At 35.3% G+C, this 72,089-nt stretch overlaps 1 protein-coding gene across 1 annotated transcript; it reads right to left on the reverse strand.

Annotated features, from left to right (window-relative positions):
• Positions 1–21,079: 21,079 nt before the first annotated feature.
• LOC124917522 (putative ubiquitin-conjugating enzyme E2 38) lies at positions 21,080–30,469 on the reverse strand. The gene is made up of 8 exons (XM_047457932.1): positions 30,386–30,469; positions 30,224–30,284; positions 28,875–29,014; positions 28,353–28,652; positions 24,257–24,487; positions 21,518–21,609; positions 21,314–21,447; positions 21,080–21,243 (listed from the first exon to the last, which is right to left on the reverse strand). Exons 1-8 carry the CDS (start codon positions 30,467–30,469, stop codon positions 21,080–21,082), a joined length of 1,206 nt encoding a protein of 401 aa, XP_047313888.1.
• Positions 30,470–72,089: the final 41,620 nt, after the last annotated feature.

The raw sequence follows: 72,089 nt of genomic DNA on the forward strand, positions 1-72,089 counted from the left end.
GTTATTGCTTTTCAGTCCTTGGATAGCAAGCAAAGTCAAATGTTGAGAGCAGTTTCAGTTTCTCAGCAAACAAAGAGGTGGTCATCGACCTTGAATTATCCTTGAGTTCTTTAGAAAATGTGTCAACTAGCTAGACTTGGCTCTGGAAAGGAAGAAAGTCTTGAAGAAGATATTGGTGATTCGAAAGCTGCCAGACTATTTAAGGTGAATTCATATTGCTTAATTTCTTTTTGGCTAAATAAGAATTAGCTGATTTACAAAAGTACATCACCAATTTGAGTGACTTTGAAGACAATATAACCATATTATAGATCGATGTCGAGACTCTCGTAGAGAGGTGTCGAGGAGTGTTTGCAGTAGATTAACAATAGTCAATGTTACAAAGTGGACCTGAGACTAAATTGGGATGTTAATTTTTATATAACTGCTCAAAAACAGGCTTGGATCTTCAAAAGTTACGACCTCGAAGTAAATTGGGCTTTAATGACCTTTGAGGAAAGGGAATGAACGAGTGTTTTTAGGTTTTTTTTCTTCTCTTCTTTTCTCTATTTTTTAAATAGTCAAAATAAAAGAATACTAAAAATACTCCAACAAATTTACTTTTTTGCAAAATTATGACAAAATTTATTTTAATTATTTTTTCTTCTTTTTAATAAGAATAAGAATCTAGAACACTAACATTTTCTTGTCTTTAAATTTGATGAAAGTTATCCTTCATAAACATTCTTTGATGTCTTATCGAAGGAAACTCGACATCACCATCTCACACTAGTCTAGCAATATCATCAAGATATTGTCACACTAGACATTAATGCTGCATGGACCTTAACTACTACATAAAATAGTATGTTTTGGACCCTAGAGTTTTAATTTTTTTATATATTTTTAGTATTTATTTAAGTAACTAAACAAAATGGGCAGAAATATTTTTTCACTAAAGACAATTATCAAATAGAATCAAACAAGACAATTTTTTAGAATTACTTTTTGTCCAGACAGATCAATTCAGTTTAAGTCAACTTTTCAACACTTAAAATTCGACATAACCCCTCAGAATATCTTCTTACCTCTGCAATTGTTCAGTGCAGACTATGTCAATCTAATAGAAGCTGCTATATAGAAACTCCATGAAACTCTCGTTTGGTATTATCTTTAAATCTACTAATTTAGTTTTGAGATCAATTTCTCAGGAAATCCATTGTCATACGTTAGAAATACTTCAGCCCCGACTACGTCAGTCTAGTGGTCGAAAATTTACATTCCGTGACACACCTCCCTATAAGAGTCTTGAGATGTACAGCGATTGTCCTCTACCTCTCATTTTTTTTACTTTCTAACATCTTCATTTGGGTTGAATCAAGTCATTGGATTGTTTTTCTTAGTTTGAAGAATATGTTTTCAGTTTGAACTTTGAAGGGTGTGAAAATAGTTATTATGTTTTCTTCATTTAGATTTATTTTTATTATTTTTATTTATTGTTAAATATTCTAGAATCCTAATTAGCATATTTAGAAAAATAATTATGATATTTTAGAAATTCAAATTTATCTTAATTAAAATTATATATATATATATATATATATTATATGGATTATCTATTATAATAATAATATATTAGAAAACACATATTTTCTCATTTCATTCATAATTCAACATTAGCTAAAGACCCTAACCACATACCTCATTAGTCTTATAAATATTTGCGGCAATAACTTTTATATCGGTTAATACTTGGATAATATTTTTCCTTAGAGTGAAACACATTTATTATTAAGAGCTAAATGCGACAAATATCATATTAATGTGAGTTATCAAATTTTTTCTAAAAGATAATGTTTATATAAATTGAAGTGTGCGAAATGCAATTTAAATAATAAAAGAGAATGTAACCGAAATAATAAAATATAAATTCTCTCTATCTCCCCCTCTCATGCTCCACCCAATGAAGGTGATCAGGTTACTTATAACTTAAGTTTGTCCACGCCATTGTTGCCACACTCTTTCATTTCTCTCCAACCTATTTCTCCCACAACCTAATGCACTATAGAGCATCCTCAAAATGACCTTTTATACTTATTTCTTTTTATGTGTTGCAGAATTTTTCAAAAAAAATTTCAATAATACATGATCCCTAATACCATCCCCATTCTTTATGGCGCCAATTTTCACACCTCCAAGGAAAAAGGACATCAAAGACACATATAACTAGAGAAGGTCTTTTGGATGAACTTCTTTTTATTTATTGTTTAATGGAAAACAAGCGAAGAATGCAAGGAAACCTTAGAACTATAGTCTTTTCCATTTGAACTAGTCTCTATCCCTTTCATAGGGAAAGCATAAAAGCTTTTCCTCAAGTTCTCACTTGAACTCTTCCATTGCAACCAATCATTTGACATCATATCTCCTATAATTATCGTCTCATTCCCTAGTTTTACCTTTGGGAAATTAGAGAATCCATCCCTTTAAAAAAATTCATCTATTGACAAATAAGACGTTTCTTAATGAATCATCCACTTCATGAGCCCTAAATTTTGCGATAATGACATTATTCACAAAAATCTCTTCCAAATCTTCACAACCATTTTCCATCAAACCATTATTGAACATTTTCAAGTCAATGACAATAAATCATATATTTTCAATTGCTCTCTTGATCTTATACGATGCCAACAAGCACCTACAACTATTTTTCTCGCCGTGACCCAAAAAATCTTTTTCTACATAGCTTTCAATTTCTCCACCACTTCACTAGGTGCAACTCTACTTAAAGGCATGTAATAAATTTGAATTGTTGAAACTGTATTGGTTAAAAGTACTAACCTTCCCCATTTGAACATTAATTGATTTCCAATACATAAAGGTTTTCTCCATATTTTCAATGATAGGATTCCATGTTATCATCTTCTGACATTTGGCGTATTTGGTAGGGAGCGAAGCCATCTTGAGATGTCAATAATTAGTTAAAATCTCAACATTCCTCACTTTCTCAATAAGTATCAAAACGATCTTTTCCGCATTCATACTTAGTCTTGAGTAAAGTTCCATAATGCTAGTTAGATAATACTTCATTTCCTTTATAAACAATAACGTATCATCTGCAAACAAAAGATACAAAAGATGACTCACCACAAGATCATGGTCGTATGAATTAGATTTTCATTGTCAATTCTCCATTTCGCAAAACTGTTTTCCTTAGATCAAGAACCTTATGACCATTCAAGGAAACAACCAATTTTGTACACCTACCGTATCATCTTCATCGTCTATTTCCATCTCCTCTAGAGAAAAATTATTTTACTGAAATCAATCTTCTTAATCTTTATATATACTAACATTCTTTTTGAGTATATTAAATTTGAGCGTTCTAACTCCTCATTTTATTTTCATATTCAATAAAATTAATTGTTTTATTTTTCAACTCGGTACTCACAGTTGGGTTTCGATTCATATTTTATTAAAGTTTATATATAGTAATGGGCTTTAAGCTTTATTGGGCTTAGGAATATTAGTTTAATCTATTTGGTTTTGATGTACTCCTATAAATAAAGATATTGTAACCTAGAGTTATTTGGACCATTATTCCATAGAAAATCAATAGAATGGACGACTCACCGAAGATGTAGGTATTTTTGGCTGAACCTCGTTATATCTTGTGTTCTTTATTATTCATTATCATTTTATCGCTATATCTTTTTTTTATTGTGTGTTTAGATTATATATTTTCTCAACAAGTGATATCAGAGAATGTTTTCAGAATATTTATCATAATTTATTTATGAATATATGATAGAAACTCTAACCGCCATTAAAAAGTTGTTGAATATTTGTGCTTTTGTTGAAGATTGTTGGTTGTTTGAGAAAACAACATTAGTCGTAGAAGAATTAGCTTTTGTGAAAATTTGTGTCGAAATCTTCAGTTGCTAAGGTGATGTCAACGGTCGTTAAAATATTTTTTAGTTTTGGGTGACGATGTCTTGAAAAGAGGAGAGAAGAAGACAATGGGTCTTTTGTTCTTCTCTAATGCGCCAATGGGTGCAGGTGACGAAAAGTAGTCATGTAGGCAGCGACACCAGAATGAAGAAGATGAGATATATTTTTTTGACTTATTTTAATATGGGAATATGGTCTATTAAAATATAAAAAAGAAAAAAATATATATCTCCATATATATTCCATATATATATATATATTATATTATTATATAATATAATATTTAGAGAATGAGCTAGGAATCTTTGAAGCGGTCAACAACTAAGACTTTTTCTTTAAGTCTCGTTTGATTTTATAAAATAGGTTTAAGACCTATTTGATTCCAATTTTCACAATTAAAGCCTTGTTTATTTTAATCAAATTTTCAAAGCTTTGTATGCTTTGATCTTGGATTTGTATTGAGGCTTATTTGACTTAAATTTCTCAAAGATGGTGATTTGTGATATATCTGTTAAGAGATTTGATATTCGTCCATATGGAGATTGAAAATTGGAGTTGGAAAAGAAGGTGGAATACTTATTGGATATTGCAGATTGTGGAAGACAGTTGATGCAACATATAAAGTGTTTTCTAATTAAAGTTGGTGACTTTAAGCTTTATTTGCAGAGTGCGGTTTTGATATGTGTGTATAAATGTCAGATTTGGATTTGCATCAAAGCTTGTGAGTATGTTTTGATTGACAATCCCGGTAAGTGATGGTGCAAAGTTGTCAAGTGGGTGTTGATGCCTCAAGGGTTCTACTAAGAATGATAATTTTTAAGGTATGAGTTGATGTGGAGAACAAACGATATATCATCATGCTTGTTAAAAATTAGTTTGAGGTTTTATTATAACCGATTGTTGTCTTGACATACATGAGTGACATTATTTCACTATGTTGAGGGTTTTGACTTGAATAAATTCTCAGCTAAAATAACTTTGGAAATATTTTTATTTAAAAAAATGGTTATTGAAGAAGTCAAGAATTAAAAGAGAGGTAGAGAGAAAATCTAGCAGCATATTTTCGTAGACAACCGCGTAGAGTTCATCAAACTGTCAATTGGAGATTCAAACGGAGTCCGATTGCGCTGAGATTTTATCGAGAGGTTGGTAACTCATTCCTCTATATTTTCAACAGTCTGATCATGGTTTGGACGTTTCAAAGTTTTTTTTCTGTGGCTTAAAGTGTATGCATAATTTTAGTTTTATTTGACTTGTTTGGGACCAAAAAGTTTTGTATCTTTTTGGTTATGACATTTTATCTTATTCAAAGAGCTAATCAAAATGAAGACGATGATGAGATTATATACTTTACACTTGACAAAAACATGATCAAGTATGGAAAGTTGTTATCAAAATGGTGTTTATCGATGACAATATTATCGACATGTTGACAGGACAATCCTTCGGGCCAAATTACAAGATTACATTGAGTTGGCGGGTGTTAGATTAAATAGTTAATCAATTCCTAGTATAAATAAGAACTGAATTGTGTTAAATTAATCTTGTGCAGATTGAAGAAAATTGGAAGGAAAAAGTTGTCCGTAGTTGATCAAAATCGGCGTTTGATCAAGTTCGGTATTATGCAAAGAGGCGCTTCCGGTTTTATCTCCAAATCGATATTTTACACTTCGGTATTATATTGTAAGCGTGTTCGGTAGTTTGTGAATTCGGTATTTTACAAAAGCGCAACCAGTAGTTTATACTTCGGTAATTAAAGAGACATATCCGATATTATATGCTTTTGGTAGTTTACAAGATTGGTTTCTTGTAAACACATATCCGGTAGTTTACAACATCAGATTTATATCAAAGGCGCGTCCGGTATTTTAGAAGATTGGTTTTATGTGAAGACGTATCTGGTAGTATATGAAATCGGTATTTTGTAAGTTCGGTTTTATAAGGAGCGCATCCGATTTTCTATAGTTCAGTTTTATATTGGAACATGTTCGGTAGTTTGTGAACTTCCGGTTCTATATTAAGATCGATGTTTTACAACAAGGCATAAACGTCTATTTAAATCGGTTTTTGGATAAACGTCTCCAGTATTTTACCAATTCGGCTTTATGTTAAGCGTCCCTGATACTTTATTATTTCGGCTCTACATAAGGCGCCTCCGGTATTTTACAAGTTTGGCATTTTGGATAAGCACATTCATATACCTGATCAACCTTAGTTCCCAAATAAGCATTTGTTATGAGCAGTCTGACACGGCTGCATAATCGGACTTATAAAAGACTACTAGAAATCAAGACAAGTTAAACCTTCTGAGTTGTACGTTCTTCGTACATCGTAATCCAATTAATGACAATTTGGCTTACTATTATCCTAGTACAGTAACTAAATTATTGAATGTCTCTCATCGTTTAAATAACGTGGTTACCAAATTTATTTGGTGTTATAAACTCTATGATTTTATCTTTTAATGGCTTTGAATAGAAAGAGGGGTATAATGATTTATCTCGTGAATGGCTCGAAATGTGAAGATTGATGTTTGGCTCATAACTTTTTGATGGCATAATATACGTGATGGTAGAGATTGTTATTCTTTTAAGGGCTCTTGAGTAGAAGTGGAGGTACGGAAAGTAATCTCATGAATGACTCGAACAAATGTGAAGATTGAAGTGTTGAACCCACTTATTTCTTGATGACTTGACTTTTGTCAAGGGGGAGATTGATGGGTACGACTCGTGTATTTACTAATGGACGTGAAATTCATCAAGGTGGAGATTGTTGAGTTTGTAATTTATTCATCACATCTCAATACGCGCGGTATTCGCTAAATGTGGAGATTTTTGGGTTTTTGGCCTATATTTTATTAGAGTTTATACATTGTAATGGGCTTTAAGGCTTTATTGGGCTTAGGAGTATTAGTTTAGTCTTTTTGTTTTTTGATGTACTCTTATAAATAAAGACATTGTATTCTAGACTTACTTGGACCATTATTCCATGGAAAATCAATAGAATGGATGACTCCCCGAGGATGTATGCATTGTTGGCCGAACCTCGTTATATCTTGTGTTCTTTATTATTCTTTACTACTTTATCCCTATATCTTCTTTTATCATGTGTTTATATTAGATCTTTCTCAACACTCATCACACGATAAACTTTTTATTATATATACCAAATTTAGAATATTCGGTTATCATCACTCCTGAAGACATTTATTTTGGTGAATCCTTGGAATCAGATTAAGCTGTTTAAAACTCCTTTATTCTATCTTTACTCGTAAACAAACTTACAAAGTGGCTTCAAATAGAATCTAAGTATCTTGATATTTTCCTTCCAATGAAAAATGATCCAAGAATCCCGTCTGAATCTTTTTACTTCACTACTTAGTATTTTAATGTCAAATTAATTTTCTAATCCTTTAAATAATAATAATTTGGAGTAAGATAGTGTTCTTTTAGACCATTAAAATATTGAATATAAGTTATTAATTGTTTATTTTAATTAAGTTAATATGATAATTTATTTAAAATCAGATTAAAAATTTAGACGGGGTAATCCTGCAATACATATGGAGTAATATAGTAAAAACATTTCAAAATACAATTTTAATTTTGAAAATTAAATAAATTATGTATGTTAAAATAGTATTTTAATTATTTTTTTCATGGTTTAATTCTACATTTATTGAATTAACTTTCAAATAAATTATTTGGTTTATTCATGGTTTATTTTATTGTGTATTCTAGATTTATTTTTGTGAATTCAACATTTAACATTTAATTTTATTATACGTACTCTTAAAATTGAATTCATTTTTTTTGGTGATTTCATAAATTGGACAATTGAGTGTCATACATCAACTTGTGTAAACATGGAAGGTCCCTTATAGTTTGAATGAACACTGAGACCAATGTCATTCAATCGGGATGATGTTTATAGGAAGACAATGATGTGGTTTCCGAATTTTCAAATTTGGCGCCCTTTTCAGCTCTTTTGACTAAGCTAGGCACATTGAACCCTGTGTTGATTAACGTTGATCAGGGTTAACTCAACCGATTTGACTCAGTATAACTGGTTCCTTTGATCGTCACTTCTCTCAGTGTGTTTGTCGCATCAATGAGCGACAATATCTTACCACTCGTACATAAGCTAATTTTATGTACATTCTTTATGTTGAACGTATATCTACTTATTCTAGATTTTAAATACATAGTCCAAACTTATAGAAGATGATGTCAAAATATCATCACCTCAATTGATGTCTTCAACTCAACTTGGGTTGACTTGTGCTCGACCTCATATTCCTACGAAAAGCTATGTTATTACAAACACTTCCGTTTTCGAATTAACATGTTACACTAGTGCCATCAAATATTCAGCATGAAGCTCTCCTATGGTTTCTGAATTCAAAATTTTTCTCTACAATCAAACATCGTTAGTTGTTACACGCTCGCCATAACAAAATATTGTTGGATACAAATAAATTTTTAAAATGAAACATGAAGTTAATAATTACTAAACAATACAAAGTACATCTTGTTACTTATGGTTTTCATCAACAACCTAACATTGATTATGGAGAATCATTGAGTCATGTACTCAAATCAACGACAATTTGTACCGTTTTAACTTTTGTAGTTACTCGTGGGTGGTCGATTCATCAATTGGATATGCATAATGTATTAATACATGATACACTTGGTGAATGAGTCTAAATGACAAAACCTCTAGGTTTGTTTTATCCCAAACTTCTTAATCATGTTTTTCGTCATTACAAACCAATTTTTGCTACAAAATAGATCCCTCGAACTTTATATGTTACATTCCTCACGGATTTACCGAAGCAACTTTATATATCATTGTTGTTGCAAATAATATAATCTTCATGAGTGAGCTCATATCTCTACAACAATCAAACGTTTGAGTGATATATTTACATTCGAAGATCTCGGTCACATAAAATGGATGAAAACAACGTGTATTTCTTTAGGATTGCTCATATCTCAGACAAAATACATTCAAGAAATTCTTACATGTGCTGATATGCATCATGTCAAACCACTAATATACCTATTGATTGAAATTATTTTCTCTCTTAACATGATGATAATCCACTTCCTGATTCCACAATCTAGAAATCATTGGATTAATTTTTCAATACCTACGACATATTCTCAATTATGGATTATTTATACAGTGCACCCAAAATCTGAACTTGACAGTCTAGTTTGATATGCATCATAGTCCAGACCGAAATTAACAACCGGTTATTTGCGTTTTTCTCGATATTTTTCATCTTCTTTTGAATATTCAAAGAAATAATAAGTAGATGCTTAATCTCATAATATTGTGCAATGAAATGTTAATTTCAATAATCTTTAGTGAATTAAGAGTCATTCACATACACTATGGTGTGACAATATTGAATTTATTTAGTTATCTTCTAATATAGTGTTTAATGTTCCTAACTAAATATACATAAAAATTGATTTTCATTTTGTTCATGAGTTACACCAAAATTGTTTCACATCTAATCTATTCTCACCGAATACTAAATTACAGATACCGAAAAACCTTTCTTCACATAGTATGTTTCAATAACAAATTTCTAATAATTAATTAAAGTCGCATTATCTTATTCGTATTTATATTTCTATTCATACCCTATTTTAAGAACAGTGGAGACAACTTCATAGGAATGATCCATGGGACCCCAACGGAAAATTATCAAACTCTTACCGGGATTTTTTTGAGATCTCTAATAAAAATGAGGTTAAAAAGGCCGATTTTCGTCTCACATCTAATCAAATTTCTTGGAGAATTCATTTAAATAGACAATTTTCCATCGAAAAAGAAGGGAGACGAGATCTCATCATAGATGCTCTTACCAACGTTTTGATTGACCTAGAGACTAACGACAAGTTTTCTCTATCTGATTCTCCCAATATTAAAAACTAACAACATTTATCACGCGTCTCTCCAAAAAATTTTCATCCCGATTTCCTTGGAAGAGGAATGGAAATAAAAAAAATCTATAAAAAATCTCATTTTTTTTGTTAGTAAGCTATCAATGGAGAAGTCTTGACATTTTGCAAACTAAAAAAAAAAGATTTCATCTCGCTTGCGATACAACATTTGTTTGAAAATGAGAATCCATTGATCACATTATTTATTGTGACATTTCCAAGAGCACGTGCGCTCTTATGTAGAATCTCCTTCAATTTTAATGGGATACACCATCAAAAGTCGATGACTTCTAGGTCAAATGGATTGAATTGAGTTCTAGCAACAAAATTGTGGACGACTGAAAACCAATTTGTTGGGTCAAATTATTTTGACTAAGTGTTAAAATAATTTATCCACTGATTTTTTGATGATGAAATAATTTATGAGTTTTGATACAGGTGTATTGAGACAACATATTATCAGACTTGGATCTAATGATGGCCATTAGACCGATGATGATTTTCATTCACATAAAATTAGACGCACAGTCTAACTCATCTGAGTTAGATGTGCAGTCTAATAGGCGTGTAAATTAGACGCAAGTCTAATAGAATTAGACGTACAGTCTAACTCATCGGAGTTAGACGTGTAAGTCTAATAGATGTGTAAAGAATTAGACGGATAGTCTAATGAATACACGGAATTAGACGCAAGTCTAATGGAATTAGACGTACAGTCTAACTCATCGGAGTTAGACGTGTAAGTCTAATAGATGTGTAAAGAATTAGACGGATAGTCTAATGAATTCACGGAATTAGACGTACAGTCTAACTCTTCGGAGTTAGACGTGTAAGTCTAATAGATATGTAAAGAATTAGATGGATAGTCTAATGAATACACAGAATTAGACGTGAGTCTAATAGAATTAGACGTACAAGTCTAACTCATCAGAGTTAGACGTACAAGTCTAACTCATCAGAGTTAGACGTGTAGTCTAATATACTTGTAATTAGACGGGTAGTCAAATTAGTGAAAGTTAGACGTGAGTCTAACTCCTTCAGAATAGTCTGAGGTAGAACCGGAATTAGACATGCAGTCTAACTTAGTGAGAGTTAGACGTGCCGGTCTAATGGCTATTGAATAATTAGACGGGTAGTCTAATTAGTGAAAGTTAGACGTGAGTCTAACTCCTTCAGACAAGTCTGAGGTAGAACCGGAATTAGACGCATCAGTCTAACTCAGTGGAGTTAGACGTGTCGGTCTAATGGTTATTTAATAATTAGACGGGTAGTCTAATTAGTGAAAGTTAGACGTGAGTCTAACTCCTTCAGACAAGTCTGAGGTAGAACCAGAATTAAACGTGTAGTCTAACTCAGTGAGAGTTAGACGTACCCGTCTAATGGTTATTGTAATTAGACGCGAGTCTAATTCTATTAGACCAGGCGGTCTAAGAGATGTTTTTCCATTAGAAGGAGTTGACTTATTTCATTAGACTGATTTTCACAAATCCGTCTAACTGAAATACGTCTAATGCTTAGTTTAAGCAGTACGCTTGAATCTAGCATTTCTCCTACCCACGTGCGAAAGCTGTACCCTACTTCTGATCCACTTTCTTGTGATGATTAGTACAGCAGCTATATGCATCCAATCAAGGAATTCCACGTAAGAGAATTTTCCTCATATTACCCATTTTGCAGGTACATCCCTGATGGAATATTCGGCGCACTACCAGTTCTGTACAGCCACGATTCTTGTGCTCAGAACCTACTGTGTACAATGGAGGCTTTCCAATGGAAGAGTGCCAAGTATCATTCTTGAAGATTCGACCGTTAGCTCTTGCTCACTATTTAACAAATCCTAAGGACAACGGACAATCTGTCTCAACAAGCCGAACGAACAAGCGAATAAAAACGAACAAGCATTCTGATTTTGCAGAGAGAGAGACTACTCAATCATCTTGCTTACTGAACTTATTCTGTGAAGCATCTTTCTGATTGTACTGTGTGTGAATCGAGAGAGAGAGCTAGAATCAAAACACCATTAGCTGAGTGATATTCTTCATCCTGTAATTGAACAGAAAGTGTTATGTTCAATAGTGAGCTAAGTGTGTGTAAACTGTATTTGATTCTTATCATCTTATAGTGAATCCTTCCGGTGGTTGGAAGAAGGGGTGACGTAGGAGAGTTTCTCCGAACATCCATAAACAAACTGTTGTGTTCTTCATTTCTATCATATTTTCATATTTCATCTTGTGTGCTTCAAACCCAAGTAAACAATTCCGCCTTGAATCTGTTTCAAGTGTTTACACAAGTTTGCGTAGAATAGAAAGAGATATTAATCCCTAACAGGATTTCTATCAAACCGTTTTTCATAAGCCTTCATCCTTAGCCAGACCCCGTCTCAAACGATAAAGCCGATCCTATCAATTGGTATCAGAGCTCTGTTTCTATTCTCAAGCCTTTCCTGAAATATGTCGAACATACCCAAAGATGCCAGTGCTACAGCGATTCGATTCCAACTCTCGTGAAAACTACATTGTTTGGAAGAAAAGAGCTTGTGCTCATCTCTCTTCTCTTCATGATGACATGTGGAGTGTTGTCACAGAAGCTCCTATCAAGATTGACAAAGAAAAGGCTGACTGGACCGATGATGAAAAGAGGCAGAACAATCTCAACAACATGGCTCTTGATGTTCTATATAGATCTCTCGATGACAGTATATTCAACTACATCATCGAATGTGACACTGCCAAGGAGGTCTAGGACAGACTCGCGCAACTGTGTGAGGGCAATGAGCAAACCAAGGAAAACAAGATCATGGTTGCCACTAAACAGTTCGATAGATTCAAAATGCGCCATGGTGAAACAATGAACGATTTCGACACCAGATTCAGCAAGATCGTCTTCTCTCTGTCCATCCTAGGCATGACTTATAGCAACCGGGAGCTTTCTATCAAGGTCATGCGTGCTCTTCCAAGGGAATGGGACATAAAGACTATGGCGATGTGAGAATCCAAAGATCTGAACAAGATCTCTCTCTTTGATCTCTTCGCTGACCTCAAGGCCTATGAGTTCGAGCTGAACTGTAAGATGGAAGAAGATCAACCCTCGTCCGTTATCATTGCTAAGGCGCTGGTCACCACTGAAGAGCCACCAACCGCTCCGGACGTGAAGATGGCAGCTCAGCAGCTGAGCAGCGATGCCATGTCTCTCTTTGTGAAGAAGTTTGGCGACTTCATGGAGAAGAGCAACTCTAACTCAAACTCTTCAAATTCTAATGATAATAAAAAATCTAAAGCTAATGTTACTTGTTTTAACTATGGTATTAAAGGTCATTATGCATCAGAATGCCGGAAGCCAAAACGTGAAGATGCCAAGGAAGATGGAAAAGAGTTGAAGGCTCTTATGGCTGGTGACGGAAAGAACAGAGGAAGCAGCCGTGGCTCGTACTTCTCATCCAGTGAAAGTGATGAAGAAGACGTGGCCTGCTTCATGGCCAGAGAAGATGAGGAAGGAACTCAGGAAACTTAGGTATTTGATTTCTCTTCCGAAAAGTTTTCAAGGGAACAACTGGTAGCTGCACTAGATGACATGGTCATCGAGTACAGAAAGTTAGCAGAATCTCTAAATGAAACTAAATCTTCACCAGATTTAAATGAACCCAATCTGTCTAAAGAAAAAGAGTCACATATTTTTGAAAAGAAGATTGAAGAGATCTCATCAGAGAATGAGATACTTAAGGAACAGATTCAAACTCTTTCATCTGAAAACAAAAGGCTTAACTATGTTTTAGGTGCATGGACAAGGTCTGGTGATGCTGTCAAATATCAGATCAGCATGTTGAAACCTGCTGGATCTACATCCGGATTGGGATTTGATAGCAATGATCCTAACCTGTCTTACAAAAAGTCAAAGCCAATTGACAAACTTAAGCCAATGAGTTTTGTCAAAGGAAGTATGACTGACAATGAATCTGAACCTATTAATGAAGAAGTTGCTTTAAAAAATGAAATAGTTTATGTTCCACCAACCGTTAGCTGGCTTAAGAATAAGCTTGAAAAGGCTAATAAGTCTGGTAATTTAAAACCTGACTCAAAGTCAAGGAGTTTTAAAAGAAAATCTTCTTTAAAAGCTAAAGGATCAGTGGCTAGCAGGAAGTCATCTGCTAAGTCAAAAACTTATGCATTAATCACAACACAAAATGGGAAATCCATCAGAATAACTCAAATATGGATTCCTAAGGGATTAATTGATCGAGGACCCAATTGAGTGTGGGTACCAAAATGTGTAAATAGTTTATTTTGTAGGTGATGCAGGAGGATAACAGGAAGGAAGCTAGAAGAGTACTCATCTGAGTACACAGCTTGGAAGATCAACTATGGCACTTGCTATTCTGGAAGAATAAATGTTTTTTATTTGTTAAAAATATTTTTGGTCTTTGGACCACAAAAATTGTTTATAAAACTCTAATGTCCATATTAGGTGTGAGAAGAATCTTTTTTTTGGAATTAAAGATATTCTCTAGACAAATATCCTTAATCGGTCTAAGTAGACAAGAGTGTCTAAAAGAAACAGTATGTACTTAGACGTATTTTTTGCTCATAATTCATATATCTAAGTCTATATGTTGAGGTGTTATACCTACACAATTAGACGGACACGTCTAATAGACGTTAGACGTTTTTACGTCTTGAGCAAAAGGATGCTCACGTTTAATAAACACACGTCAAACACGTGGTATTTATGTGGAATTAGACGTACACGTCTAATAAACATTAGACGGATTTGTTATAAACACGGAATTAGACGTATGCGTCTAATACACTCATCTGTCTAATAGACGCCGTGTTATATTGGATTTGTGAAGTAAGAAAAACGTCTAACTACGTGTCGATTAGACTAATCAAGGACAGTTGTCACACGTTGAGAGCTATCTGCTTTTCCCGCTCAAAACATTAAACAGTCATCTCTTAATAACATGAAGACACGTGTCTATCAAGTTTAGAGAAAATGACTGATATACCCTCATTTCTAATGATGATTTCTTGGAAAAGGACGTCTAACATTTATTAATGGGCCATACCCCTAGAATAGACGATTATTCTGTATTTCCATCTTTCTTCTATATAAGGACATTACTGCATGATTTTGAAAACTTTCAATCTCTCGAAATCTCTAAGAACCCTAGCTTTCTTGCATTTCTCTCGCTAAATCTCTTTGAAATATCGTGTCGATTCACATTCTCTCAAAATGGTGAAGAAAATCACTCTCGATCACTGTACTCTGCAGGTGGACTTTCCATCGGTGTACTCTTTTGATCAATCGGAGGTGGTAAAGATGTTCCAAACCCTAGAATATTCTGGGTTGAGAAAATATCTAGGCGGACCGTTCATCTTCTATGAAGACGAAGTTCGCGAGTTCTTTAAGACGACAGTTATGGTGGATGATTCCATCGTAGCAACCGTCAACGGAAAGGAGATCTCCTTTGACGAAGCGGTTTATGCGGAGTTCTTTGAACTTCCGACGGAGGGTCATTTATTCGACTTGGTGCTCCCTTCAGAAATCATGGAGGAAATGAAGACTTCCTTCTCTTCTGACGGTTCTAAAATCCATGTAAATGGATACAAGAAGGTATTCAAACCCCACTTCATTCTTCTAAACGACGTGGTGGCGAAGGCGTTGCAAGGGAAGGCTGGCTCCTTCAATCTCTATAGTCAAGACCATTTTGACTATATGTGCGCCATTTCTAAAGGAATCCAAGTGAACTAGGGTCACACCCTCTTTCAGAATCTGTATTACTCTATCAGCCAGACAAACAAGGAGAGTATCACGTATGTGGCTCAACTAAGTCACTTGTTGAAGTACTTGGGAGTTCCTATTGGTGAACCGGCGCAGATCAACTCTCCAAGAGTTTTTACTGCCTTTACGGTGGCCAACACTCTGACTAGGATGAAGAGCAACCTAGAGTCTGCATCTGGGGCTTCTAGTTTCCAGACTGGTGGAAGGCCTTCCACCCGATCAAAGCCTTCTGCTTCCGTTATGTCAACAGGAGCAAAGGGAATCAGAATTGTGAACGAATAGGAGGCCAGTTTCTCCAGTATGAAAAGTCCAAACCAGAAGGACTCTGAATCCATTGATTCAAGGGTGAGGCAAGGTCTAGGCGTACTTGCTGCTACCCCGATGACATCGTTATCCACTCCCTCAACTTATTTGAGGAAACCTTCGAGGTCCTGTGCCTCAAAGGAGAAGAAGACAAAGGCGCCCCGCGCGTCTAAATCTGCCAAGGTAAAGTCTTCTAAGTCTTTGGCTGCTGTGCCAAAATTTGATGTTCCCGAAGTGGAACAAGCTGAATCTGTTTTCTCTCCTCATAGAGAATTTGCTGAAGGGCCTGCTGTTGAGCCAGCCAGTCCAAATGTTGAAACTATTAACAGGGCGGAGTCTCCTGTTACTCTATCTGATCATGTAGCCGCCGGTGCTACAGAGTCGTCGAAACTAGAACAAGGTGCTGTGCTTACCCTTGTTGTTAGTGAACCCAATATTCCTGCTCCCAAGGATTCCTTGGTGGTCGGAAAGATTGTCTGTAAAGAGCTTCCTGCTGAGCTCTGTTTGAAACCCCAATCTTCCTTCGAACTGTTGCCGGCCAGAAAAGGGACAAGAGGAATTGTAATTGGTGAACCCAGACCAGCCCCAAAACCTATAGAGGTTGTTGGAAAAGGGAAATCCATTGCATTTCAATCTCCTAAGAAGGTATCTGAAGCAAGAGGTATCGTTGATCTTATTCTGGATCAAATGAAAGTTCTTTCTACTGAAAAGTTAGAAGTCTATGATTCCTGGCGTACTGAGAGGATTTCCTCTAAGTACAACGACTCTCTATCTAACGCTGCCATAACCAAAGAATGGAAGAAGAGAGTGGAAAACGAGAAGAAAGTCCTGAAATGGGCAAGAACTTCAGATGTGGGTGAAGCGTTGAATAAGAGAGAACTGGTGGAAGCTTGCATTCTTGGAAAACCTCTATTTCCAATCTATGAAGTCAGGAAAGCTAACTTCAACCCTGACGCAAAAGGAGCTGATGTTGAAGCAAAAGTGTTGAAAAAGTTGAATGATATCATGGAAAGCTATGTCTCTGCTGCTTCCAGATACATTCATGGCGCCGATTGCTCTAGCGCAGTACCTCTAAACAAAGAAGAAACAATGGATATTCCAGATGCTGATGAATCAGATGATGCCCTCCTGATCGAATTCGGGAACCTGTCTGCCGAAGAGAGACGTATTCTAGATCACCCTGTTCAAGAGCTTCCGAATGAAGATGAAGGAATGGTGAATGTTCAAGAGCCTGAACAAGCTCTTGAGACAAACGTTGAAGAAGTGATCATAGAAGATGTAACAGAGGAGGCTTTGAAAGCTCCTATTGAAGAAAATGCCATTATAACCCTGTTGCGAGAACAGAGGGTGCTCAAGAGAAATTGGCTGAGGTCACTCAGCCAGAAACTACAAGAACTGAGGGGGAACCCTCTAAAGAGAAAGATGGTGAAGAAGAAAGTTCCTCGTCTGAGAAGGAACAAGATGAGCAACCAACTTTTGTGAAGACCTATTTATTTCCCGATGGCGTTGTGGGAAGTGTTCACGAAAACATCAACATTCCCCGTCACTATTCTGGGAATCTGCTCGAGAGATTTGAAAGAGCACAAAAAGAAATTGAAGAAGAGGCACAAGATAAAGCTGTTGAGAATGCTGAAATGAATCAGCCGGAGCAATCCTTGCAGGTTCATACAGACATCGAGCTTATTTAAAGTATGGCAGCAGAGTCTGAAGAAGTGTCTTCTCACGAAGGTTCATCTGCTGGAGGAAATAAAATTTTAAGATCTATGAGGTCTATGCTCTCCTCAATGCAGAAGACTATGTGTCAGTCAATGAACTCCAGGGAAGAAGAAAGACAAAACTTTCGCAATATGTTCAAGATCCTAACTGAGCTTGATAAGACCTTGAAGATGAACATTTATGAGACCCATGTCTCGAATGTAAAGTTTTCAAAGTTTGAAAAGGAATGCTTTAGCCGCCAAAGTGAACTGTTTGATATTGAGAGGCATATCAATGACGAACGCCACAGGGAAACCATGGATGAATTCAGTCTGGTGAAGAATCAGATGGTAGAAATGCAGGGTTGCATGAGCAGAAATGATAATGAACGTCAAGCATTTGCTGAAACCATTGCTAGAAAGTTTCAAGCAAAGGAGGATGCTTTAGGCAATGCTGAAGGTGCTCAACCTCGACCAATTCAAGGTGAGTCAAGAAGGAGAAATGATGGTGTGTCAACCGGGACAAGATCCAGGCTGGCCCCAAGTACTGATGACAATCCTAGGCCAACCAAGAGATGTGGTGGACGAAGCAGTGCTGAGCGTGGAGGTCGAAGTGGTGGTGGCCGAAGTAGGCTATCCAATGTCGATCAAGGTGGACGTGCCAGTGGTGGTGAGCGTGGAGGAAGATCGAATGCATGAGGTCCTGGTGGTCGCGGCTATCCTCATTTCATGAACATGCTTCCTGGGCAAGAGATGCTTCCCTCGAGTGAAAAGGGAAGAACAATGATCTCTCTTCTTTTACTCTGTTTAACTTTATTGAACATGGTTTCTTGATAGTTTTTCGAATACTGGTTCTTTTTGGATGAATGGTGTAAGTGAACAAGGTGTTTGTTTATTTACTTGATGAATCTATGTCTTGTTATTTGTCTGCAGGTGTGTAATTTCTTCATCAAAAATGGGGAAATTATTGGGTCAAATTATTTTGACTAAGTGTTGAAATAATTTACCCACTGATTTTTTTAATGATGAAATAATTTATGAGTTTTGATACAGGTGTATTGAGTCAACATATTATCAGACTTGGATCTAATGATGGCCATTAGACCGATGATGATTTTCATTCGCATAAAATTAGACGCACAGTTTAACTCATCGGAGTTAGATGTGCAGTCTAATAGACGTGTAAATTAGACGCAAGTCTAATAGAATTAGACGTACAGTCTAACTCATCGGAGTTACACGTGTAAATCTAATAGATGTGTAAAGAATTAAACGGATAGTCTAATGAATACACGGAATTAGACGCAAGTCTAATGGAATTAGACGTACAGTCTAACTCATCGGAGTTAGACGTGTAAGTCTAATAGATATGTAAAGAATTAGACGGATAGTCTAATGAATACAGGAATTAGACGTAAGTCTAATAGAATTAGACGTACAGTCTAACTCATCGGAGTTAGACGTGTAAGTCTAATAGATGTGTAAAGAATTAGACGGATAGTCTAATGAATACACGGAATTAGACGTACAGTCTAACTCATCGAAGTTAGACGTGTAAGTCTAATAGATATGTAAAAAATTAGACGGATAATCTAATGAATACACGGAATTAGACGTGAGTCTAATAGAATTAGACGGCCAGTCTAATTAGTGAAAGTTAGACGTGAGTCTAACTCCTTCAGATTAGTCTGAGGTAGAACCGGAATTAGACGTGCAGTCTAACTCAGTGAGAATTGAATGTGCCGGTCTAATGGTTATTGAATAATTAGACGGGTAGTCTAATTAGTGAAAGTTAGACGTGAGTCTAACTCCTTCAGACAAGTCTGAGGTAGAACCGGAATTAGACGCATCAGTCTAACTCAGTGGAGTTAGACGTGTCGGTCTAATGGTTATTTAATAATTAGACGGGTAGTCTAATTAGTGAAAGATAGACGTGAGTCTAACTCCTTCAGACAAGTCTGAGGTAGAACCGGAATTAGACGTGCAGTCTAACTCAGTGAGAGTTAGACGTACCCGTCTAATGGTTATTATAATTAGACGCGAGTCTAATTCTATTAGACCAGGCGGTCTAATAGACGTTTTTCCATTAGAAGGAGTTGACTTATTTCATTAGATTGATTTTCACAAATCCGTCTAACTGAAATACATCTAATGCTTAGTTTAAGCAGTACGCTTGAATCTAGCATTTCTCCTACCCACGTGCTATAGTTGTACCCTCCTTCTGCTCCACTTTCTTGTGAAGATTAGTACAAAAGTTATATGCATCCAATCAAGGAATGACACGTAAGAGAGTTTTTCTCATATTACCCGTTTTGCAGGTACATCCCTGATGGAATATTCGGCGCACTACCAGTTCTGTACGGCCACGATCCTTGTGCTCAGAACCTGCTGTTTACAATGGAGGCTTTCCAATGGAAGAGTGCCACGTATCATTCTTGAAGATTCGACTGTTAGCTCCTGCCCAGTATTTGACAAATCTTAAGGACAACGGACAATTTGTCCCAACAAGCCGAACGAACAAGCGAATACAAACGAACAAGCATTCTGATTTTGCAGAGAGAGAGACTACTCAATCATCTTGCTTACTGAACTTATTATGTGAAGCTTCTTTCTGATTGTACTGTGTGTGAATCGAGAGAGAGATCTAGAATCAAAACACCATTAGCTGAGTGATATTCTTCATCCTGTAATTGAACAGAAAGTGTTCTGTTCAATAGTGAGCTAAGTGTGTGTAAACTGTATTTGATTCTTATCATCTTATAGTGAATCCTTCCAGTGGTTGGAAGAAGGGGTGACGTAGGAGAGTTTCTCCGAACATTCATAAACAAACTGTTGTGTTCTTCATTTCTATCATCTTTTCATATTTTATCTTGTGCTTCAAACCCAAGTAAACAATTCCGCCTTGAATCTGTTTCAAGTGTTTACACAAGTTTGCGTAGAATAGAAAGAGATATTAATCCCTAACAGGATTTCTATCAAACCGTTTTTCATAAGCCTTCATCCTTAGTCAGACCCCCGTTTCTAACGATAAAGCCGATCCTATAACAATTCCCCTCATCATGCGGTGGATAATCTGGAGAGAAAATAAACTGAAGAGTTTTCGAAAGAAAAAGTTATGGATACGAGCGTCTCAAATTATTTATGTTACACATGTTCGCCTAAATTCGAAAAAAAATTACTTGTACTGGATGAGAATTTTTTAATCTTATTCGCATTTAAAATTATTACTTTATTTATTTATTGTTTGTTTTTTTTTCTTTCCTTTTGTAACGTTTAAACGCATTTTTCTCTAATTTTTTAATAAAAGTTGCATTCGGGTTCTTAAGAAGAAAAAATCCCAGAGAGGATATTTCTTTTCTTTTAAACCATTCTAGAAAGAGAGTAAGTGAACTCTATCTTTTTGTGTTAGTTGACCTAAGTCACACCCTTACTGCTGGGTTGGGGCTCGGCCTCCGAACCGTACGTGGGACGAGTTTCTGCCTCATACAGCTCGGGCCGAAGACCGGGGGAAGTTTCGGATAGATGAGGAGACCTAGCAGCAGCCGGTCGGGGCGAGAATAAGCTTGTGAAGAAGCTCACTTATCCCCAAAGAAAAGCGACCCTATAGTGCTAGCGATTCCACTTCTTTGGTACGATTCATTTTAGTACCTTGATTCCTGTGAGGAGAGGATGAAGCTCCAGCTTCGCTCTTAGTTCTACTCGGTAGAACAAGGAAAAAGGCTGAAACAACTCCTGGTCCTTCACAGCAACAAGGCCTCGAGTATAGACGCGAGGGAAAAAGGCTTGAGCCAAAAGTTGCACAGAGTGGACCACTTACACTAGCACTAAATTAAGTGGGACGGACCGAGACACCTGCATACAAGTCCCAACAGAAATGGGACAAGGGCCACAGGACCATCGGCAGCATAAAGGGTTGGAGCGATGGGAATGAAACTCTTCAGCACCTGCACAGATTGGTTGCAGACAAGACATTTGCAAATCCAATAAAGGTAAAAAGTCTTCCCGCGGGCTTCTTCTCTATCTTTTCGTTATTCTTGCAAGAACTTGTTGTATGCAGTCACAGCAGGCCATTCATTGATAGGCAACTAACGCACGAGATTCAGAAGCTTCAAGTGCAAATAGTTCAATGCCAGTTGGGGATAAATTGGTTAGGGAGACATTTAAAAAAAAATAAAAAAATAGGTGATGATTCTCCTCTATTGTAATTGTTTAAGGACTTGAAAACTCTTCCAAAAGTCTTCTAACCTTGTTGGTTGGTGATAGGCTATCTTATTTATAAAAGTTAAAAGTTTATATGTTTCAATTAATAATAGGAAAAATGATGCATTTATGCTTCCAAAGTTAGCTCTCATATTCAGGAGGTGTAATAAGAAATAATACTATTAATGTTACAGGGTAATAAGTTATAATCTTTTATTTTGTTTAATGTCAGAGTTACAAGGATCTGACAGAAACCTATTGGACACATACTTTGTCAGTTTCTATCTGATTATAGTTTTAATGCTTCTAAATCTGGTTAGTCTGATCAGTCACTAATTATTACTAATAGTTATAAGAAAATGGTCTCAATTAAAATATATAATTCCTTTCTTTCAGTTTACTTTCAGGTTGTAGCATTTGTTCCGGAAGCATTTTTTTCTGAAATGAAATTGGAGACATCAGATCAATTTGAAGAAGCTTCAAATGTGAGTGATCTTCAACTCCATATCTATAATATATAATTTAACCAAAAAAAAAGAAAAATTAAGCACATATATAACTCGCATAAATGCAGGAAGTTGGTGGCAAATACAGGCGTCGTAATGTTGGGTATTTAATTAATTTTTCATTAATCATTCATATACGGGAAGTTGTATTAATAAATTATAGTTAAGTTGGGTTGGCTATAAATTAATGAATTAATTAATTGTGCAGAACAAAATGGAGGAGTCAAATAATTAATTGATGCTCTTCTTCACCATAGGTAGGTTGAGTGGAGAGCTTGATCACACAAACACAATTACTTAGTACTTAAAGTAAGCATGCTTTAATCCCTTAATTTATAGGCAAATGATTCTAAATCTATTTCTATATTTGTGTTTTTTTTTGTCTGTAGCAATCTATTTTTGAAATAGAGGCTATTTAATTTATTACTCTTCTAACTAAGGAGAGTACTCATCATTTGTAATATGTTATATATATAAATTTATAGTAAGAATTCAAATTAATCTTTTTATCCCTGTTTTATTTAGGAGCCAGGTAAAATTACATGATTTTGATAAAGTAGAAATAACTTATTGGTAACTCCAGTAATGATAGATAAAAAAATTATGAATTAGGCTAGCTTAAAAACTTATTGAACCCACCAATGTAGCATGTAGCCTAGTGCAAGAGTCGGTTTAAGAGATTAAAATGTCACGAGTTCAATTCTATTTTAAAGCGTTTTGAGTTTAAACGGATCATAACTGTGGAATAATATGTTAGTTCTCTTTTAATTCCAAAATTTTTTTTTTAAAAAAAAACTTAGATAGCTAGAAAATTAATACTAACTTTATTTTGCCTTTGGTTTTTCCTTTGTTCCCTACATAAAATACTTTAAATGATTTTTTTAATTGCAAATCAATTAGATATGAGATATTGTGGGTTAGCTTTTCTGGGTAGTAAATTTTGGTTAAAACATAAAAATAAATTACAATTCAATCTTTGAAACAATCAACTAACAAACTTTTTAAAACATAAAACACATGTGGTTTTTATAAAGAAACTGTTGGAACTAATGTGGTAAGGGAATCAAGTATTTAAAAAGATGAATAAAAAGTGTATTAGAATCATCCCAACCGAGTCAAAGGCAAAGAAGGGAAGCAAACGAACATGAATTGATCGCGTGTTTTTATAAATCTTCAACTTAGGAAGATCACCAATAGAAACATATATATCTTCTAATGGAGATCACCCATAGAAGCTTACAACTCCTCCCTACCAATAGGTTAATGATTCAGATTCTCTATAGCCATATTTTTCACCAAAATATGATACACGACTTCAATTCATGCCTCATAACCGGCCCCAATGATTTTGGGCATAACTCAAATATTGTCAATTGAGTTTGATAGAAGGATTGGATAATGAAGCAAAATTTGGGATTAGACTCTACATCCTTAAAACACATACACCATCACAATTCACATAATACACATCTATTGTAGGTCAAGATCCTATCAAAAATAACACTACAATCAAAAAGGAGATCTTCCAAACTCTATATGTTATCACAGACACTAAGGTCTCAGAAATAGTTTACCCAACAAACACGTTTTTTATATAACTATGAGGAGTTGATAGAGAAATTGCATTTATAACAACTTTTCAAGCCATTTACTTACTGTGAAACCAATATGAATGAATCCAGGATATATTTGAATCAATCAAATAATCCCAATCAATCAAATAATCCCAAAACTATCATCTGAAACAAAAGTTGTCAAACGTCTTAGTATCAAAGGTGCCTTTTGAAGAAGCAAACAAAAGAAATGATCCAATGTCATATAAAATTTGAAGTGAACTGAATTGTATAATCTAAATATTAGACTTTATAGATGGATGCCACTTTACGTAACGAAATTTCTCACAGTCGGTTGCTCCGTTATCAATAAATTTGTTGACTAAATCATCCATCATTCCACACAACGCAATCTTAAACTCACTGCTTGGACCAGATTGATCATCGTCAACAAATCCTCCTCCAAACGCCCCTATTTGAGTACCATCTATGTAAGATTTGCAAGCCGACAAAATATGATGTGCACGAACACGAAAATGCCACTTAATCAACTCTTCAAAATGCTGCATCAAATATAAAAAAAATATATATTAAATTAAGAAACAAAGTAATCCATAATCATGAAATATCTATAAATAAATCTTCAAAATAAAAATAACCCAAATATAACTTGAAATAAAATTAAAAATATAATAAGATATTGAGATGGCAGTGGAGGAAAATAATTCAAAATAATTTGGGAGAAAATATAGGTAATTAATGTTCAAAATAAAATTCTAAATAAAGTAACAAAATAGTCATTATATAATAAAAATTGAAAAAATGATTTTTATTTTGCTAAATATTCTGTCTTTCATGTTGATAAAGATCTTAAAAAGTTTAAATCTGTGAAGTATTTTAATTAAAAATCAAAATAATTAATAATAATAATATAATAATAATGACGGATAATTTTCTTTTCTTCTTTTATCTGAAAAAACAATTCATCCTGAAGATAGTCATCATTCATATTGGTATATATGTTAAAAAAAATGTGAAATTAAAGTGATAAGGTATGTGAAAGAGAGAATCCTTTCTAAAAGAAGGGAGAGTACGAGGTTTATTAGAGATATCGGTTTGAACACACCAAATTTTATATCTTTTTATTGTAAAATAATAATAAAAACAAAAAAATTACAAATTAATTGAAAAGGAGAATATCGTAATTTTAAATTTATTATACCTTAATGACATATAACACCGACTCTCTTGTTCATAACTCAACAAAGTTTAACCTTACATATTAATGTGAGGTTATCTCACACATATTATGTTTGTTATTTTGGCCAAATATGTGATATAAAACTTCCAATACAAATTTTAGAACGTAAATCTCCATTTAAAGTATTAAAGTTCTTTTAGTACGAATGTTATTATATTATATAACCATATAATTCACACAAACTAGATTTTAGATCTATCCGTGTTTGTTTCTTGATTATAGATCTTCTCACAAATATATAAATGTCTAGATATTTAAACATGTCGTATTTTTATATCTCGTGTCATTTTTAATGAAACATTGTTCTCAATATCACTCTCCCATCAACATTAACAACAAATGTGACTAACACTAACATTGGTTCAAATTCCCTTGAGATACATATTGATCTCTCCTCTACACAAATCTCAACAAAGTCTCTCTTACCACTCATATATAAGTTAATTCTATATACTTTCTTTATGTTGAATCGTATGTCTACTCATTCTAGAATCATTCTAGAATGTAAATACAAAGTCCAAACTTATAGAAGATGATGTCAAAATCTCATCACCGCAATGGATGTCTTCAACTCAACTTGTGTTGACTTTGTGCTCGATCTCATGTTCCTACTAAAAACTATGTTATTACTAACACTTCCGTTTTAGAACCAACATGCATAATAGTGCCAAGAAAGATTTAGCATGAAGCTCTCCCATGATTTCTAAATTCAATATCTTTCTCTACAATCACACATCGTCAGTTGTTATTTGCTCGCCATAACAAAATATTGTTGGATGCAAATAAATTTTTAAAATTAAACATAAAGTTAATAGTTACTAAACAATACAAAGTATGTCTCGTTACTAATGGTTTTCATCAATATGGAGAAACATTGAGTCTTGTAGTAAGATCAACGACAAATTTTACCGTTTTAATTTTTGTAGTTACTCGTGGGTGGTCGATTCATCAATTAGATGTGCTTAATGTATTAATACATGATACACTTGACGAAGGAGTCTAAATGACACAACCTCTAGGTTTGTTTTATCCCAAATTTCTTAATCATGTTTATCGTCATAACAAACCAAATTATTGCCACAAAACAGACCCCTCAAGCTTGATAGGCTATATTCCTCAAAGGATTTAACAAAACAAACTTCATATATCATAGATCTTGCCAATAATATAATCTTCATGAGTGAGCTCATATCTCTACAACAATTAAACGTTTGAGTGATATATTCACAATTAAATATCTTGGTCACATAGAACAAGTTATAAGGATAAAAACATGTATTTCTTCCAGATTGATCATATCTCAGACAAAATACATTAAGAAATTCATACATGATATGCATCATGTCAAACCACTGACATACCTATTGATTCAGATTCATGATCCACTTTCTGATTCTACATTCTAGAAATCATTGGATTGATGTCAAATAAATTTTTCGATGCCTACTACATATTCTCAATCATGGATTATTTAATTCAAATTGGGTTGATTGTCTAGATGACCGAAATCAATAATCGGTTATTTACGTTTTTCTTCATAATAACCTCATTTTATTTTGAATATTCAAAGAAACAATAAATAGAGGCATAATCTCATAATATTGTGCAGTTGCTCATGCAACAACAAAATTATGTTGACTTTAATCATTTAAGTGAATTAAAAGTCATGTTACCTACTCCACATTCGGTGTGACAATATTAAATTTATTTGTTTATCTTCTAATATAGTGTTTAATGATCCTAAATACACATAAAAATTAATTTCATTTTGTTCACGAGTAACAGCAAAATTGTTTCACATCTAATCTATACTCACCTAATACTAAATTACATATACCTCTTGGAAAACCATTCTTCACATAGTATGTTTTACTTTCAGGTATATTAAAAAAGTAACAAATTTCTAATAATTAATTGAAGTCACATTATGTTATTCGTATTTATATTTCTATTCATACCCTATTTTTTTTATTCTTATTCTTATTTATGTTTCATTTTTTATTTATTTATTTTCTCAATTCAAATTTTTGAATGTAATTGTAAATGAGACAATTCAATTATATATTATTCTAGTAATAAAATATCTCAACAAAAGCAGCTCAGACATGTTTTTCAATTTTAGTTTTGAAATTGGATCTTTCATATTTTATTATATATCATTGAAAATCAAATTAAAATGGTCTTCACACACACAATATACAACTAATACACATATTTTAGCAAGGTTAGCTATAACATTATATAATTTATTACCTAGTAAACAAAAACCAAAAATAATTCTATGAACAAAAAGGATCTTTAAGCCTTCTTAAAACTAACAATGCTTCTTATTTGCATGACAATTGATATTATTCACATGAGGATGAATAAGGGATATCCCTGAAAAGGAACTTATTGACAAATTTGAGGTTCTCCATTATATTGATTTGTTTTTGTATCTGAAAGGAGAGCAATACAAGACATAAATGGTCGAGTGTCAAGCTCAATAACGATACCATCGTTAACCTGATCTACTCTGAGTTATCGAGAACAATGTTGAGAACTCTCGTGAAATTAAAGACTCCATCTTATTTTTTTTACACAAAACTTTGTTCCTAGCCAAGGGAAGTTAGCCTTATTACGGTAATATTTTACTTTTCAGTGAGAAAAGTTGTAAAACATTAAAAATTGTCTAAACAACAAAGCCATTCATCATGACTTCTTCACATTGGCTTTGGTCAAGGAGGCTTGAGACTATTTTGTTTTTCTTTTCCTTGGTAGGTCATTCACAGGTAGGTCTTTAATTGGGATATACTTTTTGGTAGGTAATTTATTTTTCTTTACCTTCTTTCCTAGAAATTAATGGATGTGGGATTTTAGTCTATAAAATAAAAAAAATAGAAGATCCTAATCTCATTTAGTTTTAAATTTCATTTTTCATTCCAATCTAACTTATGATGGAATTTAAAATAGATCAATTAGGCTATCACACAAGACACATGTAGCAAAATTTGAATTTATAATACATATTTGTCAATCAAAATTCAACACTTTTACAACCAGCAATTTATACATACATAAGTCATTCTTCTTACTTTACTAGTAAAAACAAATTGCTATGTGTAAACATAACTATCATAAACTAATAAAATAATTTTGAAGTAATTATAAATTATACATATACATACCTCTGGTGGGCTTGTAAGTGTGTTCATCATTGTCTTTAGTGATAGGATGAAGACAGACTCATTGTAATCCTTAGACTTCTTTTTACCCTTTTTTCCAACATAAATTTCTGAATTTCCAGGTTCATTGAAAAAGGGTTTAGAGTTGAAAATCAAAACTTGTATGGAGCACAAAACTTGTGCCATGGTTGACATTTTCGGTATCGGTTCACCTTCCTCAAGCTTCCATGTGTTCAATCGCACTATCCCATCTTTGGACATGTTTGGGTTCAATTGAAGACCACCCGAATGGTAGTAAACAATCTAAAAATGTATTTTTAAAAGGAACCGATTAGTATAAGTACTGTAACATCCAAAAAAATAAATATATGAATTGTTACAAACATAATTAAAAGTTGATGACTTCTATTTTCTTATAACGTTTTATCGTAGTGTGATTAAATAGATTTTATTGTGATTATGTATCGACTATTTTTTAAAAAGTGAACGAAAGATAAACTCTAAACCCGTGACCCATTTACATACCGGGAGTACATCTGGATATGAAGGAGGGAAGGCGAGATCAAAGACAAAGAGACCATCGTGATATGGGGTTCCAGCTGATCCCACTATGACGGCTTGGATAAGATCCATTCTTGCTTCACATGCTTTAACATTTATGGAGTCTGCAGAAGATGGATATTTAACTTATGATTAATTCTTTAACAAACCAAGTTAATGGAGATAAAGTTGATTGATATATTCATGATAAAATCATTTAAAATCTCTATGATACAAGTTATAACATAAATAGTTATAACTATAAGTCATGTAAAATTCAAAAAATTACTGTTAGAAAAATAGTTAGTTCAACAAAAAGAGAAAGTAATAATCCAATTCAAGGCAAACATGAGTCAACACATATCCTATACTTCCAAAAAAAAATGTAAGATATATGGGAAGGAAAATCGAACTAGATATGCACAAATTTTAATAATAATTGCCAAAAATTATAAACCCGAATCACATGCCAAATCAAAAAGAAAAATAAACATCATAAAAAAGGACAAGTCAATAAATTAAACAACTTATGTTACAATTATTATTATTTTAAATTTATTTAAACGAGTTACGAAAACATAAAATCACTTAGGCACATTTGAAACACTTTCTGAAACTAGATATGGACATTTTCCATATTGATTGAGACAATCAAATACAACTTCATCTACACCTTTAAACCTTTAAGACGCTCAAAGGCAATCACATCTAAGTTTAGGGGGAATAGATTAATAGAATTATCTAAAACACATTTGATCTTTTAGATGAAAAAGATGAATTTGATTTTGATGAAAAAAGTGAAGAAGAGAATGATGTTGAGCATTATGCAATTTCAAATGAAGAAGATGATCTTGATCTTCATGAAGAAAAAGATGACAATGAACTTTAGATTATGTTTTGAACTTTTTTAAAGTTTAAGAATTGGTGGTTTATGTTTTGAACTTTTATTTTGTTATGTTTTTTATTTTTGATACTTATATATTTTTTACGCTTTATTTTCAAATAACCCTTGCTACGCTATAGCCATGAACAGCTTTGACGCTATTGAGCGATATACACTATTGACAACTATGCACTAAGGTATGAAAAAAATAATATTCCTATGGTAATAATGTAGTTAATCCTGAAGTACCTTAACCTAGAACTAAATATTCAGTTTTGAAGAACATAAACCAGAATTCAAGTTTCAGTTATTAACTATATAAACTAGAATAGAATATTGATGACTTATCACCTTCAGTTGTAGTAAGTTCTCTTAATTTTATTAAAAACCTAAATTCCATGATTTATTCCAGAAAAGAATAAAGAAGAAGAAGATAAAGCAAACTCCTCACCTGGCATGTTGTCCAGAAATTTCAACTCTTCCTGGACTCTCTTAATCCACATCGACGAAGGCTGCCACAAAAGAAGCTCATTAAAAAATTGACATATATAAGCATGCATATGTGCAACATACACATGAACACAATCAAAGATGACAATTAACATAAATTCACCTTGTGCAGATTCAATGTTTCAAAGAAGTGATTTGGAAACCTATCCACAAAATCGAATCTCCCATAATGTTTAAACTCGGTCATGTCTTCGCCACCTGCATTTAATATAATCGTTAGAACCAAAACTGATCTACTGTCCTTCTAGAAGTATGGATAACTGCACATTTTGCACTAGCACAAGATGCACAACACTCAATCGAAGATTCAATAAACGACAAAATCACAAACTTACTAGGAATGGTATAATTGGGGGAAGCAACTGTCGCCAGAACTTTATCTACTTGAGTTTGCAGCGCTCGGAGGAAATCATCCGATTCATATCCGTCGCTATCATCATATCCGTCGTTATTTTCATGAAATCCAGATTTCCCCAATTCCTCAATGATAGGTCCCTGAAGGAAACAGATTAAAAGTTGTCACCACCAAGCAAATTTCAGCAAATCATAAAAACCCATAAACAGGAACAGACATGGGTGTGCTAAATAAGCCTCTATAAGGACAGATTGACAGAATATGGTGAAAATATGAAGAATTTGATGAGTGTAAAAAAAGAGAAACAATAGATTTATGTTTCACCTACCATAATTGAAACACATTACTAGGTTTCTTTTCAATCCAGTGACATTTCCAAGCTTAAAGGCTATCTAATCACCAAGAGAAGCATATATCTATCTATCTATCTAGTAAGTTGTTTATGCAACTGCAAGACCCAATTTGACTTAACACAAAACATAGTACTCTTGCCTACTAGAAAGGATCTAGAGAAGAAAACACATTCCAGATTTACTACAGAGCTTTGATCAGAGAAAAAGTAGTGATTAAAGAAAGCGATAGACTAAATGTGTAAACAAAAAGACCTGATTTTGAATTTCCTTGTTTGAGATGGAATCAAGGTAAGCTTGCAACTTCAAATGGTTAATACGATCCATATCTCTTGAAGAAAATGCCGATCAAAACCTAGCGGCGAGCGACTGAGCGATGTTCTCCCTCTCTAGGTTCGTTCAGTAATGATGAGGATTTCCAGCATCATGGACTATTTTTACTCAAGGCGCCAAATTCTGGCAATCCCAAATGATCTTAAGGGCTTGTTTGTTTCATATAAGTTATTTCCAATAAAGCAAATTAAGCTCTTGTTCGTTTGGAAATTTTTTTTAAAAACTAAGAGAGAGAAAAATTAAATAATGGGTGATGATATTGATGAAATAATGATTACTTTTAATAAAAAGATTTAGATGATATTAATATATATAAATAATATAAAAAAATAATAATTTAATATATAAGACATTTTAATATTTTAGTTAATAAAATAAATAATGTAATTTGTGAGAAGTAATTGATTGAAAAATTAATTTTGTAAAAATTAAAATAATTTTTTTTATCAAGCCTTAAAGAACTAAAAACATATTTTTATGTTTAGGTTGAATTATTTGTTTGGGCCAGAAATGGATTATATACAATTAATTATTTGTGTAATGAACTATTATGTTCTATTTCATATTTAAAATCTAGTATGGTTACCCCAAACTTTAATTTAAAAAGTTAATGATTTAAATAATTTAATCAATGAAGTGATTGATTGCTACTAAACTTTGTAACCTGTTTTGATTTGCTCGATAGTTCGTTAATAATTTTTAAATTTACTTTAAATTTGGTTGTGGTCATGCTCTTTAATTAGTCGCAAATTGTAAATGTTCCGCCAAAAATGGATTATTTACTATTAATTATTTGTGTATTATATAGTAACAAAAATTGATTTTTTTTTTCTTTTATAGTTTATTGCTTTAATTATTATATAGTAACGGATATCTAAATAAATTGTACACTATTATGGTGAGTTTTTAGTATATTTTTAATCGAAGACTCAGTACTATAATAAAAAGAAAATAAAATATTAACATTTCTTATCAAATTTTGTTATTTTATTTAATACAATCAATCAATGGTAAAATAAAAATAATAAAAATAAATATCTTTGATATTGGAATCTAAACACATTCATGTATAGGTTACTTATCATATAATCGTCCTTCAATTTTTAAATAAGAAAAATAATAAGGAAAAATGCTAAAAATCGTCCTTCAATTTTTAAATAAGAAAAATAATAAGGAAAAATGCTAAAAATAAATGTAGTAGATTGTGAAACAAAACAAATCCATAAGGTTGAAATATCCATGTTAAAAAATAAAAACATTAATAAAATCTTAAAAAAATAAAATAAAATGAATCGAACCATATCAATTTTGAGAATTTAATGTATTCACTATTTTTTTTTCTTCTAAATATGTCAATAGTTAACATTTTAATTACATGAGGGCCGACACTATGTGGTTGGATGATTCTTTTTGGCCTTCATTTAGTATCTTGTTAGCATGAAATGATGATTTATATGAGAAAAAAAATACTTGTCTATCAATGAGTATTCATTTCAAGAACAGTGGAGACAACTTCATACGGATACGGGTGATTTCGATAATTTACGAGCCTTTGTTACCCTAGTTCAAGTCTGACTTCTTAAGTAAGCTCCTTATAGGGCTTGTAGATGAGATTTCTCTATAGTGTTTGTTGGGACATGGGTGTAGCAAGACATGTAAATGAGCGAAAGGGGTCAAAAGACTCACAAGTCTTGTGTGTGAGTTTTCTGAGATGATCAAACACTTTGGCTTATTAGTTGGCCTTTGGTAGGCTAACAGTTCCCATTCAGCAATCTTGTATTGACCATATAGTGAGTGTTTCAATCCTCCTAAGTGACCGACTTGTCTTAAAAGGTTTTTTTCGTAGTTGTTCATATAACTAGTCCAATTTGATTGATTGTAAAGTAGTGGAGTTGGTTTCTTTTCACTGAGATTTGAGAATAAGTAGTTGGTTGGAGACTTAATCATACATATATTTACGATGATATAACTAGGTGGTGGTTCTCCTTTATGACAATTGTTCGTGGACTTGAAAACTCTTCCAAAATTGTTTAAAGTTGATTTGTTGGTGACATGCTATCTTATGCACAAAAGTTGAAACTTTTCGATTTATGATAGGGAAAAAGATTCATAACCTCTAAGATTCTAAATTTAGCTTTCGTATTTAGGAGGAGAATAATAAGAAATAATGCTATTAATGTTCGATTTATCTGAATTAAATTCTAATTTATCTTTGAAAATTTAAAACTAGCGTGAAAAGCGTACATGTACTTATATTCTTTTAATCTTTTTTCCCTTAAAATAAAATATATTTCCAATTGAAGAGTACATCATTATCTTTATCTCTATTGATGAGATATCTCAATTTGGGACAGCATAATATTAATTATTTTAGTTTGGTTATTTATAATTTAACCATGTAAGAAATTAAAAATATCACTTATGTATCATTAATTTATATGAATGACAAATATATTCATAAGTTATAAACTTAATTTTACATTATATTATATTATTTTGACTTATATTAAATATGACATTTGTAAAAAATTTTATTATATTCGTGACTCATAAATTCTAATAATATCTCACTAAATAGCATATACACAAAATAAATGTGTCAACCATAATGTGCCAATTTTTTTTTGTGTAATCTCAATCATATGTTGTATAAATATATTAATTAATTATATCAATATAGGATCAAAGAGATCGCCGATGTATTTAATCACAACTAGAACCAACAATGAATACATAAATCAATACAATTAATTGAAGAATCATATCATTATGCGAGACGTGAATATTTAATGCGCAACAATCTGTTCATGTCAATTTTCAACAAGTTCTATTTAGGTGAGATCAAACTTATATCATTAATGTATAAAATGACTTTAAAACATTATTATAATTGGAATATAAGTGTATACACAAACATTTGTAAGTCATAGAACAACAATATAATATAAACTCCCATTAAAACTAAAGATCCTAAAAAAAAATTTTGGGAAAAAAATGTAGCCAAAAGAGGGTTAAGTATATAGCCCGCAAACACACTTAACCATTTCACTAGACGCATAATTTATCACCTGAAGGGCTCGAACCCAGGACTTTTCAAGGAGGCTGGGGATATCCACTCTTATTGCTGTTAGGCTAGAAGAGGGGATGAAAGATCCTTAATAAGAAAATACCCATGTGAGTAGTGTACTCATAAAAGACCTTGTGTAGCAAGTCTTTTGTAAGATATATGATAACATGGAGTTTGTTCATATATGTTATATGCTTAATTGTCTATTATGTACTATTTCTTTAACAACAAGAAATTTAATATCAATAAAATTTGACTTTCACTAATTATTACTAAAGGTTATAAAAAATGATCATGATTAAAATATATAATTCTTTCTTTCGGTTTAAATTGTAACATTTGATCTGGAGGCATACTTGTTGAAATGGAAATGGAGACATTAGATCAATCTGAAGAAGTTGAAAATGTCATTAATTTTCAACTAGATATGTATAATATATAATTTAACCAAAAGATAATAAAATTAACCTCATATCTCATATAAATACAGGAAGTTTGTGACAAATGTTATTTTTTTTTGACATAATTAGAATATCACATCGGATGATATAGGAGTGTGAGTAGTTTCTTAGTATATATAAGAAACTCTTATCACAAATAGAATCCCACATCGGAAGATGATGAGAGTGAGAGATGTTTCTTTGTCTCTAAAAGTAACTCTCCACCCTTTGATTTGTGACACCTAATATTTGTATCTCTTCTTCCTTATTAATTGATAGTCTTTGTGCTCGGAGATATAAAAAACATTTGGCCGAACTTTGTTATCAAATTCATAGTGTGTTCTTTTTATGTTTTTTCTTTTATTCTATCAGTTTTCCACAACAAGTGGAATTGGAGCCGAAAGTTTGTCCTTGACATGGCGGTTGAGGCTTCAAATGGGAATCAACTCCTTCGTCATCCTGGACAAGAACCTCAATGTCAAATTTGAAATTTTTGGTAGAATTTTTTAATGGTATTGGTCATTTTGACATGTGGCAATGTGAAGTTCTAGATTGTCTTTTCCAATAGGGTCTAGACGCTGCTATTGAGGGCAAAAAGCCAGATAATATTGAAAAAAAGAATGGAGTATCATGAATCGATTGGTATGCAGAACAATTCGATCGTGCCTATCTAGAGAGAAAAAGTATGTCGTGAAGAACAAAACTTCTACACAGAAACAATGGCAAGCCTTGTAAGATGAATTTCTGAAGAAGAGTGGTCAAAATAAGCTCCTTATAAAAGAATATTTGTTCCAGTTTGATTACAAGTCATGTACCACTATGAATGAACACATCACTAAGTTTAATCAATTAGTAGCAGATTATTTAAATTTTGAGGTGTAATTTGAGGATGAAGATTTGGACTTGATGTTGTTATTGTTCCTTTCTAATTAATTTGAATATTTAGAAATATCGTTACTTATTAGGAAGATAAATTTATCTTTTGATGCTGTAAGTTCTGTTTTATATAGTCACGAATTGAGAAAGAAGTAAAAAACAAAATAGCTACAATAGATGAAGAATTGGTGGTCAGGGCCCGTCAACAAAGTAAATCAAAAGGGGAAGGAGGAAGATTCAAAAGTAGACTTGTCAAAGATGAATGTTCTTTCTGTCACGAGGAAGGAAATTGGAAGAATAACTACCCAAATTTGAAGAAAAAAGAGAAAGATTTTAAAGATGAAAATGTTGCAAAAACTAAGGTAATGCAAATTCAAAATTCTCTTTGTCAATGTCACGCACAACATCACATCCTAACACATGGATATTGGACTCAATCTGCATTGATCATATGACACCAACTCGAGAGTGGTTATTTGACTTTAAAAATTAGTTGGTGAAGTTGTTTACATGAGAGATGCTAATACATGTAAAATTGTTAGAAATCTTGTCTTGAATAACATAATATATATATATGATGTTACAAATAAATAAAATAAAATTAAATATACGAAAAAGAAATCACCGATTGAGATGTTGATTTGAGGCATGTGCTTATCACATTTCCCTTAAAACAGTTCAATCGTCTCCCGTTTGTGTTGGAGCTTATCGCAAATGACTGTCTTCCAGGATATAACGAATCTAGTAGTGATTCTTCACTGGAATCACTACGCATCGAACTTGATCAATGTTCCTGAACAATAACTGGGTTTTAAAGGAAAATATCGAGCAAAGAACTCGAAAAACACTCACAAAACGAGAAGAGGTCTTTTAGAATTCTAGTGTGAGAAAATATAAGAGGATAGTGTTTTTGTACATGAGATGGTGTGGGATATAATGTCTATTTACATTGTTGAAATAATAAACTGTTAATTAAATCATCAATTGATCCAACAATTGACATTACTTGCCTCTTCATTTACTTTAATATTTCTTCTTAATGAAGGGTAATTGTTTGTCAAAATTAATTAAGACATTTTTTTCAATACTCACGTTACATGGTTTTTCAATTGTTAATAATAATATTAAATTATAAACAATTAATAATAATAAACTCATGTAAGTTACACTAGAGATTAATAACATTTTGTTAATTGGTGATCAAGACATTTTAAATTAATTCAAATTATACATTTGGATCAAATTTCACCCATTAATTCACGTTTGAATTTATGTGAATTTGATATAATTTTATTACCCATATTCTAATTTCCATTCATTAATGGAATTTATATAGTTAGTTTAAAAATTACAAAAAAAAAAAATAAAAGAAATATGTTCAATAAAGCTGTGAAATGATGATATGTCCACCAGAATTATCAAAGATGTTCGGTACATACCAAATATAAAAAAGAATCTCATTTCTTTGGTGGCCTTGGAGTTACAATGCCTACATGTGAGAATAAAAAAATTGAATTCTTAAAGTAATCTCTAAAGCACTATTGATGTTGAAATCTATCAAGAAAAGTAATAATCAGTATTACTATCAAGGTAATATAGTTAATAGGACATCTACAACTATATCAACTTCCGACATTAGTAAAGAAACAGAGGAAAAAACTTTGGCATATGCGTTTAGGAAATGCCGGTGAGAAATCAATGCAAATTTTTGTTAAACAATGATTGTTGAAAGGTACAAAAGTTTATAAACTAGATTTTATGAGCATTGTATTCTCTCGTACCAATTGTTAGAGTTATGTGAGAAATTAAAACTTGCGGAAATCTTCTTTTAATCTTTTTTTTCCTTAGAATTAAATTGTTATATTTATCTCTCAATTGATTTGGGACACGGAACCCACAATGACTTTATGATTCTCCTACAAAAGAGGTAGAGTCCCATTACATACCTTTAAATTTGGGGATACATCAATTTTTCTCACGATTGAGGAGTTTACGTCCATCTTGATCATCAGGACCAAAAATCTACTTCAACTTAAGACATTCACCGAGTCCATTTCATTGAGGAAGATACTACAAGAGGAATTCGCCATATCCGAATCCCTATTGAAGATGAACATAATTGACCAACAGAAGTAGTACAAATTGGTGGTCAAAGACAACCTTGTCACAAAATTCGACAAGGAGAACCTTATTACTATCACCATCTTCATGAACCATTTCATACTCATGCCTTAAGATGACAAGACCTCATCCAAGGTATTTAGGGCCGCTTATCTCATGTAGTAAGGAGATAAGAATATATCGGGTCTAGTGCTATCCAAGACCTTGATAGGTTTGAACGAGAATGTCTCGATGGGGATCTCCCATTTATCCTATTCATATGGTTTTTTGAGAAAGTGAAGAGCATCCTTTGAATTCCTTCCAGGTACCTATTGGCTCCCGATACTTAAAGGAGTCATCTACTCTTGGTAAAGCTAGACGATCTAATATCATGTGATATGCATATACGCAATTTGATGCCATGATATAGCATTTCTGAGATGAAATATGACATAGAGGACTTGCTCATGATCTAAGAGTTTAGACTAAATATATAAATGACTTATTATACGAATTCCTTATTCAAATAATTCGGGCTAGACGTGATGATCCCATCAACGAGAATAAAGAACTTTTTTTTTTGAGAAAATGGTTAAAACCATTTCATTAAAATCCCAAAAGTGGGAGGTCAAGAATCAAAGCTAGACAAATCCTAGATATGATTAAAAAATGACCATCAAACGACCCTAAAGAACTTGATTAATAGTAATAAAACATACAAGAAATAGAGATTACAAACTGTATCAAATCATAATTATCGCAATCAGGATTTTTATTTCCATACCAACTTGATATTCAATAGGTTGTCATCCTCTTCCCCTTGTTCTTCCTCTCCCCCTTCCCATTCCTCTTGCAATGAAAAGGGGATGAGCTGAAGAGGTTGATGAATAATGCTTATTCTCATTTTGATTTCTCTTTCTATATGAACCCGTTTGGATTTGATAGAAAGAATTATTCTTCAGGATTTCTGGGCTCTTCATCTTGTTGTTCTCAACTTAAATGTCGAGATCATTGTCTTTATTTCTTTCAACTTCAGATTTGGAATTCTCTACAACTTTGGATTCCTTTATATCAACCTTGGAATTATCTTCATTCTCTTGATTAAACTGCGTATCTTCCTCTCTATTTTCATCAACAACCACTTCAATTTGATTGTGATTACTCAACTATCTATTAAACATGATTAGGTTGAGGTTCCTCCTTCTTTTTTTGTACTACTTTCTTCTTGTACAAAATTTTCTTTATCTTCTGTTTCATGTTATTTAACAAAGATAACTTATGAAATGTTCATCAATTGAAAAGTCCGTATCTCGTTCTTAGAGAACTAGACATGCGGTCCTCACTAAGTTAAGTAAAGTGAATATATACACATTCTTTTTGGTTCCATTTCCTTTTCTAAAAAACTCCTATCTTTAAGGGATGTTCAAACTGCAAAGTTGGTCTAAGCCCCATGCCTTACCTTACGCTCGATTCATGTGGGTAGGATGATGGATTTAATGATAAACTCAAATAGCTTGTTTTTAAAAAGTTGTTTCACATGTATTGATTTCTTAGATAATTTTTTGACTCTCCTTCCTCTCGAATCTCGTAAAAGTGGACGAGAAGACTACTTTATCGGGAGTTATCTCATCTAAAACGAGATGAGGAACCAAACATAGGATTTTCTAAGAAAAGCATTTATGATTAGTCTGTAAAGGCTTTAGATCGATATGTACGCGGAAAGATCGATCTAATTGACTTTAGAGTTGCCACTTTAGTTTTGCTTCTCAAAGAAACTAAGGAAAAATCAGAGTATTCGTTTTTAAGGGTTCAGTTCTTGGTTACATGTGGGAAAGAGAATCAACGCTATGGCCAATATGCCCATCCTAAACGGATGTCTCTACTCCAAAATTATTGTCCGTTTAGATGTTTTAAATGATTGTTACACTTGCGTTATGACTTCAGAACTCTTTTATTCTTGTTAGTATCAGAATTTATGTCTAGAAGGGCTATCCCTATTTATTTCTTAGAGATGAGTCTATGACTCCATAGTATTAGATAATGTTAAAACAAACAAGCTAAGAACGATTCCTAATTAAGAAGAGAACACAAACAGGAATTGAAGAGTTCACATTTGCTTGATAAGAGATTTGTTTACATGTAAATGTTAAGAATAATTTTAGAAGCATGTTGGAATTTTCTTATGAGTTTTTGGAGTTATAAAATATTGTTAAATAAAAATTGTTAATTAAATATTAGTATTAATTAACTATTAAATAAAGAGCCTAACCGTGTGAATCTTTTCTAGGATTAAATTAAAGATGCCCAAAATTGAAAACGACATTTGGACCAAATCGGCATTTAAAGCATATCGGCTTTTGAAACAAATCGACTTGTGTATATTGGCTTTTGGTGCATATCGAATTTTGGAAATATCTACTTTTGGACCACTCCGGCATTTGGGAAATATCAGCTTTTGGACCAAATCGACATTTAAAGCATGTAGGCTTTTGGTGCATATCGACATTTGAAGTATATCGGCTTTTGGTCCATATCGGCTTTTGGTGCATATCGGCATTTGAAGCATATCGGCTTTTGGTGCATATTGGCATTTGAAGCATATTGGCTTTTGGTGCATATCGACTTTTGGTGCATATCGACTTTTGAAGTAAATCGGCATTTAAACCAAATTGACTTTTGGACCATTCCGGCATTTGGGAAATATCAACTTTTGGACCATTCCGGTATTTTTGGAAATATCGGCTTTTGGACCATTCCGGTATTTGGGAAATATCAACTTTTGGACCATTCAGGCATTTCGGAAACATCGGCTTTTGGACCATTCCAGTTTTTGGTACAAATCGACATTCTAGACATTCCGGTTTTCTGCAGATTGACTTTCTGCAAACACATCCGACATTCTACATTTCAGCACTTCACATTTCGGCACCCAATATTTCAAAATTTCCATACTTAGTTAACTAGGGAACATATATATAGATATTTCCTGAAATATCAGACGTCAACTTTACACTTCCTAGATAAGCATTTCTATTTAAGTGCAAAGACTGATGAAGATCTTCTCACACTAGCATAACCAGAATCAGGGACAGATCAAACAGTATGAACCATAAATTCCTTGGAAATTGAAATCGCATCAATGAGAATTTGGCTTACAATTATTCAAAGTATAGACAGAATAAAAAAATATCACATACGATGTACTATTCTGAACTCCAACCAATCAAAATCAAGACAGTGGTCTTATGAAGCAGATATAGCCGTTGAGCAGCAAATGTATCCGTTGATATTTTTGTCTACTTAAGAAGACATATGTTAATCTGCTTCAGCACCTTTTTACCTTTGATCTTCGAACAACTAGCTCTTGAGAACAATCCTCTACTATCAAAATTTTCAAGCTCTAAAAGTTCTATAAGCCTCCAAATGTGTTAGAGTTCTAAAAGTGTATTACAATACTACCTATTCTGTGTGAGTGGTGAGCGTTGTAAGTTGACAGAATTTGTTTTTGTTCAACAGATTGAGTATATTGGAAGGTCGAAAACAGGGAGTAACGAAGCCCTGGTTGTTCGACTGAGTTTGCATACGTGTTGTAAACAGACTGAATATTCTAGTGAATATCATTCTCAAAGGTTTGAGAAGAAAGGTGATGTAGGAGCTTTGTCTCCGAATATCCATAAAATTTGTGTCTTGTTTCTTCTGTTCTCTTCGCATTATCCTAATCTTTTCGTATTGCTTCAAATCGAAACAAACACTTCCGCACTTGAACTCGATTCAAGAGTTTGTGACGACTTGTGTAGAGTGGAGACAAGATAATAAACCTCTAACATGGTTATTATCGAACGGTGTGTGTGTAAGTGTTCAACGTTGCGAGACCCCGTCTCCTTCGGCGATCCCGATCCCATCAAGTGGTATTAAAGAAAGGTGTCTCTACTCTAAACCAATAAAATATCAACATGTCTATCGTCAACATGACCCCAATGTTCGAAAGTGAAGACTTCATCAATTGAAAGCTACGCATGCAAGTGTACTTAGCTTCAGTAGACGATGACATGGTGTACATTATCTCTGATCGTCCAATAAAGATTGACAAGGAAGGAAGTGAGTGAATAAATGATGATAAGAGGAAAAACAATCTTGACAATCTGGCCAGGAATTTTATCTATAACACTCTAGATAAAAATACGTTTGCAAAAATTAGAGCATGCACTATTGCCAAGGAAGTATTGGAGAAAATCACCCAGCTTAATGAGGGCAACGAGCAAACCAAGGAAAACAAATCATGGTGGCCACTCAGAAATTTGACAACGTCAAGATGCGCCCCAGAGAAACCATGAAAGAATTCTGTGATTGCTTCACAAGTAGTGTGAATGAACTTTCCCTTATGGGAAAACTTACGACAAAAGGGAGAAAATCGTCAAAACGCTAAGAGCTCTTCTCAGCGCTTGGGATGTCAAGACAATGGTGATGAGGGAATCCTGGAGTCTTCATAAGATGCATCTGTACGATATATTTGAAGATCTGAAAGCTTATGAGTTCGAGATGAACTCAAGAAATGAAGATGAGCCTTAAACTTCAAATGTGACCAAAGCTCTGGTGTCCTCTGTGGAACCAGTTGTCCCTGTACTTATCAATTCAGATGAACAGTTCAACGAAGATGTAATGGATATACTTGCAAAGAAATTTGAAAGATTCATAAAGAAGAGTCAACCACATTCATCCTACAACAACAACAATAACTACAAGGCTAAGGTACGCTGCTTCAACTGCGATGCTCTTGGTCACTACAAGTCAGAATGTCAAAAGCCAAGAAGATATGATAGAAAGCCAGCCGATCAAAAGAATAAGGAAGATCAAAATCATCCAACAAAGATCAGAAGGCAATGGTGGCAGAGGAAAGCAAAGACAAGTGGGCTCAAAGTGATTCAGAGTCAAGCGATAGTGACGATAATGAAGTTAAATTCTTCATGGCCAACGAAGAAGTGGTATTTGACTTTGCATCTGAAGAGTTTACTCGAGACGATTTAATTACTGTACTCAATGACATGGTCATTGAGTACAAGAATCTGTCCGAGCTCGTTTCAAACCAACCTACCAAAGTGAGTAGTAGCACAATTGAACTATCCTCCAAGAATAAGAAGCTCAAAGAGACAATTCAATTGTTGACTGAAGAAAACGAAAGAATCATGTATGTGATTGTTGCATGGACGAGATCTGGAAATGTTGTGAGTTAGATGACGAACCATCAAAGGCCTTCCAACTGCAAGTTTGGTCTAGGCTATGGCAACAACAATCCAAGTACGTCATGTAAAGAGTTGAAACCCAAGAAAGGAAAGCTTCCTTTCATAAGCTTTGTCAAGGAAATGAAGAAAGTTAAGGTTCAAATGAGGAAGTATTTAAAAAGGAACTGAAATATGTGGAGCTAACCGATAAGTCACGGTGGCTCAATGCGGAGAGAAGGAAAGCCAGCCGGTCAGCTAGGTGTGAACATGATAAAATTCCAAAGAGGTATCATCACAACCCACCCTCAAAACACGATAAATCATTCAAAGAAAGACAAAGAGACGTCAAGCCTAATGCTAGTAGGGTTATTAAGACTAACATCGGGAGATAATAAGAATAATACAAGTATGGATCCCCATGGGACTAATTAACTGTGGACCCAATTGAATATGGTTACCAAATGTGTAAATAGTTTTATTTGCAGGGAAAATAGGTTAATTGCTTGGAGAAATCAGAATGGTACCTGGACAATGGATGTTCAAGGCATATGACCGGAAATAGAAAACTTTTAACCAACATTGTAAAGAAATTTGGATCAATAGTCACATTCGGTGACAACTCTAAGGGTAAGATTGTGGGAAGGGTAAGATTGTTCATGGTAATCTAACCATAAACAACGTGTTGTTGAAAATCTGTGTTTTAATCTTCTTAACATTAGCCAAATGTGTGATATATGATATATTGTTGAATTCCATAGACAAGCATGCATAGTCAAGGATCAACAAGGAAGTACCTTGTTGACAGGGTATATGATAGAAAATGTCTACAATGTTAACTGGAAAAATAAGGCAACTAACTCTATTTGCATGATAGCTAAACATGATTAGAAATGGCTTTGGCATAAGAGACTAAATCATCTAAACTTTAAAATTATTAACACTATCTTCTCTAAAGAATTAGTTGAAGGTATTTGATAGGATCGGTGCTACCAATAGAGACTAGGGTCTGACTATTGATAATAGCTTATACACTTCAGTTCGATTTTCACTATGTTAAAGTTAAAATATGTTTCTCTTATTCGCAAATCGTTCGAACTCTTGAAACAAATTCAAGTGCGAAAATGTTCGTCGGATTTGAATCTTAGAACCAATGAAAGATGAATGGCAGAAAGTAAAGAATACATCGAGTTGTTTATGGATGTTCAGAGCAAACCCTCCTACATCACCCTTTCTTCCACAACCAAAAGGATATCACTAGATACTTTGAATCGAATACAACTCACTGATCTAACTAACTCTCTGTTGAACAAAACAAACTTTGTTCAACTTACAACACATTGTTCATGACTATCAAATAGTCTAGTAACTTATCTCTCAACTTAACGCAGTGATTTATAAAATACACTTAAGAATAAAATATCGAGAGAGAGTAAGTTGATTCAAGAAATCAAGCTTGTAGAAATCTGGTGATTTAATTAGAAAGAGAGAGCTTCAGCTTCTGTCTTATATTTTCAGCCACCAATTTTTCTGTTGTCTTTAGGCAGCAATTTATTCTTGAAAAACTTCAACGGTCGAATCTTCCATTTTGGACACAATCCTCATTCCGTTGGAGGTACTATTCATGAGGTACTGGGTAGTACAACAGGAAAAGATTCTTGAGATCGTGGTAATACAATGCAATACAGGCAATTTGAATTATGGTGTACGTGATAGTTGTTCATTTGTTGAGCTCTACTGCCAGCTGTTTGGAGGACTCTACTGCCAGCTGTTCCATATACTCATCCGCTTCAGATGCCCAGCCTCTAGACATCTATCTTCCTTCAGATGCCATCTTTTTATCTTAGATGCCCATCTGATCATTTTACCCGTCAATCTGATCATCTTAGCTGTTCATCTGCTTAGAAGTACCCCATCTAAAAACCTTTTAGACGCATTAGACACCCCATCTAACCACGTGCGTTGACTTTGAGACATCTGCTCGCGCGCGTTGACTTTGAGTTGTGCCTGCAAATTAAAAAAAATCAAATTATTAATTATGCATCTGATAAAATTTGAACCCAAGTCACCCGCATGACAAGCAAGTGTATTTACCACTACATCACAAACAATGTTGATATCTAAATATATATTTATATATTTGATATGACTAACAATTATTGAACTTAGTTTTATCCATTTATTATCAAAAACCATTCCATCAATCATCAAATCAAAATTGTTAAGTTATTTTAAATTAATTAAAAATCTTAACCCAACAATTTCTCCCTTTTTTATTAATTAAGCTAAATTATCAAAACCAATTTAAACATTAAAAATCTTAACCCAACAATTTCTCCCTTTTTGATTATTTAAGTTAAATTATCAAAATCAGTTTAAACATTAAAAATCTTAACCCAACAGTATTCCTAAACTAACGTTTCCAAGAGATAAAGTATGTTCTGCATGTCAAATGAGTAAAAAAATTAAATCAACTTTCAAAGCTAAAGGAAATATTTAATCTGAAAGATGTTTCGAGCTGTTACATATGGATCTTTTCGGCCCAATTAAGATATTAAGTTTATGAGAAATGAAGTACATCTTAGTAATTATTGATGACTATTCTAGGTTTACATGGGTTATTTTCCTGCCATCAAAAGACCAATCTACTCCTAATTTGATTAAAATGCTTAAAAGACTACAAAATGAAAAATCAATAAAAGTTAATAAAATTAGAAGTGATAGGGGTACTGAGTTCACTAATAAGAATCTGTCTTTCTACCTTGAGGAATCTGGAATTAGACATGAGTTGTCTAGTGCTAAAACTCCACAGTAAAATGGCTTGGTTGAAAGGAGAAACAAAACTCTAATGGAGGCAGCTAACTCAATGATAGCTGACTCTGGTGCAGCTCAAAGAATTTGGGCAGAGGCCATTAACACAACATGTCATACTCAAAACCGGTCAATCATAAACAAAAGATTTAATAAAACGCCTTATAAAATTTATCATGGTAAAACTCCTAACAATAAACACTTTAGGATTTTTTGATGGAAATTCTACATTCATAAAAATTATTTGACCGCTTTTGAAGCCAAATATGATGTAGACATTATGTTAGGATATTCTTCTGTAAACAAAACATATAGAGTATACAATAAACAAACTCTAACTATTGAAGAATCATCCTATGTTGTGTTTGATGAATCCGTTGAAAATAATATCCCTATATCCATTGACTTGTCTAACAGATTGGAAGATGTCAATTTTCAATTTGATAGCGATGATGAAGTTATAGTGGTCAACCGAAACATTGCTCCTGACCAAGTGGCTGAAAATGTTGAAGCTCAACAAAATCAAACCAAAACTCAACAAACGAATAATAGTCTATTTAACATTGAGAATACCGGTCGGTCAAATGTTGATCAATTGACCGATCAAACATGTCTTGACCAAATAACCGGTCGGTTTAGAAAGTGTTTCGGAACCAAAATTCAAATGGAACAGAGATCATCCTCCAGAGCTAGTAATAGGTGACCCCTCTACGCCTATTAGTACCAGAAATCAACTGTTTGAAGAATATGCAAACTCTCTTTTCATCTCACAGAGTGAACCTAAGAAGGTTAACGATGCATTACTTGATCCAAATTGTATCTTGACAATGCAAGAGGAACTAAACCAATTCAAATGAAACAAAGTATGGCATTTAGTTCCAATACCATCTAATCAATCTGTCATTGGAACTAGATAGGTCTTTCGAAACAATATGGTTTGGTCATAAGAAACAAGGCTAGACTAGTGGCCCAATGATATAAATAGGATGAAGGAATTGACTTCGAGTAGTCATTTACTCCCATTGCCAGACTTGAGACTATAAGAATATTTCTAGCGTTTGCTGCTTTCGAAAATTTCAAAGTTTTTCAAATGGATGTTAAGAGCGCTTTCCTTAACGATATTATCAATGAAGAAGTCTATGTTGAACAACCTCCTGGTTTTAAGAATACTGCATTAATTAGTCACATTTACAGATTTGATAAAGAACTTTATGGTCTTAAACAAGCCCTAGAGTATGGTATGATACCCTTATAAAGTTTTTATTTGATCATAATTTCACTATAGGATCTGTAGATAAGACATTATTTAAATTTGAGAAAAATGATCATATTTTACTTGTATAAATTTATGTGGATGATATTATATTTGTGTCAACAAACCCCAAATTGTGTGAGAAATTCTCTAAGTTAATGACAGATAAGTATTAGATGAGCATGATGGGGGGGGGGGGGGGGCTAAGTTTCTTTTTGAGTCTTCAAGTTCGTCAACTTGAAGGAGGCACATTCATCAACCAAGTGAAGTACATAAAGGAGCTGCTCAAAAAGTTTAGTATGGAAAGCAGCTCTACTGCCTCAACTCTAATGAGTACATCAATCAAGCTTGACAAGGATGAAGATGGTCAAAGCGTTGATATAACCGCGTATCGTGGGATAATTGGATTTTTGCTCTACCTAACAGCAAGTAGGCCAGACATCCTATTCACTGGTGGAGTTTTTGGAAGATTCCAAGCTAATCCTAAACAATCTCACTATGTAGCTTCTAAAAGAATCTTAAAATATCATAAGGGCACTAAAAATGTGGGACTATGGTATTCGAAGGATTATAGTTTCAATTTGATCAGTTACTTTGATGCAAATTATACAGGTTGCAAAGTGGACAAAAAAAAGTACAAGTGGAACTTGTTAATTCCTTGGGGATATACTTGTTTCATGGCATAAAAAAAGCAAACCTCAATCGCTACCTCAGCAGCTGAAGAAGAATACCTTACCCTAAGAAGCTGCTATGCCAACTACTTTAGATTCAACAACAATTAAGAGATTTTGGTATCGATGTTTTAGAGTCCCTAATCTTTTGTGATAACACACGCGCAATTGCCATAATCTATAATCCGGTGTTGCATTAAAGAACCAAGCACATCGACATCAGACATAATTTCATTCGAGATAATGCGACGCAAAAACACAGTCGGATGAAATATGTCTCAACCGATCAACAAGTGTCTGATATCTTTACCAAGCCACTCCAAGAGACTAAGTTTTCTTACATTAGAAATATTTTGGGTCTTGCAGATATTAATTAAACATTTTTAAAAGCGCGACATGCATTAAGGGAGAATCTCCCTCATTTTCGAAAAATGCTCATTGCACCTGTTTTCATGAAAAATCGGGCATGCATTAAGGAAGAAGCCCTTGCTTCTTAAAAACATGTTAATTGCATTTGTTTTCATGAAACATCGGGCATATTCTCAGGGAGAAGCCTTCGCTTCTCAAAATGTGCCAATTGCATAAAATTTTAATTTTGGCACTCTTTTAAAACTGATCGGCTTTTTAGGATTTCGGTATTTTCTCAAACCGGTCGGTCTTTCAGATTTTCGGTTTTCTAAAATTTCTCATTTGCATAATTATAGAAGAAAAATAATCTTAAGAAGATAAAACCGAACAATTTTTCCTTTTTGAAATCAATAAAGATTATTCAAATGAGATACATGTAAAATAAACCGGACAGTTCAAGCAATCTGGAGATTAAAGCCGACCAGTCATTTTAATGTTGAACAAAAACCGCTCGGCTCGGCTTTTATTCATATAAATGATCGGTCCCTTGAGTAAAGGATGTGAATAAAACTATTCGGTTATTTATGTGAACATTTCGGCAATATCATCTTTAAAGACAAAATGAGAAAGCAGTTTTAATTAATTTCATCTGCATTTACTTCTTCTACAATATTAAAAGGTCAAACCTCGAGTAACGTGAAGGTTTATGTCTCTCAACGTTCACATTTATGACCAACATAATGGTTAAATTCTCTTGACCAATAGACTCTAGGATGTCTCTTAAGTGGTAACTTCCTCTTATTTAAAGACGTATTCTTTAAGAATAGTTCACATAAATCCATTTTGGATCTCTCTAGGCGAATCTAAGAGATAGAGCTCTTTCTTATAACCAAACAACTTTCTTCTTCCTTCACAAATTTTGAAATGGATCCAACTTTTGCCCGCAATACTTTAATCGTCGATTTCGATTCCATTCTTTTTATTAAAGATGAGGAAGTTCTTGAGTTATTCCTTTATTTAGAAAACTCTAGATTAAGAAAGTTTCCCAAAGGGTCTCAAATGATTCATGAAGAGGAAGTCTTTGAACTTTTTGAAAACGCAAGAGTCGTTGATGATTCCATCCTGTCAAAAGTGGCAGGAAAGGAAGTTATTCTTAATGAGGTAGATTTTGCTTGGCCTTTTGACCTTCTTACGGAAGGATTCTCTGAGTTCCATCCATCCCAGACAATATTATTCACGATATGGCCTTCCTTTTCCCATACTCCTCCACTCGCGTGGAAACTCGTGGAGTTAAATCTCTGTGGAAACCTGAGTTCCAGATTCTCAACGATATCGTTGGAAGGTATATGTTGGAAAAAGAGTCCACACACTTCCACACAAATAAAATCTTCGAAATGATGATCGCCATAATCAAAGGCACTCCAATCAACTGGTCGAAAGTCATTTTTGATAATTTGAAGAGAATGGTCTCTTTACCAAAAATGATGATCGGGTATGTCTCCCAACTAGGTCGCATCCTCCTCGATAACAACGTCCATCTTGGACCAAGAACCCATCTAAGATCATCCCACATCCTAACCAAAGACAAAGTCATGAGCTGGATCGATAGGGTAGAAACGACAAATGCTAGGAAAGAATCAAGTCCAAGATCTTCCAGTCATTAGATCCTTATTAGATCCTGTGTTAATTTTCCATCATCATCATGTTCAAATTTTAAAAGTGTAAACCGATCATTTTGTGTTTTAAAACCGGTTATTTAAATTTATGTTTTAAAAGTCATCATCCATTTATATTTTATTATATTTATTAAATGAAGTTATGGCTTATTTGACATTAAATGTATTAATTAAATTGCATAATTAAAGTCATTCCTTTTAAAACGGTTATAAAGAAATTTATGATTAAAAATAATGATTTTATCTTGAAAACACGCTATATTTTTGGCGCCATCTTTCCTCTTTTAATAGCGTTTGGGAATAGGCGCTATTAAAAGTGACGGTTCGAATTTAAGTTAGTTTAAAACACGTCTGGCATATTCCCTCTTAAAATGAAGTGAATGCCGAAAGCTTGGGTTCACAATCTTCTTCAAACCCTAACTTACCTTTTCTCTCTGCATTCTCTCTAAAATATCTCTTTTCATCTTCCTCCAAAATGGTTAAGGATAACTCGTTCTCTAACAATGTCATGCAGGTTGATTTCAAATCAATATTCGAATCTGGGAACTGCTTGCTAGATTTGAAGCGTAAGTAAAACGAATGCAAGGAGCGGAAAGAAAATAACACACGAAGTTTTATGGATGTTCAGAGATAAAACTCCTACATCACCCCTTCTTCTATTTCTAGAAGGTTTTTCACTAAAAGACTTTGATTATTATAGAACACTACACAAGTCCAGTGAGATACAAAGGACTTAACAACCGTCTGTTTCTGAACTCCTAGTTAACTCTCTATTGAACAGTACAACTTCTGTTCAAATTAAAATACTCAGATTTCACACAGAAAGGACAATAGATTGATTAATGAATGATCACAAAATGAGCAATTCACGCTTGAGCTTTAGAGTTAGAGCGTTTGAGAGTGCAAAAGTGTCTAGATAGTTTGTTGGGTCAAATTATTTTGACTAAAATAAACTAGGGAATAAGTTTATTAATGCTGACATTATTTTGATGATCTATGTTAAACTCAGTTGTGGTGAGTGGTCTATTTGTTTTGTGCAGGAACAAATCTAAAGACAATTCTACCTTAGACGTGTTCTAAACCTGGATGTCTTAGACGTCAAACGTAGTTAGACGAGGTCTAACTCCTTTAGATGTGGTATAAAGGGAAACGTAGTTAGACGAAGTCTAACTCCTTCAGATGGAGTCTAAAGGGGAATTTAATTAGAAGAGGTCTAACTCCTTCAGACGGAGTTTGAAGGGAAACATAGTTAAACGAGAAATAACTCCTTCAGACGTGGTCTGAAGGGATACGTAGTTAAACGAGCTCTAACTTCTTTTAAAGCCGTTTGAAGGGATACGTAGTTAGACGAGCTCTAACTCTTTCAGACGCGGTCTGAAGAGATACGTAGTAAGACAAAATCTCACTCCTTCAGACGTGGTCTGAAACGATACATAGTTAGACAAGGTCTAACTCATTCAGACGCAGTCTACAGGAAAACGTAGTTAAACGAGGTCTAACTCCTTCAGACGCGGTCAAAAGTCAAACGTAGTTAGACAACGTCGAACTCCTTTAAACGCATTCTGAAGGGATACGTAGTTAGACGTGGTCTAACTCCTACAGACGCGGTTTTAAGGGATACGTAGTTACACGAGGTCTAACTCCTTTAGACGCGGTCTGAAGGGATACATAGTTAGACGAGGTATAACTCTTTCAGGCGTGGTCTGAAGGGATACACAGTTAGACGAGGTCTATCTCCTTCAGATGCGGTCTGAAGGGATTCGTAGTTAAACGAGGTCTAACTCCTTCAGACGTGGTCTGAAGGGATACGTAGTTAGACGAGGTATAACTCTTTTAGACACGGTCTGAAAAGATATGTAGTTAAACGAGGTCTAATTCCTTCAACGCGGTCTGAAGCGACACGTAGTTAGATGAGGTCTAACTCCTTCAGATGTGGTCTGAAGGGATACGTAGTTAGACGAGGTCTAACTCCTTCAGACGCGGTCTGAAGACAAACATAGTTAGACGATGTCTAACTCTTTCATACGCGGTCTGAAGGAATACGTAGTTAGACGAGATCTAACTCCTTCAGATGCGGTTTGAAGGGATACACAGTTAGACGAGATCTAACTCCTTCAGAAGCGGTTTGAAGGGATACGTAGTTAGAAAATGTATAACTCCTTCAGACGTGGTCTGAATGGATACATAGTTAGACGAGATCTAACTCCTTCAGATGCGGTCTTAAGGCAAACATAGTTAGACGAGGTCTATCTCCTTTAGACATGGTCTGAAGGCAAACGTAGTTAGACAACGTCTAACTCCATCAAATACAGTCTAAAGGGATACTTAGTTAGACGAGGTCTAACTCCTTCAGACGCGGTCTGAAGGGATACGTAGTTAGACGAGGTTTAACTCCTTCAAACGCGGTCTAGTATTTGAAGGGATACGTAGTTAAACGAGGTTTAACTCCTTCAGACGCGATCTGAAGGGATGCATAGTTAGACGAGGTCTAATTTCTTCAGACGTGGACGTGGTCTGAAGGAAAACGTAGTTAGACAAGGTCTAACTCCTTCAGACGCGGTCTGAAGGAAAACGTAGTTAGACGAGGTCTAACTCCTTCTGACGCGGTCCGAAGGAAAATGTAGTTAGATGACGTCTAACTTCTTTAGACGCAGTCTAAAGGAAAACGTAGTTAGACGACATCTAACTCCTTCAGACAGGGTCTAAAGGCTAGCGTAGTTAGATGACATCTAACTCCTTCAGACGCGGTCTAAATAAGAACATTTGATGCCTTGATTTAGAAGTTGTCTAAAGGAAGCATCCATCTACCCATGATCAATTAGCTGCCTTCTCTACTTCTTTCAACAGTCTTACAAGCCAGATAATTCGATCAATAAGTGAACGCCACGTACGCAAATATCCCTCAACCGTATTTCTAGTACAAGACATGATTAGAGAATATTTGGCGAACTTCTCGTTAAGTACGGCCACGATTCAAACATTCAGAGTCTGATGTACTCTCGTACTATTGGCGACTGTCCAATGGACACATGCCATGTGTCCTTAAAGAATATTCGACCGTTGGTGTATCTCAACTATATATAGAAGCCAAAGGACAATGGGTGAACTGCTTCATATATTCGATTCAAGAAAGTGTCTGAAAAACATCTCACTTTTTGTCTAGCTGTGAATACATTGTAATTACCAACTTTCTTGTCTGTGAGAAACTTCAGTGTTGTAAGTTGAACAAAGGTTATTTTGTGCAACAGAGAGTTAGCTAGATTAGTGAGTTGTATTCGATTCAAAGTATTTAGTGGATATCCTGCCGTTTGTGGAAGAAGGGGTGACGTATGAGTTTTATCTCCGAACATCCATAAAGCTCCTGGTGTTCTTACTTTCTGCCATTTTACATTCAGTTGTCTAAAGCTTCAAATCCAATGAACACTTTCGCACTTGAATCTATTTCAAGAGTTGGCAGGATTTGCGAATAATAGAAACAAATACTAATCCCTCGCATAATTATTATCGAAGAGTTTATCGTAAGTTGTTCATAATAGTTAGACCATAGTCTCTATTGGTAACACCAATCCCAACAAGTTGTATCAAAGCCTCCTTTTCTATTCTTAAGCACCAACAAGAATCTAAATCATGTTTATGGTCGCTAAAACCAAGGTTCCCATGTTCTCGAAAGAAAACTATGTCGTTTGGAAGAAGAGAGTCCATGCTCATCTATCTGCCATTGATGATGACATGTGTCTTGTCATCACAAAAGGCCCGATAAAAATTGAGAAAGACAGATCTTAGTGGACTAGTGAAGACAAGAGGAAGAACAACCTCGACAACCTGGCCATGGATATTCTGTACAAAACTCTAAATGACAACATGTTTAACTACATCATATCATGCAACTCTGTAAAGGAGATCTGGGAGAGGTTGACTCAACTCTATGAAGGCAACGAGTAGACCAAAGAGAACAAACTTATGGTTTCCACACAGCAGTTTGAAAATTTTAAGATGCGTCCTGGAGAGACGATATCTAAATTTGATGGAAGGTTCAAAAAAATTATCACCACACTCTCCATCTTGGGTAAGACTTACAACAACAGAGAGGTTACAATCAAAATCATGCGTGCTCTGCCCAGGGAGTGGGATATCAAGACGATGGCAATGAGGGAGTCCAAAGACCTCAACAAGGTGGAGCTCTTCGATTTGATATCCGATCTGAAGGCCTATGAGTTTGAGCTGAACTATAGGAATGAAGAAAAACTCTCCACATCTTCCATTGAAACCAAGACGTTGGTCCGGAACCACAAGGAGAACCAGGAACGGAGAGCTTTCCTCCCTTTTCCGCCCGACTCTTTGGTCTTAAGAATGCAGGTTTTAAGAATGAGTGATTGCCCTTCTCCGACCCTTACTGCCCAACCTGAGAAGCTTATCCATTCGGTTATGCACTCTTCGAATAGGAATCTATTTTCTGAAAGATTCTGGTTTTCGTGCTTTGGTGGGTCTCCGAGATCCTTTCGATGACCTATGTTTGTTGAAGGGATATCTATAATAATCCGATCGATTATATTGGGTCTATCCGTATTTATAGAAGCTTTCATTTTCGTGCTTATCTTAATTGTTGGTTTAGTTTATGCGTGGCGAAAAGGAGCATTGGAATGGTCTTAGCCCCTGAATATTCAGACAATAAAAAGAAAAACAAAATTGAGATAGTTATGAATTCCATTGAGTTTCCCTTACTTGATCGAACAACCCAAAATTCAGTTATTTCGGCCCTTTAATAGAAAAAAAAGAAATTCTACAATTTTATTTATTTATTCTATTTGTTGGAACTCCGCTGAGGTGCCATCTGTTGCCACTAACGTGAAGACTGCTCCAGAGAAGATCACCAGCCACACTGTGGCTCTTCTCGTGAAGAAATTCGGAAAATTCATGAAGAAGAGAAATTCTAACTCAAGCTCTTCAAATAACAACAATAATGATAAGAATAACTCTAAGGCTAACTTTAAGTGTTTTAACTATGATAAACTAGGACACTTCAAGTCAGAGTGCAGGAAGACAAAGTGTTCTGAGAAGAAGAAAGACAAGAATGAATCAAAAGCTCTTATGATAGCTGATAGCAAAACCAAGAGGGACCAAAGCGATTCAAATGACTCATCATCCAGCGATAGTGATGATGAAGAGGTCACTTACTTCATGGCAAAAGAAGAAGTTGACTATGAGGTATTTGAATTCTCCTCTGAAGAATTTACAAGAGATGAACTAACTGATGCACTCAATGACATGGTCAGTGAGTATAAGAAGTTTCAAGACTCTTGTAATGAAATGAGATTGAAATGTGAAACTGATAAACCTTCTTCATCTCAAACTTCTGAACCAAAAGTTTTTGAAAACAACATGGTCGAGCTATCATCTGAGAATGAGAAGCTCAATAAAAAGGTTCAAACATTGTTTTCTAAAAACCAACAGTATACATATGTGGTCAGTTCCTGGACAAGATCTGGAAATGCAGTTAGACAACAAATAAGTATGCTAAGGCCTACCGGATGTAAATCCGGTTTAGGATTTGACAATGCCAACCCAGAATAGTCATCAAAGAAGTTAAAACCGGTTAAAGACAAGCTTAAGCCAATAAGCTTTGTTAGGGGTAGTTTAATTGACAATGGAACAGATCCAAGCTTTAAGGACTTAACCTTAAAGGATGAGATTATTTATGTTCCACCAACTGTAAGATGGCTGAAACCTAGGAAGGAAGAAGTTAGCAAGTCTGGAAAATCAAAACCTGACAGGAAGTAAAGGAGTTTTTTTTTTAAATAATTCTCTAAGGTTAATAGTTCAACTGCTAGTAGGAAGACATCTGCTAAGCATAAATCATACGCATTAATCACAACACAACATTAGAAATCCATCAAGATAAATAAAATATGGATTCCTAAGGAACTGATCGATCGAGGACCCAAGTGAATGTGGGTACCGAAAGGTATAAATAAGTATTTTATAGGTACAACAGATAAGCTACTTGGAGGAATCAGTATGGTATATGGACAGTGGATGTTCTAGACACATGACAGAATATAGACGACTTCTGAATGAAATCACCGATTGCTCAGGGCCTAAGATCACATTTGGGGACAACAACAAGGGTAAGACCATGGGTAAGGGTAAGATTATCCATGGTAATCTAACCATCAACAACGTGTTACTTGTCAAAAACTTGTGTTATAACCTGAATAGTATAAGCCAATTATGTGATAATGGATTTACTGTTGATTTTCGAACTCATGCATGTCTAGTTAAGGATCAACAGGGTAACATTCTACTGACCAGAAGTAGAGTAAGATATCTAATCCCATATGTATGATTACCAAAAATGATCAAAACTGGCTATGGCATAAGAGATTAAATCATCATAATTTTAAAACCATTAACAACATTTGTTCGCATGATTTAGTTTTTGGTTTATCTAATTTGAAGTTCTCAAAGGACAAGGTCTGTCCTACTTGCTAGTTAGGCAAGAAGAGAAAATCATCGTTCAAGAGTAAAGGGATATCTCAATCCAATCGGTGCTTGGAACTTTTACATATGGATCTATTCGGTTCAATTCCTGTAAAGAGCTTAGGAGGAATGAAATTCACATTAATCATTATTGATGATTTTTCAAAATTTACTTGGGTTATGTATTTGCAATCTAAGGATCTGGCGACTGAGAATTTGATTAAGATCCTTAGGAAACTTTAAAACAAAAATTCTTTAAACATTATCAAGATTAGAAGTGATCGGGGAACCGAGTTCACCATCAGACACCTAACTTCCTATCTCGAGGAGTCTAGTATTAGACACGAATTTTATAGTGCTAAAACTCCACAAAAAATGGTATTACTGAGAGAAAAGTCAGAACACTAAAGGAAGCAGCGAGATTTATGTTTGTCGACTCAGGTGTTTCTCAAAAGTTTTGGGCAGAAATCATAAACACAGCATGTTATACACAAAATCGGTCAATAATTAATGAACGCTTTTATAAAACATCCTACGAACTTTTCTTTGGAAGAATTCCTACAGTTTCAAACTTTCGAATTTTCGGGTGTAAGTGTTTCATTCACAACAATGGGAAAGATTATTTGTCCGTTTTTTATGCTAGAACAGATACTGGAATCATGTTAGGCTATTCTTTGGTCAGTAAAACTCTTAGAGTATTTAATAGTCGAGCACAAACTATTAAGGAATCCTATCATGTTGTTTGTGATGAATCTATTGAAAATAATTCTAACGACTCCATTGACATTGCTAATAGATTAGAAGCGAAAAGTCATGAATCTGATAGCAATGATGAAGCTCTGATCAACATGATTCATTCGTCTGATCAGATGACTGATCTAGTTGAGAGTCAACCAGACATTCAGACTTTTAATCAGCATATTGCTGATAGTTACGAAGTCATGGAGCTATCTAATTAGATGTCTAATCCTTTAGGATCAAACTTCAGATGGAACAAAAATCATCCACCTGAATTAATAATTGGTAATCATAATGCTCCTTTTAGGACCAGACACCAATTATTGGATGAAATGACAAACTTTGCCTTGATTTCTCAAATTGAGCCAAAGAATATTAATGAATCATTGCTTGATCTAGACTGGATTAATGCAATTCAAGAGGAGTTGAATAAATTAGAAAGAAATAAAGTGTGGCATCTTACTCCGAGGCCGACTGATCAATTGGTCATTGGAATAAGATGAGTTTTTCGAAATAAGTTAAGTGAAGATGGCTTAGTAGTGAGAAACAAAGATTGATTAGTTGTTCAAGGATATAGACATGAGGAAGGAATTGAATTTTAGGATTCATTCTCACCTCTGGCTAGACTTGAAGCAATCAGAATCTTCCTAGTTTATGCATCTTTTAAGAATTTTAAAGTGTTTCAAATGGATGTGAAAAGTGCATTTTTAAGCGGAACTTTAAATGAGGATGTATATGTTGATTAGCCACCTGAATTTCTAAATCATTCATTGCCAAATCATGTTTTTAAACTTGACAAAGCCTTATATGGTCTCAAACAAGCTCCTAAAGCTTCATATGACACTCTAACTAAGTTTTTATTTGATCATAACTTTTTTATTGACAATGTAGATAAAACTTTGTTTAAATTTGTTAAAGACATGTTACGGTCTGTGCACTAAAGCCTCGGTCCTAAAATATTTGCAGCACCCGTCTCTCAGCCCTAGTGTGCATATAGGCCAGTTTATGTTTTTATTGAATAATTCTGTTTTGTTTCCTTTCTCTCTTATTTCTCTTGAAACCGAATTCTATTATTTTGGAAGTAGTTGTAACCGAATATTCTTGGGTAATTCAGCCTCTTTAAATGCTGATGCCCACCCTACTTTTTGGGGCTATGAATTGAATCTTTTGGAACTTGATGCTCTAAGTTATTCTCTCGGCCTTCAGCCCCATTCTTGGACAACTAGGTGTATTCTAGTGGTATTATTTTCTCACCCCGGTTTCTTCTCTCTCTAACCTCGAATTCTCTCCTCACTCTATATCCGCTGCATTTGAGTATTGAATTCCATCCTCGGTCCCAACAATCAAGAACCCGTTTCTTGAATTAAAGAACTCGAAAGGCTCGGTTATAGTTTCAAGCGTAACAATTGGTATCAGAGCTAAGCGATTCTCCAAATGGTAGAAACCCGCCAGAAAACAGAAATGGAAGCACTGAAGTTCCTAATTGAAGGATTGTCCCAACAATCAGCCGCTACGCAAGCCATTTTGTACCAACACATGACTGAATCGGCTGCCTTGCATGGTGCCCTTAAACAACAGCTATCTGAACTAAGCAATAATATAGACGGAAGATTCAGTGTCGCTAAAAAAAGACTTGCAGCAATTGAAAGTGTCGCGTCGGTTAAGGGCCAAGATCCCTAGGCCGGCCCCGATGATCAAGATGAGCCTTCTTGCCACGGTCCTCCATTTAAGCCCCCGCACCCAGGCCAGAACAGTGACCACCATTATGTTCCTCCCACTCGGCTAGCCAAGGTCGACTTCCCTCGGTTTGATGGGTCAGATGTTGAGGGTTGGTTGATATCCACCGAGCAATTCTTTAGGGTGGACAAGACCAAGGATGACACTAAATTAGATATTTCCCCATTCATTTTTCTGGCGAAGCAAGAATGTGGTACGGGTCATATCTTCAGAACTGCGACCAAAAGGAAGCATTGTCATGGGATGTGTTCAAAAGAGACCTTGTGGCGCAATTTGGGCCCTCTATACACGACACTCCAAAGAGGCAACTGATGAATTTGAAACAGGTTGGTTAGGTTCAAGAATATAATCTCCGATACATGTCGATCTCTCAAAAGTTATTACATATGCCAAGGGACTACGTCATATATTGCTACTTGTCCAGTCTAAGGGAAGAGATTGCGAACTGCATCAGGTTGTAATTCCCAGATTCTTTAAACGAAGCCATGGCCATGGCTAAGGTCCAAGAAGCAACGTATCGGTCCATAATGTGTAGCGGGCACTTGTACAGCGCCGAAGCACCGTTGCTGCCCAAGCCATCGAGTATCAACACAGCCTGGCCGAGCACCAATACCTACTTCAAGAATTCATCATATGGGTCCTCTTCAAGTGCAAACCAGGGCCATGTTAAGCAATTAAACCCGGTCTCAATAGATGAAAGGCGAAAGAAGGGAATATGCTACTCTTGCAATGAAAAATGGAAACCAAACCATAGGTGTAAATCAAAGTTATTCATGGTCTCGGCCAATCAAGAAGACCAAGAACCCGATCAAGAGCCTGTTTTTGATGATTTACCTTCGTTGACCGGCCTAAGGGATGAACCAGCCATATCTTTACATGCCTTGACCGGGTCTAAATCTTTTCAAACGCTCCAGATTCTTGGCAAAGTTGGGAACCTACCGGTAGTAATCCTGATCGATACAGGCAGCACCCACAAATTTATCAATAGCAATATTTTGGAGAAAATAGACCACAAAAGCATAGCAACCCGGGTGCAATCGGTTAGAGTGGTCGATGGGTCTAATGTGTTATGCTCTGGTGTTTGCAAAGACTTGAAGTGGTCGATGGAAGGCAATGAATATCAAACAGAAATGAAGGTAGTTTCCATGGGCGAATATGATATTGTGTTGGGCATTGAATGGATGATTACTCTAGGCCCATCATCTTGGGACTTCGAAAAGCTGACCATATCCTATGAAAAGCAAGACAGAACCACGGTCCTAAAGGGGATTCCTCGGTCGCAGGCCACAATGATGCATGGAAACCAACTGGAAAAGACTTTAGATGAGTGTAGTGTTGCTGCCAAAATGCAAATAAAGAGTAAGTCCGAAGGCCAAAGTGTTCCTGAAGGTCTAATTAGAAGTTATGGCTCCTTCGATGCCGCTGTTATGCTGGTTCAGGAAAAAGACTTGGCCTGGATTTTTGATAACACTATAGATTATAATCGAAGTTGGAAGAAATTATTTTTGCACCAGGTGCTGGAGATATTGCAGCAACCAAGGTCAGCTCTAAACAATGAAAAACTCGACCCCGGGTGCACAGAAATTCCATACATGGGCAGAATGGCGAGGACCCGACCAGCTCCACTAATGAAACGATTCTGCCGAAAGATTTTTAAGTAGACCGGTCCTTTGAGGCGAAGCTTGCTAAACATTTTGAAGCACGACCGAAGCATTAGTTTTTGAAGGTTAAAGATGCGCATTAGAGGCTGACCAGTCCATGTTCTTTTCCTCAAGGGCGACGAACCTTGAAGGGGGAGATTATGTTACGGTCTATGCACTAAAGCCTCGGTCCTAAAATATTTGCAGCACCCGTCTCTCGCCCCTAGTGTGCATATGGGCCAGTTTATGTTTTTATTGAATAATTATGTTTTGTTTCCTTTCTCTCTTATTTCTCTTGAAACCGCATTCTGTTATTTTATAAGTAGCTGTAACCGAATACTCTTCGGTTATTCAGCCTCTTTAAATGCTGATGCCCACCCCACTTTTTGGGGCTATGAATTGAATCTTTTGGAACATGATACTCTAAGTTATTCTCTCGGCCCTCAACCCCATTCTTGGACTACTATGTGTATTCTAGTGGTATTCTCTTCTCACCCCGGTTTCTTCTCTCTTTAACCTCGAATTCTCTCCTCACTTTATTTCCGCTGCGTATGAGTATTGAGTTCCATCCTCGGCCCCAACAATCAAGAACCCGTTTCTTGAATTAAAGAACTCGTAAGGCTCGATTATAGTTTCAAGCGTAACAGACTCCCATATTTTTCTTGTTCAAGTCTATATGGATGATATCATATTTGGGTCAACTAACCCCAAACTATGTGAGAAATTTGCCAAGTTAATGAAAGATAAATTCGAGATGAGCATGATGGGAGAATTAACTTTCTTCCTCGGTCTTCAAGTTCGACAACTTGAAGAAGGCGCATTCATCAACCTGGCCAAATACACCAGGGAGCTTGTTAGGATCGGGGACGCCCTTGGAGGACCGGGGTGTTTCCGGTTTCTGGAAGGGTGGCCGCTTACACAACACACAACACTCTTTGGTGATGGTCCGGTTAAAGACTAAAACCGTTCTTAGCACTGCACAAACTGTCACAGACTCTTGAACCGGGTTCAAGGGCGGAAATGTCTGTTTCAGGTTGAAGCAACGTTTGCGACTTTAGATGATGTTTTAGGAGGATTCAGTTTTATGGATATGAGTGACCGGTTTTAGGAGTATGATTAGTTTGAGGTTTACGTTAAGAAAGCAAGAAATGAAATCGAAAGAAAGAACACGAGACAAGAATTTGTTTATGGATGTTCGGAGAAAACTCTCCTACGTCACCCCTTCTTCTCAGGTTATGAGAAGGATCTCCACTAACTCTTTAGAGTTACAACAACACTTCCGGTCGAGCCCAACTTCGCTACTCTCCGGTTACACCAAACTCACACTTTGATGTAATACAACAATTCAACACAAACACACATAGAGAGCTTCCGGTTTTAGACACACCGGTTTTGGAATGTGAGACTTTATCTCTCTAGAGTTTAATGCCTTTACAACTCGTTAACTGTTTTCTGAATTTCTTAGAACTGCATTGAATGAAGACGTTTCGACTTCCTTTTATAGCTGAGAAGAGCCAACGGCTACTTTCTTCTCTCTCCTGCGGATTGGTCGATCATTCTCACGCCTGATGCAGAAAGATTGCTTGCACGCTTCACCTTCCTCAACACCTGGCATTCATGCAGCAGCTCTGAGCATAAGATGACATAGCCGGTTTTCAGATTGAGACACGTGTTGAACATCCACTTCCGGTTGTCAGCTTCGGATCAATAAAGCATCATTACTTTCCTCGCATGCTTCTGATCGGATCCGATCTTCTTTTATTCTTTCAAGACACATTTCTTCCATCATGGTACGTCACTCTTGTAATTTGAATCTTTCGGCTTTTGTTCTGAACCTTCCGGTTTCTGTGTCTTGTGTAATATGATCCGGTTGGAGTGAAAGTTTCTGTCTTGGCTAACCGGTCGCTTTGAGAAAGTGAAAACCGGTTCCTCTGATCTGTAACTTGATCACTTGAAACTGGTTTCTTTGAAGTATAGTAGCAATCGGTTTTGATACGCCAACCGGTTCATACGGTTTTGATCTGTACCTGCACATGAAAGTTAACAACTGTTTAGTTTATCTGGCCGGTTCCAAAAATTAATCTACTTAATTTTTTCTATCAATTTCTCCCTTTTTGATTATTTAGAATAAATATTCAAAACTTGTAATGTGTGGCCGGTTTTGAGAAAATTAACTTACTTAATTTTTCTATCAATTTCTCCCTTTTTGATTATTTAGAATAAATATTCAAAACTTGTAATGTGTGGCCGGTTTTGAGAAAATTAACTTACTTAATTTTTCTATCAGAGCTATTAAAGAAGTTTGGAATAGAAAGAGGCTCGGCTGCAACTACTCCAATGAGTTCCTCGAGCAAGCTTGACAAGGATGAAGATGGCCAAAGTGTGGACATCACTACTTATCGAGGGATCATCGGTTCTTTCCTCTATCCTACTGCCAGTCGGCCAAATATCATGTTTGATGTCAGTGTCTGTGGTAGATTTCAGGCTAATCCTAAACAATATCATTATGTTGCTACCAAGAGAATTCTTAAATATCTAAAGGGGACTCAAAATGTGGGACTGTGGTATCCGAAGGATTCCAATTTCAATCTAACTAGTTACTCAAATGCAGATTATGCAGGGTGCATGATTGATCGAAAAAGCACTAGTGGTACTTGCTAGTTCCTTGGTGATCGTCTGATCTCTTGGTTCAGCAAGAAGTAGACGTCTGTCACAATATCTACAGCTGAAGCCGAGCATTTTGTTGCAGGACCTGCTACTCTCATATCTTGTGAATTCAACAACAGCTAAGAGTCTACGGCATTGAGGCAGAAGAATATCTCATTTTTTACGACAACACTAGCGCTATTGCGATTACATACAACCTTGTGTTGCACTCTCGGACTAAGCATATCGAAATCAGACATAATTTCATCTGGGAGTATGTAAATTAGAAGCATATTCTCCTTGAATATGTCCCAACCGAACAGCAAGTAGCAGACGTGTTCACGAAGCCACTCCCTGAAACTAAGTTTTCTTAGTTTAAAAATATTTTAGGACTTGTTAATATAAATTAAATTGTTTTTAATTATACGTGCATGAATTGAGGGGGAATTTGTTATCTAAATGACTGGACAGAATATGTAGACGGAGGTCTTAATTGGTCTGATCTGATTAGTCATTTAAATATACTTCGTACTTAGTTAAAATTTGCTCAAGAAACTTGTAAATTAAGTCTGGTTAGACGTCTACCTGTTAGACAGACATTTAAAGCGCCTGTAGACGAGCGTAGTTAGACTCTATCTAAACAAATGCATGTTAGATGCCTGTAGACGTGCGTGGTTAGACGACGTATGAACAGACGTCTACCCAACTTAGACGCAAGGTATGCGGATATCTAGTTAGACGTCTAACTACGTGTACTCTCGGGCGATTCATCTTCAACCGTAGGACAACTGTCTATTATCTCATAAATTGTTCATGTATTCTTCCCGCTCAAAATTAAAAAGTCATATCTCTAATAACTGCAAGACACATGTCTATCAATGTTAAAAATATGACTAATATTTTTGAAAGCGTGTGTCTCTTCATCTTCCGAAATTATGATAGATTTCATGATAGTTTTTAATTGACGTCTTTTAATCATGACTATTATTGGGAACACGCTATTATACATTAAATGACCGTTCAATTTTTATGATGATTTTTATTAGTCCATTGACAGTCATTCACCCATAAATAGTAATTCTCTCATTCGAATAGACTTACTATCTTCCTTTGTGATTCTGAAGTGTTTAAAAATTCTTAGCACTCCTAACACCCGTTTGTAAGTTAAGAAATGGCTTTCCTTGCACCATAAAATCTCCAAGTAAACTTCGATTTAGTGTCTTCCCTAGTGATCCCTGAAATGTTCGCTATGTTTGAATCCCTTAAAGAATCCGGATTGGAAAAATTTCTGGGAGCACATGTAGTCATTCACGAACTAGAAGTTCGTGAATTCTTTAACTTTGGGAGGTTTGTTGACAAAAGGATTATTGTGTCAATTTTTTTTGAAGGATATGTTTCCTTCGATGAGGAAGCTTTCGTCTCTTTCTTCGGACTCCCATCGGAGGGGTTGTCTGAGTTTCCCACCTCCTCTAAATAGGTTCTATTTGTGATGCGGCTTGCCTTCTCAGATTCATCTTTCGAGGGGCGTATCTTTCCGGTCAATACTCACGGACAGAAGACCTATCTAAAGGTTGAGTTCTCCCTCCTCAATGATATAATCTCCAAGTCTCTCTTGGCGAAGAGTGTCTCTAATACCTACTCGAAAAAGGTATTTAAGATTATGGTTGCCATAACCAAAGAGACAGCCATCAACTGGTCAAAAATCCTCTTCAAGAGTTTGACGGAGATGACGACATATCCAAGAAAGCCCTATGGGTATGCTGCTCCGCTCAACATGTTGCTCTCTTCTCTCCTCCCAAATATTAGACACGGTGTCCTCATTAAGTCCTCTAGAGTCTTGGACTATCAAAGATTCCTTAACTATGTTGTTAGGGTTGGAAGACTGAAGCTAAAGAGAAAAAATTGTGCGCTTCAGGGAGCTAAATAGGAATTTGTCCTTTCTGATGATGTCAAAGAGGGGGAAAGAAGTGGCCTGAGGCCTAGGGGAATCAAGGGTAGAAAAGGATAGAAAAGACCCAACTTTTGTAGTTTATGGGCAATCTCTATTAAGTTATTTATCTTTCCCAAATCCTTTGCTAACATATATATAAACTTTTGTTGTTTATAGATTATGTTTCTTTTTCTAATCCTTTAACTAAGTTTTAACATCATCAAAAAGGGGAAATTGTTGGATTGAATGATTTTGACTAAAATAAACTAGGGAATAATTTTATTAAATGCTGGCATTTTTTGATGATCTATGTTAAACTTAGTTATGAATAAAGCTGAGTGGTCTATTTTTTTGTGCAGGAAAAAATCTAAAGACAGTGCTACCTTAGATGTGGTCTAAAGTAGGTTGTCTTAAACGTCAAACATAGTTAGACGAGGTCTAACTCCTTAAGACGTGGTCTGAAGGGAAATGTAGTTAGACGAGGTCTAACTCCTCAGATGAAGTCTGAAAGGAAACATAGTTAGACGAGGTCTAACACCTTCAGACGAAGTCTGATAGGAAATATAGTTAGACGAGGTCTAACACCTTCAGACGTGGTCTGAAGGGAATCAAAGTTAGACGATGTCTAACTCCTTCATACGTGGTCTGAAGGGATATGTAGTTAGACGAGGTCTAATTCCTTTAGACGCGGTCTGAAGGGATACATAGTTAGACTAGGTCTAACTCCTTCAGATGTGGTCTGAAGGGATACGTAGCTAGAAGAGGTCTAACTCCTTCAAATGCGGTCTGAAGGCAAACGTAGTTAGACGAGGTCTAACTCCTTTAGACACGGTCTGAAGGGAAACATTGTTAGACGAGTTCTAACTCCTTTAGACGTGGTATGAAAGGATACGTAGTTAGACGAGGTCAAACTCCTTCAGATGCGGTCTGAAGGAAAAAGTAATTATACGACGTCTAACTCCTTCAAACGCGGGATATGTAGTTAGACGAGGTCTAACTCATTCAGACGTGGTCTGAAGGGATACGTAGTTAGACAAGGTTTAACTCCTTCAGACGCGGTCTGAAGGGATACGTAGTTAGACGAGGTCTAACTCCTTCAAACGTTGTCCGAAGGGATGCGTAGTAAGATGAGGTCTAACGCCTTCAGAAACGGTCAGAAGGCAAACGTAGTTAGACGAGGTCTAACTCCTTCAGACACGGTGTGAAGGCAAACTCAGTTAAATGATGTCTAACTCCTTCAGACGCGGTATGAAGGAAAACGTAGTTAGACGAGTTCTAACTCCTTTAGATGCGGAATAAAGGAAAAAGTAATTAAACGAGGTCTAACTCTTTCAGAGACGGTATGAAGGCAAATGTAGTTAGACGACGTCTAACTACTTCAGATGCGGCCTAAAGGCAAACATAGTTAGATGACATCTTACTCCTTCAGACGCGGTCTAAATGGAAGCTTTGTTAGATGGCGTATAACCCCTTTAGACGTTGTCTAAAGAAGAACATTTGATGCCTTGCTTCAGCAACTGTCTAAAGGAAGCGTCCATTTACCCACGATCAATTAGCTGCCTGCTCCACTTCCTTCTACTCCACTTCTTTCATCAGTCTAACAAGCCAGATAATTCCATCAATAAGTGAATTCCACGTACGCGAATATCCCTCAACCGTATTTCTAGTAAAAGACATAATAAGAGGATATTCGGCGCACTACTCGTTCAGTACGGCCACGATCCAAACATTCAGAGCCTGATGTACTCTCGTACTATAGGCGGCTGTCCAACAGACACATGCCATGTGTCCTCAAAGAATATTTGACCGTTGGTGTATCTTAACTATATATAGAAGCCAAAGGACAACTTTCGAACTACTTCACATATTTGATTCAAGAAAGTTTCTGAAAAACATCTCACTTACTGTCTAGTTGTGAATACATTGTAATTACATATTGTCTTTTTTGTGAGAAACTTCAGTGTTGTAAGTTGAACCAAGGTTGTTTTGTTCAATAGAGAGTTAGTTATATAGTGAGTTGTATTCGATTCAAATTATTTAGTGGATATCCTTCCGGTTGTGGAAGATGAGGTGATGTAGGAGTTTTATCTCCGAACATCCATAAAACTCCTAGTGTTCTTACTTTTTTCAATTTTACATTCAGTTGTCTAAAGCTTCAAATCCGACGAACACTTTTGCACTTGAATCTATTTCAAGAGTTTAGAGGCTTTTCGATGAATATAAACAGATATTAATCCCTCACAGGATTATTATCGAAAAGTTTATCATAAGCTATTCACAATAGTTAGACCCTAGTATTTATTGTTAACACCTATCCTAACAGAGTCAAATATTCAGAGAGCAAGAGAGATATTCGTCGTTGTCCTTGGATTTCTATTTATACTGAAATCGCACTAACGGTCGAATATTCCTTTTGGACACATTGCTATTGGATGAACGCCAAGAGTACGAGATCTTACGACAGAGAATATGCGTTTGATCGTGGCGAATCAGATCGTACTTCAGAATATTCGCAAGAACATGGTGTACGGGACAATCGAGAACGTGGGTTGGAGAAATATTTTAATACGTGGCAGATAGGAAAATAAAGCGTGTTCAGTTGTCTAGGTAGATGGCTGATAATAAATATTGTTGATTGCCATGCTGATGAGCTGAGTAGATGAGTGGATTCTTCTTCAGATGACCCGTCTATAGAAGTTAGACGACGTATGTTCGCACACTTCTTCAAACCAAGTCTGATGAAGTTAGACGACATCTGCTCGTGCAATTCTTCAGACCACATCTGATGAAGATTGGCGACGTTTACTCGCGCACTTCTTCAGACCACGTCTGATGAAGTTCAGACTACGTCAGCTTGCGCACTTCTTTAGACCACGTCTGATGAAGTTAGACGACGTCTGCTTGCGCACTTCTTTAAACCATGTCTAGACTACTCGCGCACTTCTTCACACCACGTCTGATGAATTTCAAACTACGTCTGCTCGAGCACTTCTTCAGACGATGTCTGATGAAGTTAGACGACATCTACTCGCGCACTTCTTCAGACCACATCTACTCATGCACTCCTTCAGACCACGTTTGATGAAGTTAGACGACATCTGCTCGCGCACTTCTTCAGACCACGAATGATGAAATTCAGACTATATCTGCTCGCATACTTCTTCAAACCACGTTTGATGAAGTTAGACGAAATATGATAACGCACTTCTTTAGACCACATCTAATGAAGTTCTGACCAAGGCTTTTAAAATCGAGAGTTTACGTAAATTCGTTAAGCATTTGTAAACTCGTAAAATCTAGAGTTTACATGAAATCGTAAGAGTTTAATTTGAAAAAATAATAGTTATATATGATTATTATTATTTATATATATAATTAAGTATTTTATACTTAGCCAACTTAAAAAAATTATATATTTTAATATAAAATTAATTAAAAAATATAATAAGTTAATAACACTATAAAAAATTATAATTACAAAATTAATTTTTGTTTATTTAAATAAATAATAACTTTATTTTTTTAATTTTAAATATAAATTTGTTTTTTTAAAAGTAAAATCGTATAAAATTGTAAAATCGAAATTATTTATAAACTCGTAAAATCGTAAAATTTTATTATCGTAAATTTAAAATCGCAAGAGTTTACCTATTTAAGAGTTTACTTAAAATCAGACTCGTTAACCTAATGTGAAATCGTAAAATCGTAAGATTTTAAGAGTCAACTCGAGATTTTAACAGCCTTGGTTCAGACTACGTCTTCTCGCGCACTTCTTCAGACCACGTCTGATGAAGTTCAGACTAAGTCTGCTCGCGCACTTATTCAGACCACGTTTGATGAAATTAGACGACGTCTGCTCGTGCTTGCTTCAGACCATGTCTAAAGACATACGTCTTTTGAGCTGTACCAGCACAAATACAATTTTCACAACTTAGTTTTGTTTAGAACACATCATTAAAACTATGTCGTACTTATTCTCTTAAGTTTATTAATTAATTTTTTCTCTTTTAATTAATTTTCTCTTTACTTAATTTAATTAATCTAACAATTTCCCCCCCTTTTTATGATGTTAAAAATAAGTTAAAAAATCAAGTATGAAATAAAGTAAGAACACGAGCTCAAAATTAACCAATATGTTTATAATTAAAAAATCATAAGGTAGTTTAAGATCCTTCACTTTTAGTTCTTCAATATTCAGCGTTGAGGATCTATGTGAATGAGTAAACGATCTATCAGACTTCGACCATCATTACCTTGACCACCACCGCGCCCACCACCACGACCATCTCCTCGATATCCACCGCGATCTACATGGAAACTACCTCGGCCACCTTGAACAAGCTTCCTTCTAGAACGAGTGCCACACGCACAAGCTCCCTCTTGATTGCTACCTTCCTCCTTTATAACAATATCAAGGTCAGCAACAACAAGGGCTTTGGCTTTAGTAGCTTCAGCAGTTGCGTCTTCTTCAGCCTAGAAGCGTCGACCGACTACATCAGCATCTTATATGCGCTCAGCTTTAGCAGTTCTGAGGGATTTGGAGATTTCGATCATCTGGAGGGTGAGGGATTCAATCATAGACTTTGTCTCATTGTGAAGCTCAAAGATGAGAGACTTAGTCTTATCATGAATCTCATTGCTTTACTTGATCATAAAATTTTGTATCCTTCTCGCCTAAGTGTGGAGTATCGCTACATCATGAGTAGTCTTCAATATATCTTTATTAATGCCCCCTTGAGAAGCTGCTAAGTCAGCATTAGTTTTGGAGTTCGTTGCAGATTGCTTTTCAAGGTTCTCCAACCTTCTAGAAATGGAATGGATGCTCTGTTGCATCAGAACAAGAGCTTCTAAGATAATCTTGCGGAGGTCTACAGTTCCTGAAGAATCCTCCTTAGAGGAAGGAGTAGATGATACGATATGGGAGCCTACTAGAATGGAGCGAATAGGTTAAGGATGAAGGCTTACTTGGATAGATCGCTCAAGTTCCTTGTCTTGAGAGGAGATTCGAGGCACACTAATCAATGCCTGAGACTCATCTCTTGTCCCTTGGATTTCGTCGCACAACTCATTGACAAGGTCGAAAATATCCTTAGTTGGTAGAGATAAACTAGAGTGAGACCTTTGGGGAGCAGGCTGCCTCTCTTCAGACGCTTTCTCGAATGAAGAAAAAGAGATCAAAACAGCTTCGGCTTCAAACGCCCTTTTAGAATAGACATGTTCCCCCTCATCACATGGGGTCTGCTCTTGTTCGGAAAAGGGAGGAGAAACTTCAGACGACTCCTTTTGAGAAGACGGAGATTGCTACTCAGATGTTAGAGCGATTTCTTGCTTAGCTTCAGAAGGGATGAGCATCTGATCAACCGAAAAATGAGCCAAGATCCGCCTTTCTTCAAAAGACAATTCATCTTCGGGGTCTTATCCAGCTCAGTTAGGATCTTGAAAATGTTGCTGAAATTCACTCTTTCCTCTTCCTTAGAGATCATTGACGGACACATAGTCTTCTGCATTGAGGAGAGCATAGATCTCATAGATCTTAACATTTTATTTTCTCCAGCAGATGGACCTTCGTGAGAAGACACTTCTTCAGATTCAGCAGCCATACTTTGAATAGGCTCAAAGTTTGTATGAACCTGCAAGGATTGCTCAGGCTGATTTACTTCAGCATCCTTAGTCGCTTTATCTTGTGCCTCTTCTTCGTCAATTTCTTTTTGTGCCCTTTCAAATCATTCGAGTAAACTTCCAGAATAGTGACGGGGAGTGGTTATGTTTTCGTGAACACTTCCCACAACGCCATCAGGAAATAAGTAGGTCTTAACAACCTTTGGTTGCTCATCCTGTTCCTCCTCAGACGAGGAACTTTCTTCTTCATCATTTTTCTTTTTAGAGGGTTCCTCCTCAGTTCTTGTAGTCTCTGGCTGAGTGACCTCGGCCAGTTTCTCTTGAACACCCTTTGTTCTCGCAACAGGGGTTACAATCTCATTTTCTTCAATAGGAGCTTTCAAAGCCTCCTCTGCTACATCTTCTATGGTTACTTCTTCAACATTTGTCTCAAGAGCTTGTTCAGGCTCTTGAACATTCACCATTTCTTCTTCTTCATTAGGAAGCTCTTGAACAGGATGATCTAGAATACGTCTCTCTTCGGCAGACAGGGTCCCGAATTCGATCAGGAGAGCAGCATCTGATTCATCAGCGTTTGGAATATCCATTGCCTCTTCTTCGTTGAGCGGTTCTGCGCTAGAGCAATCGGCGCTATGAATGTATCTGGAAGCAGCAGAAACATAGCTTTCCATGATATCATTCAACTTCTTCAGCACTTTGGCTTCAACATCAGCTCCTCTTGCGTCAGGGTTGAAGTTTGCTTTCCTGGCTTCATAGATTGGAAACAGGGCTTTTCCAAGAATGCAAGCTTCCACCAGTTCTCTTTTGTTCAATGCTTCACCCACATCTGAAGTTCTTGCCCATCTCAGGACTTTCTTCTCGTTTGACACTCTCTTCTTCCATTCTTTCGTTATGGCAACTATGGATAGAGAGTCGTTATACTTAGAGGACAGCCTCTCAGTATACCAGGAATCATAGATTCCTAACTTTTCAGATGAAAGAACTTTTACTTGATCCAGAATGAGATCAACGATTCCTCTTGCTTCAGATACCTTTTCAGTAGCTTGAAAAGCAGTGGATTTCCCTTTTCCAACAACCTCTACAGGTTTTGGAGCTGGTCTTGGTTCACCAATCACAATGCCTCTTGTCCCTTTCCTGGCCTGCAACAGTTCGAAGGAGGATTGGGGTTTCAGACAGAGCTAAGCAGGAAGCTCTCTACAAACAATCTTTCCGACCACCAAGGAATCCTTGGGAGCAGGAATGATGGGTTCACCAGCAACAAGGGTAGAAACGACACCTTATTCTGGTATCGACGACTCTGTAGCACCGGCGGCTACATGATTAGATTGAGTAACAGGAGACTCCGCCCTGTTAATGGTTTCAACATTTGGACCAGCTGACTCAATAGTAGGCCCTTCAGCAAATTCTCTCAAGGGAGAGAAAACAGATTCAGCTTGTTCCACTTCGGGAACAACAAATTTTGGCACAGCAGCCAAAGATTTAGAAGACGTTACCTTACCGGATTTAGACGCGCGGGGCGCCTTTG

This window comes from Impatiens glandulifera, unplaced genomic scaffold (genome assembly GCF_907164915.1).
Source record: "Impatiens glandulifera unplaced genomic scaffold, dImpGla2.1, whole genome shotgun sequence".
NCBI lineage: Eukaryota > Viridiplantae > Streptophyta > Magnoliopsida > Ericales > Balsaminaceae > Impatiens > Impatiens glandulifera.

Bases quoted from the DNA above. Each gene is read 5' to 3' on its own strand.
- LOC124917522 (XM_047457932.1), bottom strand. From the start codon at position 30,469: ATGACCGAGTTTAAACATTATGGGAGATTCGATTTTGTGGATAGGTTT. The intron at 21,610-24,256 runs GTAAAGTGGCAT...CAATCTGTGCAG, and splicing joins ACTGTGAGAAATTTCGTTAC to GTGCTGAAGAGTTTCATTCC. The intron at 21,448-21,517 runs GTGTCTCGGTCC...TTTTGGCTCAAG, and splicing joins CTGTTGGGACTTGTATGCAG to CCTTTTTCCCTCGCGTCTAT.